Consider the following 70987-nt stretch of genomic DNA (forward strand, 5'->3'; position numbering starts at 1 on the left):
GAGCAGCCATTGTGGAAATGCAGGCCGGGGGGGCTGCTGAACAATGATTTGATGATCGGCCTCCTCTGTGTCCTGTGCACTTTTCTTTTTCATTTTCTGCAGATTGTGAATACAAGCCAATGCTCCTACCATTGGCTTGTATTTCATACTTGTTCTGTAAGGTACATTGTAGTACTTACATGGGACATAATGTGCAGCAATGAAACAGTACGTGCTACATTATGGACATTTGAACTGACCATATGCACTTACCTGTACCTGAGATTTGATGTTGTGCATACACATCTATATGGAACAGCTCATATTATGTACTTTAACAATGTATGATCCTTACCTTGTTAATTAGTGTGTATCTCTCAGATTTTGGATCACCATTTATTGATTTGATTTGTTTACTTGTAATATTTCATATTTGCATTTCTTATGTTTGCACTCTCTTACTTTGTAGTGCAACTGCTGCACAACATGGGGACAATCAAAGTTCTGTCTTATCTTATTATTATATATATTGCAAGATGTATGTAACCTAAGTTACAGATTAAAAAAATCTACAAACCTCAACAACAATTTATTTTTTTCTGTTTAATTACTTCTCCCTTAATAATATTGAAGTGACAGCTTTCCAGGAAAGAGTTATCTGCCCTTATCTGTGTTATGGTCCTGTATATGCCCTGAATATGTCTGTTAGGCAGCGCTCAGAGTTTCCCACAATCACCCTCCACCATTTAAATGTTTTAAGTTAGAGATACAACAAAGTAAACATTTCTGGCGTTTAAAAGGAAGAAGAAGAAGAAGAAGAAGAAGAAGAAGAAGAAGAAGAAGAAGAAGAAGAAGAAGAACATAGACATAATTTACATAGACACCTCACTGACTGACGCTTCCTATTGGAACTGACGTTCAGCGCGGCCGCCATCTTGGATGGGTCTCCCATGCGCCCCCAGTGCATTTATTTCTACGGAGGAAGGTGTATGTCCAACTACTGTAATCATAACTTTTTACCCGATTTTCACACGGTTTGGTTTGTTACAAATGGCAGAGATGTAGTTATGACACAGGACGCTGTCACACATTAAAAACACGTGCTTGATGCTGAAATACTTTGTTAAAGAGCAGAATACAGACATATGGCATGGCATATTAATAAATGTATAAATTAATTAATTTTATATTTTAATAAAGAAACAGTTTGATTGTTCATTTGAATCTCTCTCTCTCTCTCTCTCACACACACACACACACACACACACACACACAAAATCATGACCCTTCAGTACACACCAATAACACAAGAATTTCTTCATTTTTGTTTTTGCACGCTGAGTATTTTTAATGTAAACTTAGGCACAGGCACATGCACGCGTGCGCGCACACACAACACACACACAAAAACCAGACATCTCACCGACATGCGTATTAAACTTTGAGTAATTTTTTTTTACTCAGTTGTGTTGGAATAAAACTTCACCAAAACAAACTGTCGAAATGAGGAAGGTTTTTTCTTTTTGGCCAACTCATCATGTGTGTCGGCCCACAGTCCACTGCTGTTTTCAAACACACACACATACACAAACACACGCACCTTCTGGCCTGACATGTCTAAATTTAAACAACTGTTCACAGGTTTAGGATGACAAAGATTCCATAATAGCCTGGACTGAAACTGCTGATGTTTGTGATATACACTGATTTTAACACACACACACACACATACATACATACATACATACATACATACATACATACATACATACATACATACAAAGCTCCCATATATACCTGCTCAGTTTTGTTTTGTTTTTTAAGGCCTGGAAAAGTAAGCTTTAAAATTCCAGGTCATTCCAGTGTCTTACACTACCCTTTTAAGCTTGCAACTGGGGCTGGGAAGCTAAATAAAATTAAATTAAATAAATAAATAAATAAATAAATAAAATAGGGGCATAGTTGCTCTCTTTACGTTGACTTTGGTTGGCTCTGGTGCTAGCGGAGACCCACCTAAGATGGCGGCGATGCTGGATTACGCTCCAGCACGTAATGAGGCGTCTACGTATATTATGTCCGTGGCTGCCACCGCTGTGCGTTGCCATGGATACAAAATGTAACGGTACACACATGACTCATGAGAAGCTCTCTTTTCTCGCTGTCTTGTCAGTGCTGTGCCATGTGGCTTCTGTTTTTACAATGTAATCACTTACCATTCAGATGAGTGACATGGCCAAGTGTGTCCACTTTATAATAAAGTCGTGTTTATTTCATGTTAGGATACATTCACATCCATTGACACTTATTTTGAAGCAAGGCTGGTTGAAGTTGGACTCGTTGGTTTGAATAAAGGTCCTTATTGAGTTGTCTGTTCTGTGTGTGTGTGTGTGTGTGTGTGTGTGTGTGTGTGTGTGTGTGTGTGTGTGTGTGTGTGTGTGTGTGTGTGTCAGACATGTGTATTGGACATTTGTGAAAATACGGAACAAATTGCGTCCCAACATTTAATTGTCAATTAAAGGACGATTCCGTATTTTACGGGACGGGTGGCAACCCTACCTATAATTGACCTTGAACAGCCAATCATGTGGAGAGATTGCTGCCCCATACAAAATAAAACAAATATAGAACAGAAATATGTCAGCTAAGACGCTACATTAATGATCCGTTAATGTCAAGAAGCACCCAACAAGCCATAGCTTCGATGAGCCATAGACGAACGCAGTTCAATTCGCCTGATCTAATAAGCAACTGATAAAGCACTGAAAAAACACTTTAAAAACCTTCTCATGGTCAATTCTTTAAGCCGAATTACTCAGCAGAGCATATTGATTACTTTCCCAGATCGAAACGCGCGGACCGACGCAGATTTTTGGAGAAAAAGCGAGATAACTTTAAATTTGTGGATTTTTGACTGGGGTTCGGCGAGCCCCGCAGCGTCCCGTTAGAGTCCTCACTTCGGGACGAAAGCGACTGCCACACTGTCAAAAACAGTTATATTTCTCCGTAGATTTTACAAAAAGATCATAAACTATCACTGAGTTTTAGGCATGTTATTCAAATGTGTACTTTTTCCATAATGAGTCTTACCTGGCCACAGTTTCATGCAAACGATGTCCTCGTGCGCCTGAGATGAACGGCCCATGACGTCCCATGATCTTGCTGGGCACATACAACCAGATTGACTGTCCGTTTACATGTGTGAAAGAAGATTCACCGACCGGTATCGAGGAACACTTTTAAGTCAAATTTCAGGTTTCTGCGTGAGCTCAGAGCGGGACACAGTGGAACTACACTGTTAAAAGGGATTTGGGCTTTTAGTCAGAAGGACTATTGCTGTCAAGCTGAGAGAACTCTACCCATTACAACAAAGTAAGAAGAGTTCAAACAACTTCAACTTGAAAAAGGCGCGGGAACTCATTAAAAACCCATGATAATCCATTCAGTTAACTTCAAAAAATACGTTGTGGGCATTTCAACCAACACGCATGCGCCCGTAATGTGACGTCACGCGCAGTGTTGAACTTTAAACTTTAAATCGAGCCGACCGCCATCTTTTTACCTCGGAGCCGAGCCGTCCAAGTAAGTACATTTAAAATTAGTTTAGCTTAGTTAGTCCATCTGTTGGTAATGTGCAGTGCACGTCTAATGTCTCTCCATCTCAAATGATCCGTCAAGATATTAAACCTGTGATGAATATTTCATGTTCGTTCTTTTTCGGAAATACTTTAGCATGTAGCGCTAGCTAGCTAGCGCCGCCAGAGTGAAACAGCAAGTTAATGTCGGGTTGAGCCTCATATTCGACTGTAACAAGTATTCGGCACCGACAGTGTACTCTTATAGGAGTGAAACAGTGCGCGACTTGTCTTTATTATTACGGAACAATGTGTCAACTGTGGGAATATTATACCTGGATCAACCCGCTAATATACGTGACGTTGCGATTTGTACAAGAGGCTTTGCTCGCACTCAAACAACCTGGCACAGGGTTGACAAGGCAGCGAAATAACAGAGCAACTTATGTTCCACCAGGAAGAGGAGTGGTAAAACATTGACCACAGCCCATCGGCTGCGTGTGGGTTTTTTGGCCAGTGGGAAAGGAGCCCTATGCCGTTTGAAAGCGGGTCGACCGAGTTTAAATTAAAAAAAAAACAAAAAAAAAAAAACGTGTCAGCCCGGTAACTATGAGCCGCTTCCCCAATGAAATAAGCGGGTCGATGCGGGTTTTTTAATGCTAGTCGACCCGCTAGAGATCGGCATATAGCTCCTTTCCTATTGACCAAAAAAACCCGGGTCTGATCTCCATCTGGCAGCTGCCACCATAGACATAATGTACGTAGACGCCTCATTGACTGACGCTTCCTATTCGCTCCATGCTCAATATGACGACCGTTGACCTTCGAACTTGAGTGTGCGGGGCAGTACTTCCGGGCAATACTTCCGGTGCGCGTCCGACAGCAAGAGACAACAGCAACCGAGAACCAGTGATAAGCAGAGAGAAAGTTTTTCACAATGAGTGTTTTTAGGATCAAGGAGAGGCGATGTGCATTTCAGAGGGTGAGAACCTCGGCACTTCATTGGCCTGGAAAAGTAAGCTTTAAAATTCCAGGTCATTCCAGTGTCTTACACTACCCTGTTAAGCTTGCAACTGGGGCTGGGAAGCTAAATAAAATAAAATAAATAAATAAAATAGGGGCATAGTTGCTCTCTTTACGTTGACTTTGGTTGGCTCTGGTGCTAGCGGAGACCCACCCAATATGGCGGTGATGCTGGATTATGCTCCAGCACGTAATGAGGGGTCTACATATATTATGTCTATGGCTGCCACCGCTGTGCGTCGCCATGGATACAAAATGTAACAGTACACACATCACTCACAAGAAGCTCTCTTTTCTCGCTGTCTTGTCAGTGCTGTGCCATGTGGCTTCTGTTTTTACTATGTAATCACTTACCATTCAGACGAGTGACATGGCCAAGTGTGTCCACTTTATAATAAAGTCGTGTTTATTTCATGTTAGGATACATTAAAATCTGGAAGCTTTAAATTGTGAACTGTGCAATTTTTCAGAGATTTGTGGCGATGCACAGTATTTTGCACATCTAAAAATACACATACACAATAAGGAAACTGAACTTAGTGTGTTTTGTGCTGATAATGGTTGTATATCTTTCTTTCTTTCTTTCTTTCTTTCTTTCTTTCTTTCTTTCTTTCTTTCTTTCTTTCTTCTGTACAGGGTTACTTCTCTTCAGTGTAGGCTGTGCTGTTTGGGGCAACTGCCCCTCAATGAGGTGGTCCTGCAAGTGTTTCTCCTCGCCGAACCAACGCACACTAATTGCCCATTATATGTCCACCTGGTTTTCATTTTCTGACTTTTTTCTATTGCTCTGTTTGGAGGAACACTAATCCATGTGATGTTATTTTGTTAAGTTACTCTCTTATGTCAAGAGAGTGGACATTTCAGTAATGTTTGAATGTTTTCATTTTCAACATTTTGAGCAAGTTTCTCAGATACATTTTTTTGTTTGTTTTTATGAATCTTTGCAGTCTGGGGGGGAGAGGAGGATGACAACCAAGCTGTCCTCCATGACAGACAATGACTCCCACCCACTCCAACACACACTCACTGCACTGAGGAGCTCCATCAGTGATAGGATGCTACATCCAAAGTGTATGAAGGAGCGGTATCGCAGGTCATTCCTTCCTGCAGCTGTCAGACTACACAACAAGAACTGCTGAAAGTAATTTTTTGATAATTTATCTGTAAATCATCTGTAAATTACCTGTGCAATAATCTGTGCATTTATCTGTAAATCATTTGTAAATGATCTGTACAATAATCTGGGCAATAGCTGGTGCAATAATCTGTGCAATTCATCCTGTACCTAACAGTCCACAATGCTTCGATGCTTCGGTTCTCCTTCCTTTGGTGATCTTCTTGCATGTTTTTAGTTTGAGTTATTTAAGGAGGAAACCTTAGGTTCATGCAAACTCCACACAGAACATGCAAACTCCACACAGAAAGGCCCCTTTTTTCCTCGAGCAGCAGGCACCGAAGGCGTGGTGGAGGACACGCCACCAGCGCCCACAGCGAGATTCCGGGGGCCTTCTAGCTGTGAGGCGACAAGTGTGACCACTTGTGCAACCTTGCTACCCTACAAATAAGTGTCTGACATTATTATGGAAAGAATCCATACAGAGATACTTCTTTGTTGATGAGTAAGATCTGTTTTGCTTAAGCAGAAACAGCTGTTGTAGCGCTGTCGCCAAAGCCACCAGACTCCATTCAAAAAACAGTAATTTTAGCATTTTTAAAAAAAACTTCTTCAAATGCATCAAAAACAAAATAAAACTGGACAAAAACCTTCTTGGATCACATTTTTAATGTTTCGGCAACAATTACTAACTCTGGATTGGTTGAAATAAACTTTCAATTCACGGAATGGGGAGAGGAGCGAGAGAGCTGGCTGACGTCAGAGAAGCAGCGGAGGAAACAGCACATTGAGTCGGAATGTTTAATATTTTTACACATAGACTGACACTACTACGTAGACATAAACATGTCGGACTTGGTTCTTGGTAAAAATAAATAAATAAATAAATAAATAAATAAATAAATAAATAAATAAATAAATAAATAAAAGTAACGTACAGCACAATGGAAACTCTGATTGTGTGGCTCCTGTCCATCATGAAGTTCTTTCAGCAGGCACCAAAACACTGCTGCTTTTTTCCCCCACAATCCAGTATTCATTTACATATTCGAATGTATGGATTTATCAACAATTTGAATATAAATTAGAATTTAGGATATCAATTGACAGCCCTACTGATCCTCTAGTTTTTTGTCTGGCGCCATAAGATGATTTGTAATAACTTTTATTAGCCCTTTTTATTTAGTGCAATTATCTGGTCAAAAACTTGATATATGGTGCATGTCCATTTATCTCAGAAAAACATCCCCATCAGCTTTGACTTATGTTAAATGCTAAGTAGCAAGTGTTGGCACACTAACATGTTGACCATTATGCATACTATTAACATCACACTTGCTAAACATTAGCACATTAGCATTGCCACTGTGAACATGTTAGCATGCACACATTAGCATTTAGCTAGTGCTACTGTGCCCAAGTACAGCCTCAAAAATTTGTTAGAAGGGCTGTACACTCATATTAGAATATAAACTGTATAATGTGTCATATACTTCAGTTATCAACAACAATGCAGCTACCAATGTTTTACGGCCTTTTCGAGTCTTAGCCTCATTAAATTATTGCTGTTATTTATGTTTATTGTTAGATAGCTCTTTTTAGGATGCCAGGTTGTTTCAAGGCTGAAATCTTACGTATGATTAATGAATTAATTAATTCATCAAAACCAAACCACCACCTGGTTGTCACTGCAGCGCCATTTTGCCAGCCTCCTCATTTCTAGTCACACCAGTTTGTGTTGTTATTAACTCGAGTACCGCACACATCAATACAGTACAGTATGTTCCAGCAGAGTGCTTACCTGTGTGGGGAAGTCGGATGAGGCGTGGAGATATGAAAAGAGGAATGATAACTGTAGATTTATGGGTGGCTGTGCACTGTTCTCAAATATTTTCTATACTTTTAGTCAGGTTTTCCTGTTATTCGCCTGAATTCAAAGGAATTAAAGCTGAAGAAGTTACAAAATAGAAGAACTGGGTGGCGGTGTCATTTGATAGATATGAAATTCTTAAGTACTTCAGTATTTTGAGGTTATGCGTCTTTACAGGGGCTTTATTAGCACTTAAAAATCTCCTTAATCTCACAGGTACATCTCATTTTTTGGCAGCAGACCAAGCTTTGATGCCTCATTACGGTAAAGCTTTAAGGGAGAGGCGATTTCCTCAGGATACGGTTGCTTATCTTCTCCTGAGTGTTTGGAGTTTACATATGCTGCATGCTTTTCACAGGCTGTGTGGATGCTCAGGATTTCGCGGAGCTGTTTTACAGCCCTTTGTTTTCTGTGCGCAGTCTGTGAACATAAGAGGGTGTTGGCTAGGTACACACTACAGAGACAAGGTGATTAAAAATGTCTATACTCTATTTTTAGGATGTGTGCATGTACGGTAAAATATCATCGATTTCCAATCAGTCAAATCTAATTGTTCCGCTCACAGTTCAGAAGCTAGCGGCATGGCATTCTTTCGTCTTTACCACCCAGGCCATATGATGTGAATTAGCCATTAAGCAAATGTTAGCAATGCTAGTATGCTAAACTAAGATGGAGAACATGGTAAACATTACACATGCTGAACATCAGGATGTTAACATTGTCATAGTAAGCATGATATCATGCTAATGTTAGCATTTAGCTCAAAGCCTAAAATACCACCTTCCAGAGCTGCGAGCACGCCTGTGGACTCTCAGTTGTGTTTCTGTTTCTGTTGGCCCTGTAGATACTGCTCGCTTGTCCGGCTCTTTTTACTTTTTTTACTTCTACTGTTTGTTTTACTTCCTTTCAGCGACTGATATCAGCAGCAACAAACAAACCGGGACACATTTAGACAGTTTATGTTTCAAAGTTTCATTTTGTTCTTATCAGGAAGTGATAATCTGTGTGCTTACCTGTGCGCAAATGCACAAATGTCAGCTTAACATTTGCCCGCCGTGCTTCCCCTGAAATTATTTTCTCCGCATTTATCCCATCCTCGGTCTGTTGATCCTCCGCGGCAGACCAGGAGCGGTGGGCTGCCAGCAGCCAGCTGCCAGCCGACACCGACGCCAGCGCCCGGTAGGGTTGCCACCTTTCAGAAATGAAGGCACAGACACACGATCCTAGTAAGGGTCCTGGACAATGGGACCAGAGGTTTTGCGACACCGACGGTTCGTTTATCTCCGGCTGGGAGAGCGCCGTCGGGAGGTAACATTAACTGGCTATTTTAACCGATATTAATGTTCATACATTACCCGTTAATAAACGATACCGTTTAGTGACAAACGCTTGCCATATAAACTATGGACTGACATATATGTCATTTAATCATGAGTCTTGATACTTCTGTATGCTGTAATTTTAATGCTATGTTTTCAAGATCTGAAAAGTGCTTGAATTGAATAGTTAAATGTGTACGAACCCTGTAAATAACCCTGACTTAATTCAATAGCCTATTAAAATGTTGTGTTATTAAACATCAGAACCATATTGAGGAGCCAAAGTGTAATAGATGGAGAAATGAAGCATTATTGGTCTAAGCTTCAACATTCACTAGAGTTGTTGTCCATCCATCCATCCATTTTCTATGCCACTTATCCCTTTTGGAGTCGCGGGGGGGCCAGAGCCTAACTCGGCTGTGAATGGGCGGGAGGCGGGGTACACCCTGGACCGGTCGCCAGCCGATCTCAGGGCACATACACGCAACCATTCACACTCACACTCACACCTAGGGGCAATTTATAGTCACCAATCAACCTAATGAGCATGTTTTTGGTCTGTGGAGGAAGCCGGAGTACCCGGAGAGAACCCACGCATGCACAGGAAGAACATGCAAACTTCACACAGAAAGGCCCGACCTGGGAATCGAACCGGCGACCTTCTTGCTGTGAGGCACGCGCACTACCTGCTGCCCCAGCGTGCAGCCCTAGAGTTGTTGTATCAACTAAAATTCAGTTGCTCTTGTTTAATCCTCCTGTTCTTACCCTCCTTTCTCCATCCAGGCAAGGGTGATGTACTGCTGCATAAACATCAGTGTTCCTGTTCTGCCATTATTTTTCAACGATCATGACACCAGACGAGATTTTAGGCTGAGCAGAGAGTCCCTGGCGGTGCTGCTGGAACTTCTCCACCAGGAAAGGCGACACAGATGGGGTGCCACAATAGAGACCTTGGTCCTTCTCTTCTGGCTGGCGAGTGGGACATCCTCCAGTTGTGGTGGCAAGGGTGTTTGGGATGCCTCGCTCGCTCCACTGTTCACCGCATCATCCATTGAGTCACTGAGGAGGTGGTGGCCATTCGCCACAGGGTCATCTACCTCCCCAAGACCACAGAAGACCTGGCGGCAGTAACTCAGGGGTTTGCAAAGCTGGCAAGACACAGAGCTTTTCGAAAAGCTGCTGGAGCAATCGATGGCTGCCATGTGAGGATCAAGCCTCCAAGCGGTCCTGATGGTCACTGTTATCAGAACAGGAAACTGTTTGCTTCACTAATCTTGCAGCACCACCAGGGACTCCTGCTCAGCCTCAACTGTATACATGTTCTCTGTAAATCTGCAAATCTCTGCAAATAGTAATTTCTGCTGATCTTTTGTAAATAGTTGTACATTTTAAGAATGCCTACTTGTAAATAGAAATATGCATATTGTATCTTTGTAAATATCTGTAAATCCATCCATCCCGCTTATCCCTTTCAGGGTCGCAGGGGAACCAGAGCCTATCTCAGCTGTCGATGGGCGGGTTACACCCTGGACCGGTCGCCAGCCGATCGCAGGGCACAGACAGTACACACAACATTTACACTCACACTCACACCTAGGGGCAATTTTAGAGTCACCAATTAACCTAATGAGCATGTTTTTGGTCTGTGGGAGGAAGCCGGGGTGCCCGGGAAGAACATGCAAACTTCACACAGGCGCACGCGCACTACCTGCTGCGCCACCGTGCAGCCCTATATCTGTAAATATCACAGAAAAAATAAAATAATTCTGTTGTCACTAAAAAGTAGTTCAAAAGTTTACTTATACTGTAAATAAGAAATGGAATAGATAATGTAACGAGGTTATAAGATTTTAATTTAGAACACAATATTTTTAATTAACAATTTGAATCTAACACAGAACGTAATCAAACAGAATTTAAAAAAAAAAAAAATCAGCACCTGTCAATCATTTTTTGTCAATCCCATTTTCTGCAGGATTGTTCTAAACATGAGTGAAGCATGACAAAAGGTAAACACACAAAATATTAAACATTTCGACTCAATGTGCTGTTTCCCCCGCTGCTTCTCTGACGTCAGCCAGCTCTCTCGCTCCTCTCCCCATTCCGTGAATTGAAAGTTTATTTCAACCAATCCAGAGTTAGTAATTGTTGCCGAAACATTAAAAATGTGATCCAAGAAGGTTTTTGTCCAGTTTTATTTTGTTTTTGATGCATTTGAAGAAGTTTTTTTAAAAATGCTTAAATTACTGTTTTTTTGAATGGAGTCTGGTGGCTTTGGCGACAGCACTACAACAGCTGTTTCTGCTTAAGCAAAACAGATCTTACTCATCAACAAAGATGTATCTCTGTATGGATTCTTTCCATAATAATGTCAGACACTTATTTGTAGGGTATCAAGGTTGCACAAGTGGTCACACTTGTCGCCTCACAGCTAGAAGGCCCCCGGAATCTCGCTGTGGGCGCTGGTGGCGTGTCCTCCACCACGCCTTCGGTGCCTGCTGCTCGAGGAAAAAAGGGGCCTTTCTGTGTGGAGTTTGCATGTTCTGTGTGGAGTTTGCATGAACCTAAGGTTTCCTCCTTAAATAACTCAAACTAAAAACATGCAAGAAGATCACCAAAGGAAGGAGAACCGAAGCACCGAAGGAGAACTGGTCCCCGGGCGCCGGCGTCGGCTGGCGGCTGGCAGCTGGCAGCCCACCGCTCCTGGTCTGCCGCGGAGGATCTACAGACCGAGGATAGGATAAATGCGGAGAAAATAATGACTTAACTATGTCAAGTCATCTTGTTGCTTTGACTGAGTTAATTTGAGTCAACTTATAGTGTCAAGTTTTTTACACTTCAAAACATGAGTTCATGCAACATACAGTCTGTTGACTCAACTTCCTGTATCAAGTAAGTTGAACTTAAAAATATTAATTGAGATAACTTTAAGAGATGTTGGTTGAATTTATTTTATCAAGTTCCTACAACTGTGAATCAAGTTGGCTCAACATGGAATACATAATTGATACAACTTGCGATTTGTTGACTCAACTTTCTGTATCAAGTAATGTGGACTGGAAAACATTACTTAAGAGAACTAAAAAAGATGTTGGTTGAACTTATTTTATCAAGTTAGGGCAACATTATTATTTTTTCTCATGCTTTATTGCCAAGTTACTTGAGTTTACAGAAATTGCTAGATTTCAAAATTTTAAGGAAAATAATATCTACAAAGAATCTCCATGAGAATTAGACAAACTAAATATTAACCCAAGAAAAAATAGCTGAACAGACAATTCAATAAAGACCTTTATTTAACCCCCAACAAGTCCAACTTCAACCAGCCTTGCTTCAAAATAAGTGTCAATGGATGTCAAGACATCAAAAAAGACCTTCCTTGGGACATATTAAAAAAATAGCCCTTACACCCTCTAACACACTTTTGCTTGGGGCTGCTCACAAACTATTACTATAAACTATGTATTACATAATAATAATAATAATAATAATAATAAAATACATAAAAAGAAGAGCACCCATCCTTTGGGGAAAAACAATAACTCTCCAAGTTCAACAGAGTCCTTTCTGAGTGAATGTTCAGAGTTGCTGCAGTAAATTCAATTCAATATACCTTTATTTGTCCCGCGAGGGGAAATTCCAATGTACAGCAGCACCAGTAAAAGATAGAATTAGGTAAAAAACAGCAAGTATATACAAAAGAGTGTAATAAAAATAAGCATTCTATAAAAATAAGCATTATCAAATTATAAATTGTATTTGCGGACTGTTAGGTACAGGATGAATTGCACAGATTATTGCACCAGCTATTGCCCAGATTATTGTACAGATCATTTACAAATGATTTACAGATAAATGCACAGATTACTGCACCAGTTTTTGCCCAGATTATTGCACAGGTAATTTACAGATGATTTACAGATATATTATCAAAAAATTACTTTCAGCAGTTGTTGTTGTGTAGTCTGACAGCTGCAGGAAGGAATGACCTGCGATACTGCTCCTTCATACACTTTGGATGTAGCATCCTATCACTGATGGAGCTCCTCAGTGCAGTGAGTGTGTGTTGGAGTGGGTGGGAGTCATTGTCTGTCATGGAGGACAGCTTGGTTGTCATCCTCCTCTCCCCCCCAGACTGCAAAGATTCATAAAAACAAACAAAAAAATGTATCTGAGAAACTTGCTCAAAATGTTGAAAATGAAAACATTCAAACATTACTGAAATGTCCACTCTCTTGACATAAGAGAGTAACTTAACAAAATAACATCACATGGATTAGTGTTCCTCCAAACAGAGCAATAGAAAAAAGTCAGAAAATGAAAACAAGGTGGACATATAGTGGGCAATTAGTGTGCATTGGTTCGGCGAGGAGAAACACTTGCAGGACCACCTCATTGAGGGGCAGTTGCCCCAAACAGCACAGCCTACACTGAAGTGAAGTAACCCTGTACAGAAGAAAGAAAGAAAGAAAGAAAGAAAGAAAGAAAGAAAGAAAGAAAGAAAGAAAGAAAGAAAGATATACAACCATTATCAGCACAAAACACACTAAGTTCAGTTTCCTTATTGTGTATGTGTATTTTTAGATGTGCAAAATACTGTGCATCGCCACAAATCTCTGAAAAATTGCACAGTTCACAATTTAAAGCTTCCAGATTTTAATGTATCCTAACATGAAATAAACACGACTTTATTATAAAGTGGACACACTTGGCCATGTCACTCGTCTGAATGGTAAGTGATTACATTGTAAAAACAGAAGCCACATGGCACAGCACTGACAAGACAGCGAGAGAGCTTCTCGTGAGTGATGTGTGTACTGTTACATTTTGTATCCATGGCAACGCACAGCGGTGGCAGCCATAGACATAATATATGTAGACCCCTCATTACATGCTGGAGCGTAATCCAGCACCGCTGCCATATTGGGTGGGTCTCCGCTAGCACCAGAGCCAACCAAAGTCAACGTAAAGAGAGCAACTATGCCCCTATTTTATTTATTTATTTTATTTTATTTAGCTTCCCAGCCCCAGTTGCAAGCTTAACAGGGTAGTGTAAGACACTGGAATGACCTGGAATTTTAAAGCTTACTTTTCCAGGCCAATGAAGTGCCGAGGTTCTCACCCTCTGAAATGCACATTGCCTCTCCTTGATCCTAAAAACACTCAATGTGAAAAACTTTCTCTCTGCTTATCACTGGTTCTCGGTTGCTGTTGTCTCTTGCTGTCGGACGCGCACCGGAAGTATTGCCCCGCACACTCAAGTTCGAAGGTCAAAGGTCGTCATATTGTGCATGGAGCGAATAGGAAGCGTCAGTCAATGAGGCGTCTACGTACATTATGTCTATGGTGGCAGCTGCCAGATGGAGATCAGACCCGGGTTTTTTTGGTCAATAGGAAAGGAGCTATATACCGATCTCTAGCGGGTCGACTAGCATTAAAAAACCCGCATCGACCCGCTTATTTCATTGGGGAAGCGGCTCATAGTTACCGGGCTGACACGTTTTTTTTTGTTTTTTTGTTTTTTTTTTAATTTAAACTCGGTCGACCCGCTTTCAAACGGCATAGGGCTCCTTTCCCACTGGCCAAAAAACCCACACGCAGCCGATGGGCTGTGGTCAGTGTTTTACCACTCCTCTTCCTGGTGGAACATAAGTTGCTCTGTTATTTCGCTGCCTCGTCAATCCTGTGCCAGGTTGTTTGAGTGCGAGCAAAGCCTCTTGTACAAATCGCAACGTCACGTATATTAGCGGGTTGATCCAGGTATAATATTCCCACAGTTGACACATTTTTCCGTAATAATAAAGACAAGTGTCGCACTGTTTCACTCCTATAAGAGTACACTGTCGGTGCCGAATACTTGTTACAGTCGAATATGAGGCTCAACCCGACATTAACTTGCTGTTTCACTCTGGCGGCGCTAGCTAGCTAGCGCTACATGCTAAAGTATTTCCGAAAAAGAACGAACATGAAATATTCATCACAGGTTTAATATCTTGACGGATCATTTGAGATGGAGAGACATTAGACGAGCACTGCACATTACCAACAGATGAACTAACCAAGCTAAAATAATTTTATCTGTACTTACTTGGACGGCTCGGCTCCGAGGTAAAAAGATGGCGGTCGGCTCGATTTAAAGTTTAAAGTTCAACACTGCGCGTGACGTCACATTACGGGCGCATGCGTGTTGGTTGAAATGCCCACAACGTATTTTTTGAAGTTAACTGAATGGATTATCATGGGTTTTTAATGAGTTCCCGCGCCTTTTTCAAGTTGAAGTTGTTTGAACTCTTCTTACTTTGTTGTAATGGGTAGAGTTCTCTCAGCTTGACAGCAATAGTCCTTCTGACTAAAAGCCCAAATCCCTTTTAACAGTGTAGTTCCACTGTGTCCCGCTCTGAGCTCACGCAGAAACCTGAAATTTGACTTAAAAGTGTTCCTCGATACCGGTCGGTGAATCTTCTTTCACACATGTAAACGGACAGTCAATCTGGTTGTATGTGCCCAGCAAGATCATGGGACGTCATGGGACGTTCATCTCAGGCGCACGAGGACAACGTTTGCATGAAACTGTGGCCAGGTAAGACTCATTATGGAAAAAGTACACATTTGAATAACATGCCTAAAACTCAGTGATAGTTTATGATCTTTTTGTAAAATCTACGGAGAAATATAACTGTTTTTGACAGTGTGGCAGTCGCTTTCGTCCCGAAGTGAGGACTCTAACGGGACGCTGCGGGGCTCGCCGAACCGCAGTCAAAAATCCACAAATTTAAAGTTATCTCGCTTTTTCTCCAAAATCTGCGTCGGTCCGCGTGTTTCGATCTGGGAAAGTAATCAGTAGGTTCTGCTGAGTAATTCGGCTTAAAGAATTGACCATGAGAAGGTTTTTAAAGTGTTTTTTCAGTGCTTCATCAATTGCTTATCAGATCAGGTGAATCGAACTGCGTTCGTCTATGGCTCATCGAAGCTATGGCTTGTTGGGTGCTTCTTGACATTAACGGATCATTAATGTAGCGTCTTAGCTGACATATTTCTGTTCTATATTTGTCTTATTTTGTATGGGGCAGCAATCTCTCCACATAATTGGCTGTTCAAGGTCAGTGCATTTATTTCTACGGAGGAAAGTGTATGTCCAGCTACTATAATAATCACAACTCCTCTAATTTTTACCCGATTTTCACACGGTTTGGTTTGTTACAAACATCAGAGATGTAGTTATGATACAGGACGCTGTCACACATTAAAAACAAATGCTTTCATGCTGAAATACTTTGTCTTTGTTAAAGAGCATAATACAGACATATGGTATGGCATACAGACTGAAAATGTTAGACTTCACATTGACTGTCAGTTGAGAGGACAAGCAATTATACAACACAGATAAAACATTCAGAATTAGTGTTCAGCTCTTTTGCCATGGGATAGATGTCTAGTTTAGGTAAAACTGTAGAAATACTCCCCCAACTTTTCAGAACAAAACACTGACAAATAATTACACAGGGGCTATTTCTGTGCGCAGGGACGAGGGATCATAGTATGCTCTGCCCTACCTGGAGCAGTATCTTGGAGGGGGCGAACTGACAGCGGAAGGCGTGACCGGCCTGTCAATTTGACAGGTCGGTGCTCCCAAGGTTTTTTGTCATTTGCAATTTATATGAAAATCATATTTTATTGTGTGATTACAGATTCTGTGCGAAAAAATCATGCCGCCCGTTCTGTGAGCGGCGGACAGGTCGTCCATAGACCTCCTCAGAGATGCTGTCTTTCCCTCCTCTGCTTTGTGAAGGTGGTGGTGTTGATGGAGGGACTACCGGCGCTTCCAGTGCTGCATGTGCTACTCCCATCCCCGACGTCCCCAACCGGCACCGGGCAGTTCAGGTTGCTCAGGCTGGACTGGCTGTCGATGGGGCTCCGGGAGCCGGCTCCGCTCCGCTCCTCATCCAACATCAGGACGACTTCCTTCGGCTCCGTATTCTCCGTCCTCAGCGCCTCCTGATCGGCCTCCAGGTCCTTCAGCTTCTTCTCCAAATTCAGATTTATCGTACAGACCTCAGAGTGACACTGATCTTCTCACCTCCTTTCTCATCAAAGTTGGAAACAACTTTCCACAGGATCACATAAATATTCTGCATCTGCTCATTCAAAGCCTTCATTATGTGATGCTTATGTCAAATAAAATACTCAAACTCTACGACACCTTGTGATGTAGTGCTGCACCAATACACTTTTTACTGGAAATATTCTTGATGGCTTGTGCCAAATTTTATACACTTTACATTGTTTCCCCAAAATTGATTTTAGGTATCTTAGGGAACTTGGGGATGCACACTAGAATTAAAGATAAAGTTCAGAGGGGTTGCTTTACCTATTTTGCATTTATAAATATAGTACATACTTGATACATGGTTCAAGGAGTTTCAAATAGAGTTATCAAAATGCAAAAATATTGCATATTACGCTGAAACTTGTAAAACCAAAAATCAAAATACATGTGAAGGTGCAAATATGCAACAGCAAAGTCTCCATAGGTGTGGGAAGCAGGACTGAAATGTTATCGGTGGCTGTGGCTCAGGAGGTAGAGTGGTCGTCCACCTAGTCGTAAGTATTTTTATTTCTCCAGCTGGAGCTCCAGGTGACCTGTGTTCACAACACGGTGTTCCAACCTTCCTGCCTGCTACTGCCTTGGCTGCAGTCTTGAGGATTTGGCTTGAATGTTTTCAGCTCATAATGAATTCAACTTGGCAAATGGAAAGGAGGATAAAGTTAGAATATCAAAGGAGCACTGAGCCCCAATGTTCCTTCTCTGATTAGATTTTGGTGACCAATGTGTAATATGTTACCACACTGGACAAATAGCAATATTACTGTATCATACAACTGCTCGCACCTAGACCTGGGAATCATAGAGTAAAAGCTGAGTTTCAGTACCAGTACAAAACAATACATTTTGGAATATTCTTATAAAAAAACAAGCCAAACTACTCAAATACACTAGTGTATAATACAAAGGAGGCATGAAAGAGCTTTACCAAAATAAAACACAGTCTAAGACTAAGAAGAAATTCCACTCAAATCTGTCCTTTTTATCTCTCTCTTTGCATACAAGTTACACACAAGACACACTCTGCCCTCAGCCAGGTGTAAATAAGTTTTGAAGTTCTGATGCAGATGGTTCAGTCCAGCAGATAGCTAGGCTTCACATTACAAGCTAATGGAAAGGAAACAAGTGAGAGTTCCCATGGAGCGACATAAGGGTGTAAAGAAGGAGATGTATTACCAGGCAGCGCTTTTGTTTTCAGCAGTTACTAAGCTTGGACAGCGGTGCCCTCTAAATATGAATAAGACCTAGCTGGCCCTACTAGGCTACTTTATCTACAAGTGTGATCAATAATCAAAGGCCAATAAAAGTTTTCAATTACATGCACTTGATATGTTGTGGAATTTTTTATTTTTAACTTGATATTCTCTTACTGCCATTCAAATGAATTTAATTCTTTTGGTGGGTAACTACAGTAAGACCAACATACTGTAAGAAAAGAAAATTGTCATGCATCAAGTTCATTTCCAGACAACAAGAAACATTATTGACATTTTAGTGGCTTCAACTATATCTCATCTTCACAGCACAGCTGCACCACTGGCATGACTTCCAGGGTTATTTACATTATCATCTGCTGAAACAAAACAACACATTGTCACTGGTTTGAAACTTTATTTGTCTATATTTGGTAATTGTAGGCTAGGCCTACATATGCATAACATCTACTGGTGGTCCCATTCATCCCATTCCTATGTTCAAACGTAAACAAATGGTATCCACAGCAACAAGATCAAAGTGCAGTGTGAGTGGAGGAGAACCAATCAAGATTGATTCCTTTGAACAAAGATCAAAGGAATTTGTGATGACATCATCATCAAAGACAACAGAGAATGCCTTAAGACCACAAGTGACCACTGAAGACACGCACCACTCAGAGAGGACTGCAGAGAAAACACTTGTGAGAGAATACTGTTCGGAGAAAACACTGTTCAGAGAAAACACCTGTGAGAGAATACTGTTCGGAGAAAACACCTGTGAGAGAATACTGTTCGGAGAAAACACCTGTGAGAGAATACTGTTCAGAGAAAACACTGTTCGGAGAAAACACTTGTGAGAGAATACTGTTCGGAGAAAACATTTGTGAGAGAATACTGTTCAGAGAAAACACTGTTCAGAGAAAACAACGTTCGGAGGAAACACAACTGCTGACAACTGCTTCACACGTGGAAGACAAAGAATTCTGGGCAATGAAGCTTGAACAACCACTTGACTTCTATCTCAGCTACCTGGAAGAACAGCTGAAGGTTCACCTGAAGGACAGCAAGGCGACCCTCATTGCAAGTCCTGAAGAAAACAGAGTCCTGATAGATGTTCGGGAGGACTCGCTGGATACCTTCCTCCATGACCTCCCAGGAAACGGAGCGGGCAACTGGACACAGGAGAGAGAGCTCATGCAGTGGGAGATCAGCAGCCTGAAAGTCCAGCTTGCCGAGGCCACGGCTCCACGTGGCCACGCTGCACAGCAGGAAATGGAGAGGCTGAGAGGCATGGGAATGAAAAATCAAGAAAATATCGATCGGCTGAGTGGCGACGCCAGGGACCCTTCATTCAAACTGCAGAACATGATGGAAGCCAACGCCAGCCTTGAAAAACAGATCAAGGCCTTGAAGGCGGAGCTCCTTGCTGAAAAGCACACGAAGGAAGCCAACGCCAGCCTTGAAAAGCAGATCAAGGCCTTGAACGCGGAGCTCCTTGCCGAAAAGCAGTCCCATGCAGCGGCTGAAGACAAACTTGAGATGAGCACTCGGAGTCTGAAGGCACAGCTTTCAGACAAAGACGCCGCACAGCTTGAGGCTGATGATCTCCATCAGCTGACCAAGGCCATCTCAATCAAACTGGAGCACATGAGGAAAGTGAAGGACAAACTTGAAAACGAGCTTAAGGCAGCGAAGACAGAGCTCCTTGCCGAAAAGCACACGAGGGAAGCAAACGCCAGCCTTGAGAAGCAGATCCAGGCCTTGAAGGCGGAGCTCCTTGCCGAAAAGCACACGAGGGAAGCAAACGCCAGCCTTGAGAAGCAGATCCAGGCCTTGAAGGCGGAGCTCCTTGTGGAAAAGCACACGAGGGAAGCAAACGCCAGCCTTGAGAAGCAGATCAAGGCCTTGAAGGCGGAGCTCCTTGTGGAAAAGCACACGAGGGAAGCAAACGCCAGCCTTGAGAAGCAGATCAAGGCCTTGAAGGCGGAGCTCCTTGTGGAAAAGCACACGAGTGAAGCAAACGCCAGCCTTGAGAAGCAGATCAAGGCCTTGAAGGCGGAGCTCCTTGTGGAAAAGCACACGAGGGAAGCAAACGCCAGCCTTGAGAAGCAGATCAAGGCCTTGAAGGTGGAGCTCCTTAAAGAAAAGCAGTCCCATGCAGCAGCTGAAGACAAACTTGAGACCAGCACTCGGAGTCTGAGGGCGCAGCTTTCAGACAAAGACGCTGCACAGCTTGAGGCTCTCTTAAGAGTAGAACAGCTGCAGAAAGACCTGATATTTGAGAGTGCTGAAGCTCACAAGCTCCAGAGGAAAGTGAGCAACATGGAGAAAGCTCTACAAAAAGAGACCGAAAAGGCAACGGAGAGCATGGTAAGATGCCAGGCTTCCCATCAAGCACAGCTGGACAAACACAGGACGGAGGTCAAAAAGATCAGAGCAGCTCTGGAAAACACAAAGAGTCTGCTGAAGGCTGAACGCCACCGCTTAGAGCAGCAGAATACTTCCTGTCTGGCTCAAGTGGACGCGCAGAAACATGAGAATGATAGGCTCATGGCTGCTCTGCAGACTGTGCAACAGGGCTGGAAGAAGGAGAAGGAATTCCTCCTTCAGACCATCACTGGCCTCAAGCAGACCATGCAAGACAAGGAGCAGCAGTGGGAGTTGATGGAGAGCTCCATGAGGTCGCGAGTGGAAAAGCTGGAGAGCCAGGTCACCACGACAAAAAAGAAGAAGAAGAAGTGGTGGTAGAGAATCTTCAAACAGCTGGCTCCTGAAGCTCAGAAGGACTGAGACTCAAATGTCTTCACTTTCCGCAGCAACACAATCAGCTGCACTAATAATTACTCAACTGAATCAGGCTAAAAAAGATACAAATAACCCAGAAATACAACAAAACTAACAAAAATTGCATTGAAGAAAATAAAAGAATAAAAATCAAATCAAAATAATCAGAAATAATTGTTTGTTTGTTGTTGTTTATTTGTTTGACGAACTTTTAATTGTGAAATGTTGGTGTAATGTTCAAATCTTTGTTTGATTGAGATATGAAGGTGGTTTAAGAGTTTAAGGCCAAGCGACTTCATTTGGTGTCACAGCAGAGAGAAAAGAGCACAAAGCTGGTTGAAGGATTCGACTTCCTTCACACACACTGTCAGTCTCTACAAACACCACACGCTGGCAGCTGTTGTCCGTTCTTGTGTCATCATGATGCATTAGAGCTCAGATGGTTGTGTGCATGCACATGGCTGGGACAGACAGCTGCTCAGGCTGCGTACGATGGTCACGATAAGACGATAAGACGACATGACAACGGGCCACTTTATCGATTTAGGAGCACAAGAAACCACATTGATAAAGCAAATGTATTCAATGTACTTAATTATATGAACAACAAAACAAAGAAATGGACAGTTGTCAGATAATTTCTCATTGAATATATCTCTCTATATATAGATATAGATATGCAAAGTGTATTATGTACACAAAACTGAGTAAAAGTACACAAAATGCAAATTCCTAATTCACATGCATGTTGGATTCTGTTCCTTTTGTGCATGAACACTGGAAGCATCATTTGTCGGCTCTGAATGCAAAATACACATGTAGAGCACCGTTTTACAAAGTTAAAGAGAAAATTTCAAATTCTGAGTGTGACAAAATCCAACTTTAGAACTCACATACAGGAAATTAAATCTGTGCAAAACACGAGCAAGATTCAGTTTTTTTCATGAGGGCTTTTAACAGCTAAGCTTCAAGGCAGAAGATCTGCAATGGAAATGAACTATTTTAGACATAAAACATAGTTTATATGCTGATTTAGTCTTAGTTACATTTACAAGAATTTTGAGGAAAAATACTATACGCAAATATAAAAGGGGACAAGTCTGATTTGGACTAACTGTACATGATGACCAACTGAAGACATAAAATGTGACAATAAAACTAAGAGATTTATATTTCAGTTTTACCCTGCTTTTTTCCTGGATTGATTCAGCAACTTTACCTTGAAAATTCCCTGTAAATAGAAAGGTGGCTTTATGGGGACGCTTATTTTTCAAGCAAACAAAGTACTAATACTACTAATGCATGACGACTAAAAAGTCTAAAAAAATCGATGGTTTAAGTCAGTGGTTCTCAACCTTTTTTGGATGAACGCCCCTCTACTCTAGCTAACCGAATTTGATTGGATGTTGTCCAACTCGTGGCCATCCACGCTCGTGGCTCGCAACGCACCTATAGTAGAATTTCTGCACTTCTTTAAGAACCATAGAGTGGCTTCAAATTTATTTTCTATTTTTTCCAAGTGTTAATCAAAGCAAATATTGATTAATTAAGATACACTAGTCATAACAAGTATTAAAGCTTTTATCAGAATAAGGAAGCTTTATTGCCATTGCACACAGTGGTAAAATGAAATTGATTTATAGAAAATGTAGATTTTGGTCAGTGTGATGTTGGATTAAATTTATGTAAGTAATTTTGGACAGATGAGACATTTTAAACAAGGGCTCTGGAATGGCTCAATAGCAAATTAGCGAGTGAATGAACGGATTAAAATCAGATCTGAATCGGACAAGACTGGATCCTCATCCTATCTGGATCTTTCCCGCCGTGCAAGTGGACTCCAATCCGAAAGTGTTTTGCGGATCCGTTCCGGACCTTATGAAGCCTCCGGAACGGATCCGATGCGGGGTCTGATTGCTATCAGGGATATTAATAAATGTATTAATGAATTAATTTTAGATTTTAATAAAGAAAAAGTTTGATTGTAAATTTGATTTCTGTCTGTCTGTCTGTCTGTCTGTCTGTCTGTCTGTCTGTCTGTCTGTCTGTCTGTCTCTCTCGCTCTCTCTCTCACACACACACACACACACACACACACACACACACACACACACACAAAATCATGACCCTTCTGTACACACCAATAACACAAGAATTTCTTCATTTCTGTTTTTGTGCGCTGAGTTTATTTAATGTAAAGTTAAGCACACAACACACGCACAAAAACCAGACATCTCGCATAACCTGTTGACATGCGTATTAAACTGTCGAAACGAGGAAGGTTTTTTCTTTTTGGCCAACTCATCATGTGTGTCGGCCCACAGTCCATTGCTGCTTTCAAACACACACACACACACACACACACACACACACACACACACACACCGTCTGGCCTGACGTGTCTAATTTTAAACAACTGTTCACAGCTTTAGGATGACAAAGATTCCATAATAGCCTGGACTGAAACTGCTGATGTTTGTGATATACACTGATTTTAACACATACATACATACAAAGCTCCCATATATAACTGCTCACTACATTTTTTTCCTTCTTCCTTTTTTTTTTAAGACCTGGAAAAGTAAGCTTTAAAATTCCAGGTCATTCCAGCGTCTTACACTACCCTGTTAAACTTGTAACTGGGGCTGGGAAGCTAAATAAAATAAAACAAATAAATAAAATAGGGGCATAGTTGCTCTCTTTACGTTGACTTCGGTTGGCTCTGGTGCTAGCGGAGACCCACCCAATATGGCGGCGACGCTGGATTACGCTCCAGCACGTAATGAGGCGTCTACGTATGTCTATGAAGAAGAAGAAGAAGAAGAAGAAGAAGAAGAAATAAATAGAAGAATAAACGACAGCGTGACGTCATCAATGAGCGACCCAGCCCCACATGGCAGCGCGCTGAAGTTTTAAAGGCACTAGCTTAAGGTATTTCTGTGTTTTTTAAGTTAGCAATAATGTCACAACACTGTTACAAATAATTTTTAATCAGCAGATTAAGAACAACGTGTCTATTTTCGCAGCCAGACCGTCAGATAAACAGGAAGTTAGCTACATATTAGCTTTTAGGCTAACATTAACAAAGCTACTGCAGAAGTAAGACTGGTCGGTTTGATGTGGTTTGACGTTTGTATGCTTGCAGCAGCTTCTTAAAAGAGTAATTCTGTCTCCTGGGCGATTAAAACGTAACGTAATGCAAAGCTACAATGTGAGTGAATTCTCATAAAAAGAGACAGAAAACCACACAGTTAGAGCCCTTTAGGTAGACATTTGTGTACATGTTAAATAACGCTCCTTGTCTTGCTGCTAAACTTTGGTCTTAAATTCGAAAATATTGTTTTTGTTTGTACATGTTGCATTAATGCAGATTGACTGTTTAATCAGTCAATTTGTCAATCTGACTTTTGTGGTGACAAAGAAGCACCACAAACTCATGTTTATCTTCTCCTTGTCAACTTGCATCTTGTAGGGTCAGCATGGCCAGACAGTGGTCTGAGGGCCACTCTGCATCCATCCTGTGTGTTGGGGCGTCTTCAGGTCCTGAGGGCCTCCTGGCTTCAGGCTCTGAGGGTGGAGAGGTCACAGTGTGGAGCCAAGAGGGAACAGTCATTGGCCGCCTCGCTCTGTCTGGTGAAGATGACAGCACAAGTGTTGTCTTTTCACCCGCAGCTCCGGGTCAGCTTTATGTGTCACATGGGGACACAGTGAGTGTGCTCGACCCACGAAACCTGAAGGGCCCCGTGGAGGAGTTTCAGGGTGCAGGGGAGGAGGAGATTAATGCTTTGGCACTAAATGACACGGGTTTAGCCCTGGCTGTGGCTGATGACTCGGGGGCAGTCCGGGTACTGGAGCTTCCTGCGGGAAAAGTGTGCAGGACTCTTCGTAGGCACACAAATATCTGCTCCTCAGTGGCTTTTCGGCCCCTCAGACCCAATAACCTGCTGTCTGCTGGACTAGACATGCAGGTAAGGGAGGGGAGAGTTTCACCATTTGTACTGACATCATGTCATCACCCGCTGTACCAACACTACAGATGGCTACATGATATTGCCATTTCTCTCTTCAGCCAGATTTGCTTTACTTTTCTTTTTTTCTTTTGTCACTTCAGGTGATGCTGTGGGGGCTGCAGAAGACACGCCCTCTTTGGACAGTCAACCTCCAGGATGTAGCAGAGGAAGAAGACGATCATCAGCAGCGTCCTGGGCAGCTTTTCAACCCGCCACTGGTGCATTGTGTGTCTGTGGCGAGTTGTGGAAACATTGTGGGTTGTGCAGCAGAGGACGGCCGGGTGCACCTGATGCGGATCGGCAGTGGCTCAAAACTGGAGCAGCAGGGGGCAGTCAAGGCTCACAGTCAGGGGGCCTCACAAGCCCACTTTGTTAATTTCCTTCCCCACCCTTACTGGCTCATCACTGGGGGGAACGACGGCCAGGTCGCCCTGTGGGACCTCAGTAAGCACCCGGTGGTGTCATTGGAGGCAAAGGCCAAAACTCGAGTGGCAGCAGCCCCACGCAAGAGGGGTAAGAACAAGGCAAAGAGGAAAGAACAATCCCAGGATAAAGCAAAGACTCCACCGAAGGCTGAAGCAGACAAAGAAGAAGCTGAGGTGGAGGACGAAGTGGCAACAGGTTCAGAGGAGGTGACGGAGGAGAAATCTGGGCCCAAACTGAGCATCAGTCACGGGGACAAGGTGAACTGGTTGTGTCCTGCTGTGCTGAAAGGAGAACCCAGTGTGGTAGTTGCAGATCAAAGCTGCAGTCTGACTGTGTACCCTCTGTCGCAACTATAGATTCACACACTTTACAATATGGTCTGTAATCTTTTGATCATAGCAGCACACTATTCTCACTTGCCTTGGTTTTTAGTTTGCAAGCATTTTTGAAACTATATACGCTCCCGTGTTTGATGCCGTATGAGCCGGTAGCATCATTATTTGCACTTCTGGTCTAAATGATTAGTTTAATATTGTGGCCTGAAGTGTGGGCAGGAACCAAACATAACTGGTGCAAAACCAACACTGGAAGACATGTATGAATTTTCACACACTGCTCAACAGGATGTGCAGTTGGGCTGCATTTGCAAGCTTTACTCAGTGGATATGGCTTGTTTGGGGTTTTGTGTGTGTGGCCCTATAAAAATGTCATTGTTGGAAATATATTTTCCTGTATATGCATTTTTGTAGACTGTAAAATTACCACATTAGACATAAGAAATCAGCATGTTTAACTGAGTCTGTGGTGCTTTTTTGTTTTTAGAGTAAAGACTTAAAAACACGCAGACTAAAAGGTGTTCCCGATGTGACATTTCACACACTTAAGATTTGTTTGTGTATGTGTTAATGATTAAATCATGTCTGCTGCTTAGGCTGAGTCTCTTTCGCACTGCTGAATACCAGACAGACCATATCTCTTCTGTACCTAATAATCTATGGACTCCATTTGCATCAGCCATCAAAAACTTTATATTGTCAACTTTTAAAACAAGCTAAACAAGTAACAAACACAAAATCTCAACCAATTCAAACATTCATTGCAAATGCACAGTATTCACGCAACACTTGCAAACAAAATGTAATTCTTTTGCAAACAAGCTAATTTTTCTTTAAGAATACCAGAAAAAAGGCACAAGGCTGACTGTTCAAGTGAGTGAATGAATACAATTCACAGCCGTCTGTCTTCACAAGGAGGCTTGATAAGTCAGACAAGCTGAGACAAGTTTACAACAAAAATGAAACTCTCACAGTCTTTAAACTGTTTTTGACTTTAAATTAGAAACAGCAAATGCTATTTACCACAAATTCTTTAAGCTATATATTTTCCAAACAAGCCAAACAAAGCGCTTTGAGGTGGATGTTCACAGTAAGATTTACACTGAATAAGCACACGATCACATCTCAGCACTGCAGAGCAACCTGACAAACTGCTACGTCACAGTCTTTTTGGTGCGTTCTGATTCAATGTCTCAAACATCCTCCACCTGAAATGTCTTAAGTTTTATATCGACAGTCTCCTGAGATGCAATTCTCATCCCTCTGATTACTGAGGTGGCTGCACGTTGATCCGAGATCTGTGTCTCGAGGCGACTTCTGCACGAGGATGTAGAGTTGTCGATTTTACAGTTTGGCCAGGCTCTTCTCCAGGCTCTCTATTTCTGCACCCCCGTCTTCGCCCTTGCTGCCGCGTGCGCTGCACTCCAGGAACTCCACCTTCATTGGCAGCTGGCTGAAATCAAAGTCCTTGCCTTTTTTGCCCAGATACACACTGCCGCCCACAGAGCCATCCTGAGAGCTCAGGGCTGCAGAGCGTGTCACTCGTAAGGTGTTCCTACGAGAGATGAGACAGGATTGAGGCATAACGGAGGCTTGATCCCCAACTAAAGAAAGACACTGAATCCAGATTGATCAAAACGACCAGGCCAGCGCCTTGCATGGCCTCCACTGGTGCATATGAATGGAAAAATGTACTATAACAATGATGATATAATGGACCAAAGATGGAAAAGGCTAAACATTCCACTGAAAGACACCAACACAATGAGAAGAAAACAGAGGAACTCTTCAAAATAGAAATTACTTGTATGTATCTTTAAACTTTTAGGCCATTGCTGTGCACTTAGTAAGACTAATGAAGAGAGTCTGGCTATCATAACTGAACTCCTTTTCACTTGCAGTAACAACACATTGACAGCTTAATATTACAGTAATATTACATTTGTGATGTAACAGTTTCAACATTGATAATTAAACAAGATTATAATTAGTTATTATAATAGAGAACGTTATGTGTACATTAGCAGAAATTTAGCAGAAAATCTATCAGTTACTTACATTTCCTTTTCCAGCTGCTGCTGAATCAGTTTAGCTGATTTTGCCATGGTGATATCTGGAGAGTGAATAGACCAGTAAATGAGGGCGCCATGCAATGCTAAAAATTAGGAACAAGAGGTAAATCACAGCAAAGGGGTTACTGAACCTTGTTTGTTGCACGCCACCAGGAGCGTTGGGGCATTCCTGGAGATCACAGTGTCCGTCAACAAGACGTACAGGAACTCAGCCACATCTCTCACTTCCTTCTGAAAGATCGCGCTGTCCACCACAAACACAATGGCCCTGTGGAGAGGAGTGAGGAAGGGTGATGGTGAGAAACAAATGTGATCAGGACATATCAATCAGGTCACTGCTAACTTTACCTCACTAATGCACATTTGTTATTCAGACAGGTTGTCCTGCTCTCACCTGGCTGCAGATTTGAACTTCTCCAGGTACTGAGAACGAAGACTGTCATGTCCTGGCAGGTCTATCAGAGTCCAGGTGCTGGCCTGAGAACAGGAAGGAGCGGGGACATCTGTAAAACATGCCCATCACGAAATCATGATCACTGATGATAAACCGAACTTACCCTGTCGTTTTTGGCTTTGTATGGAGCGCTGCTGTCAGTGATGGAGGTCTGAGTCCGCTTGTACTTTCCCGACAACAGCTGCCAAAACATGAAATGCAAAGTCACATACAAAGCAGATTAGGTGCACATCAGGTAAGTGTCCTGAGACAGACAACGTGGCGATGGACACATCAACTCACCCGGCTGAATAGAAGCGTTTTCCCGGAGTCACACAGTCCGACCAGCAGCACAGCGCTTCGGACGGTTTTGCTGGTGAGAAAGTACTTCAGAAACACTGAAAAGAGAGAGCATGGACGCGATTCATGTTCTGTGTCTATTAACCAAAGATAAATCATTAAGTGTGAATGACTTAACGTGCGGAAATGCTGATAAACTGCGCAACTGTCAGCTGCTGATGTTAGCGTCAACTTTGAAGTTAGCTTCCTAGCTTGCTAATTCAGCTAATGCTCATGAAGCTTACGTTTCGTTATCAAATTAACATTAGAGATTAAATGTCAACGTTGAATATCCTGCTGACAAAACCGCTTTCCAACAACCCACTATCTGGCCAACTATGCTAAGCTAAGCGCTAGGCCTAGCTTGCTAAATTAACGTTAGCATGCTACCTTCAGCACTAATGCTAACTTCTTACCAAAGGTGATGACAACGACGGCCAAAGCGACGATAACTCCGATCAGAAAAACGGGGTCTTGGTCTTCCAGCTGCTGACGAAGAGATTCAATATAAGGTTCAAATGGGTTTTCTGCCATTTCCACGTCTTCTCTCTCTCCCATGTTGCCACCGGTACTGTCTACCTCCATCTCTCCGCCCAAATTGATCTGAGAGTGGGACACGTCTCCTTCCTTCTCTCCAGCCTGTGCGGAGCCTAAAGCGTCAGCAGGGGGCGCTGCCGACTAGGATGGCTTATTCAATAGTGGGGGGCTGGAACCAGTCGTGGGCCCCCAACAAAACCAGTTGGTCAAGTGTCGTTTGATTATGGAAGCCAATTTCCCGCAAGAAAAGGAAGAAAAAAGAAAGCAAGATTGAAGTAGCATAAATGGAAATACTGAGGTATGTCGAAGGTATGAGACAGGCCGAAGTCAAAGGTTTGACTTGTGCTATTCACTCAAAAATATGATAGTAAGTTAAACAAATCATTGTGCATTAAATCAAAATAATTAAATCAAAATCAAGTCAAAATGATTTCATAGCCAAAAGTATGATTTATTCATTATAAATTATCAGATGGGCTCCAGTAAATCCATATCTTTTTATATCCAAAGTCAAAACTGAATGAGGTAATCAACAACTTAAGACATTTTCAGACATTGATCCCTAAAACCTTCGTTGGTTACATCGGTGCTTAAAATGGTTCATAAACTATACAAATATTCAGGTAAATAAAACCTCTCCGCCTTCAAATTTGGGTCGGTGGTTTCGTTTGAAGCAGTGAAGCGCAGCTATTATATAATAATGTACTATATCTGTAGGCTAGTTGGTATAAGAAAGCCAGATGTTAATCTGCAAAAGGAAAAATATATGACAAAGTGATGACATTCATCATCATTCCATCAGATTTTACTGTCATCTCTCAAATCTGTCTTTGCTATCCCCCGGTTTATAGGCTTGAGGGACAGGCTTAAATCCCTATCGGGTATCGCTCAGTTTACCATCATCTTGGGAATTAGGAAGATAGAGAGCATAAGAAAAAGACGCTGCAATAGTTCAGAAACTGAATTCAGTATGGGCCATCACATTCACATATGGGAAAACTGAAGGGTCGTGGTTTTTCGATCGGGACCAGATGCGCTTTTACGCACTCCGTCTCCAGCCCTCACATTCAGCGCGCTTTTTACGCACACTGGATATTTGACTCCTCGGTCCTCGGCACCATGTCAAACGTCAGAAATCCGCATTATTCTATAGGAAGAGGCTGTGTGTCATTCATGTGGGGCTCTTGAGGGGGCCGGTTTGTTTCTCGTCGGGAAGACGAAATGAGCTTGTTTCAGTGGAGTTTACTTAGACTTTCTTTCCCCATTTGTCTTGAAATACTGTAGCTCTGTCAAAGAGGGATTTTTAACTCCAGGACTTACTTGAAAACCGTCGGTATCTGCGGATATCTCTGTCAGGGATAAATCAAAAGCACACGATGGCTTTGTCGTTCTTCTACGCGCTGTGCATGTGGGTGAGTTTAGTCTGTGCGTCGCTGGGAACAGGCTTTGTTTATCACTTTCCAGGTATCACTCTGCAGCGGCAGCGCATCAAGTCGGAGCAGAGCGGCAGCACTGGACCGCCAGGTACCGGGTCCCGTACCCAACTCAGGTGAGCACATGTGCAGACTGGAGATGGCGCCTTTTCACTGCGGATGTGGTAAAAATGTAATCCTGATTCTACGTCTTGAACTACTTTTCTCGTGTTCCTTAAATTGTCACATTAGTGTTTCACTTATTTTTTCACATTATGTCTGATCTGATAACTTTACTGGTTGTTTGATTTTATACAGTATGTGTTCATAATGTATTAACAGTAAGTGTGAAATCTATTTCATGTGTATTTTAGGAACTGGTGTCAGTATACTGTTTCCAGGACAGTGTCCTGTCAGGTGCACAACGGGACAGAAACCACAGTCCAGAGAGTTTTTCAGGGCTGTCGATGGCCCGGACCCTGCTCCAAAGTCATCAGGTACCCTCAGAGTCCTCACAGCTGAGCGGCCCCCTTCGGCCAAGTCCTGCTCGCTCTTCAGTTCTGTCAGTTGTCTGTGATGTTGATACTGTTTTGCTGTTCGGGGGTGGATATTGTGATTTGTGGGCCATGGGGCCTCTGTCGTGCCTTATTTTCATCCTTTCTCTAGTTGAAAATGTTGGCACTGGCAGTGGAGGAAGATCTTTCGCATAAGAAAACCTTTCACACAACACTGTAGTAATACTCTCAAAAACCCTGCAGTCGGTTTTTAACTTACATAAGTAGGAAAACAATTAACTTAATTTCATCTTTTAATGTCTTTAAAAGGTTTCTACCAGAAATGAAATATAATGTTGCATAAAATGGAAATATTCTTGAAGAGTGCATATAAATGCAACATTTCCAATACAAATCTTGCCATTCCCCTTCTCTCATTCAACAGTCCACTGTCAAAAACTTCCAAAGTACTAAAGAAAAAATGAATCAGACATTATCTCTCAGTCTAATCGTGCCTGTGCATTTGTGCGTGTGTCTGCATGTAGCTTCAGCACATATCCCTGAAATCAGTGTGCTGCTTCCTCCAGCTACAGGACCATGATCAGGCCGTCCTTCAAGGTCACCTACAAGCAGGTCACTGCGCTGGAGTGGAGATGCTGCCCAGGGTTTGTGGGAGAAGAGTGTCGTGAAGGTGAGTTTCTTATCTTTCCCTTTTTTCTTCCTTCACTTGATGCAACTGTCTCGAACGTTGCAGGCGAGAACGTGATTGGAGGCAAAGTCTTTCAAGGACTGAAATAAAAGCCACGTGTTTTGGTCCCATCTGCGTCGTTTTAGCAGCCTTACCCACATCAGTGCCCTTTTTTCATGTTTGGTGGTGTGTAGTCGGGTAGCCTGCTAATCGCGCTCCTGTGAAGGAGTCGACCTTTTGATATGATTGTAAAGTTGTTTTAAATTAAGATTGAAAGTCTGCTTTGGATTACTTTTGGGAACGTGGAGTGCAGTAAAACAACAGTTGAAAGGGATCCTGTGCTCTGTGGTTTTGTACCTTTGTCTTTTACAGTGATGCGTTCAAGGCGCTTCTGTGCCTGGAAGGAGGATTAGAATCAGTAACCATCTCCCTCTGCACCGCTCGTCCTTTGTACTTGTGTGTGAATACGTGCACTGGACTCGCACGCATTCTCTATTGACTGCAGACAGCACAGAGGCTGTTTTGCCTGTCTCTCTGAATATCATCATGGCTAATACAGTCAAAAGAATGAAGGCAAAAAGCTCACAGGAACATCCTGCAGAGCCGCTTGTAAAGTGGGGAGGTAGGCAAGGTCTCACTGATGGGCAGCGCTGCTCCTGGATACCACAGACCGCAGAGTCTGAGCCCAGCAGAGACCAGAATTTTCACCCATCCACCGCTGCTCACAACCACACTGACAAACATGTTTTCACATATTGTATTTTAAACATCATGGGTGCCTGTAAAAGGGTGTTTTAGGCTGCGTTGGCTGAGATACAGTTAATTAAAATGCAGAGTTATTTTAATGGCTTTCTATGAAAATTATTTAGCACACCCAGCAACATGGTAGATTCTTTTTTGGGCTGGTCACAGTAATTCATGTGTAACTGCAAAAAGCAAGGCCATGGCCTATCCACATTTGTCCAAGATTAACAGTTACCTCAATGAGCAAGCTTTGCTTATTGGTCATAATTACCACACCTTGTTCCATTTTGCAGAATCATTCATTGTTGCACTTGGATGGGCAAGATTTACCACAAGTTAAGAAAACACACATTAATACTAATGGAATAAGCGCAGACATTATTACAAAGCCTTTGGAAACCATTATTTGCTCGGCCATGGATATTATTCCACCCAAAGATTAACACGTAGCTTTATCCGCTGAGTCTGTAATGCCAGAGATTACGGTTCACTTGAGACCAAAGTGGTTGCAGGAGTGTGAAGAGGTAATCTGGCTGTTTATTTAACGTTTGCTGAAATGTATTTGCAAGTTGTAATGGCTCTATAGCAGGAGGAAAATTGCCTCCATATGCACAGACAGAAAGCCAGGTTGGACTCAGTGAGGAGACTTTAAAGACAGAGGCTGATGTCAGTGGACAGTCTGCTTCACACCGAGGAGCAGAGGGAGGGCTGGCAGAGGCAAGGCTTAGAGAGAGAGAGGGAAAGTTAGGACGAGTGCACCAGGAACAGCAAGGTGTTAGAACTGGCAGTGTAGAAACAGCTGTGTGGCAAGAGAAGAGAAGAAGAGAAGAGAAGAAGAAGAAGAAGAGAGGAGAGGGGTGAAGTGTAATGAGGAGTGTTTCTCTCCCACAGGGCTCCAGCTGCTACAAGCTGCCCAGACGGCACCGGAGCAGAGAGCCGGTTGTGTGGGAAAGTGGCCCCACTGAGATTAATGAGCGTGACACTCATCGACCAGGTCTTTGTAACAGACGTGACCATGCTAAGATCAGGCTACAGCTCTGAAACAAAGACTGGTTCTCCTCATGTAGATTAACCTCTGTGCAAAAGGGTCAGCGAAGCGTGAATGTATGAGTGCCTCGGAATATATAAATAAGGGTTGTTCCTCATAGTAATACCACTGGAGAACATGTTAAAGTCATACCACAACTTTTTTAGCAGTTGCATTAAATCACTTTTTTGGATCACTCTGTTACATGAATCTGCTTTCAGTTGTCTTTCGTATTAGTTATTGGAGGAGACGGTATGACAGTTGTAAAAATATGTCATGCATCATATCTGAGAACTTCTGAGGGTCTTTGAATGAAGTCTCCCCTTCATTTTCCTCCTTGGCATCATCACAGAGATATGCGTTTGTTTATATCACATTTGACATTTTTGGGAAATGTGCTTATTTGTTTTCTTGCCAAGACTTAGATGAGAAGACTGATGCACTCTCGTGTCTGTCCAGTAAATGTGAAGCTACATCCAGAAGCCAGTTGGCTTGGAATAGAGACCTCACCTCAAGTCACTCCTGGCAACAAAATATCCTGCGCATACTGTAACCCCAGTTTGGTGATTTTACACTTCAGTGTTTCTTTGAGATTAAATAAATTGGATATAACATGTTAATTAGTGAGTTTCAGAGCTGCCGATTTTGTTACTCTTTGTGCTAAGCTAAGCTAATTGGCTGCTGACAGTAGCTTGCTGTGCAGACATGAGAGTGGTATCATTCTTCTCATCTAATTCTCAACAAGAAAGCACATTTCCCGAAATCTCCAACTATTCCTTTGAGCATGGACACTTTTTGTCTTTATGCCACTGAGCCAACACTGTACATGCAGCTCTGTGCAGCGGCGAGCTGCTGCTATGAAGACTCAGAGCTAGCTGCTTTATCAGAGTGAGGAAGGACAGCCTTAACCACTGAAAATGACATCACCTCTGGTTTTAGTTTGATGGAGTTCTGGCTCCACTTCAGAGGCCCCTGAGGCCCTCAGAGATGTAGATACAGATACATAACGAAGCCTGCAGAGCTGAAGTTAAGTCTGTGTGTGCTGAGATGATGCTCACCTCTGTTCATGCTGTTGTTGTTTCATATTTTGAGCCCTGAACCATTTTCTGCCTGACTCTAATATGGTATTCTTTTGCCATCAGCATTGGTTAGAAAAAGTCAGAAAATGTCCATTTATCAAGGGTGACCTGGAGCGTAAAATGAACTTGTTTGGCCTGTTGTGATTTCTTGTTTCTTTGTTTTGTTTGTAAAAAGAATGACTCAATATGAAGGCCAAATCTGCACTGGTGCCAATGCACAATTCCCTGACAGTCAACCAAATGGATGCTTCACTGTTCTCCTAAAATGTTTAGAACTGAAATGATTAGCCAATTAATCAATCAGTTGACTGGCAGAAAAATAATCTTCCCGCTATTTTGACAATTGATTAATAATTCCAGCCTCGCAGCTGTGAGCATTTTCTTGTTGTTCATATGTGACACTGGTCTGAATATCTCCCTTTCTCTCTCCTTTTGGATTGCTGCTTGGACAAAATTAAAAATTTGAATATGTCACTGTGGGATTTAGGAAATTACGTCATCTGAATTTTCTGGTATTTTTAACTTTTGATAATTAACTGAGAAAATAATCAGCAACAATGCCAATGATCAGATGCAGCCCTAAAAATATTTAACATTTACCATTTCAACCTGCACAAATCTGATGCGATGCTGTAGGTTAATGCATCAATCATTAAATGTGCAACACAAAGTGTTTTCACTGTTGGTTTTGGCTTTTACAAGTCCTCTAGTGCGTTGGCTGCTTTTTATTTTGTCCTCTGCAATGACCTTATATCATGCGGCCGAGCCCCACAGTGGATCTGGTCGCAAAGCCTGAATTTTTCTGTGTTTGCTAATGGAAAGTGGGCGTTTTCTGAATACATTTGGTTGACACCCTGACCCGTCAATATTTTTGACAGCCTGGTTTGTGCTGGCTGTGTACGGTGCATGTCAAGATTTACATTTTGCTTTCAGCAGAGCTGTGTTAACACATGACGGCATGGAACACATTTGGGGGAAATGTGTTCGTAATTTCCCTGCCGTTGGCCCCTGCGCCCCCTCCCCTCCGCTCCATCACAGCACCACCCCAGCGCCTATCTGCACACACGATCATATTAACAGTGGGGATTGTGGGTAGTGTGTGTGTATATGTGTGTGTATACGAGGGAGCCTCATCTAAAAAGAAGAAAGTGGCAGGACCTTCCCTGATGAGAGCGCTAACCTTTGATCTCATGCAAAAGCTCAGGAAAAGAAGTTTAACAAAGTCTGAGCCTGGGTGTGCCAGCACAGGATTTTATGTTCGTGAAGTTCACGAGGAATTTCATTAAAGAAGTGAAAAGGTGGCTGGAAGCTTAGGGTGTCAAATGTGCTAATTTGTTAATGCTTCAGCTATGAAGCTGCTAAAGTCACTGTTTCCCCTCTGCAGCTGCATGAGCAGGAAGAGAGGGAAGTGTGTTAAAACCCATTGTTGGAGGGATTATCTAGAACACCAGCTATATTATATCATTCAAAAATACCTTTTTTCCATTTTTCCATTTTATCATCCGCGCTCTTCCTTTGCAGGCCTTTGCTGTTCTGCCCTTGCAGTGCCCTTGCTTTTTCTTGCCACTGCTGGCCTCTTTATCTTCTATATTCCTTGCTGCTTTCCACTTATCTAACTTCCTATGTCCTTTAGATCTGCCGCTCTCCTCTCCTTGGAGTAAAGTGATAAAACAGAACCATATCCCGCATGTGCTCCTCCAGACCACAATCTCTACAGCGTGCCTATGACTGATGTCTCTGTTACATCCCTGGCTGTGCTCAAATATAGGTCAGGCGGTACCCTTTGACCTGCTGGGAGCTGTGGGATAGCTCGGCTGTTCCTGGTCCAGGTCTGATCTGCCTGATGGATGATGATCTATCTGTTCACGCTCCGTCTGTGGTTTTTCAGGTCTTTCACCGCCTTATCATCGGGTCTTCCTGCCTCCCTTTGTCCCTCTGTCTCTCTGTCTGCAGCTCCGTACATCTCTTTATGCTGAGTTAAGCAGTTCACTAAAAAGTTTCCCGACAGTCCGTGAAGATTGGTGTAATCTGTAGGTTCTTGCTGCCAGGAGATGTGCATGTTAATGTGTATGTCAATCTGTGAGATTTCTCTGAGATTTCCAAATTGCAAGTTTGGAGGTCGTACGATATTTTTTGTGTTTTGTTTGGTAAGAAACAAACCATGATTGTTTGTAGTGGCTTTACTGTGGTGTTAAATTGTGGACAAAATACAAACAAAACTATGAGTCTACAACCATGCTAGCCGCTCTGTAACCAGGCACAGTGTTGCTTTTAGCTAAATGCTAACATAGCATGCTAACATGCTCTCCCTTACAACGTTAACATGCAGGGTATAATGTTGCATGTTTGGTAAGCACCGTGGTAAACGTAACTGAACATGAGGTGCAGCTGAGGATGATGGGATTGGTTTTTTTTAGGTGTCTGGACAAAGTTTGACTTGAAATGAATGAATGAATGAATGCCAAATTTCATGATAATCCCACTGGCAATTGTTGAGATATTTCACTCTGAATCCATCAGCCAATCAACTGAACAGCATTGCCACTGCTGAGGCCCTGAAAACTAAACATTTGCACCCTGACGTAGATCAAAACATTATGAATAAGCAGCAGTGAAACTCGCTGGCCTCTATTGTCTAACTTCTCTCCGTTTTTCATAGCCGACATGTTCCAGGCGCTTAAAATCAGGGCTCATGGAGACTTCTGTATTTCTTGTAGGTAGTTCCAGCTTTACATACTTACAATATTTCCAGTGTGACTCTTACATTGGGATATTCTGCCACTCTTCTCCTCTCTGTCTGTGTCTCTGCCATTTCCATTCTCTCCACTTCATCAGTCACCGCGGTAAAACCATTTCAACCTCAAAAATGTTGCCCTCATTGCAGCCGATCACCGTGCCATCGTTTTCCTTTATTAAACTCACACTACACCACCTCATAGCACGTCGATGACTGTATGTCTGTGCACCAGCAGGGCCATCCATCTCCAACTGTTACCGATGTGTTGCGAGTGTTTCAGCACCACTGCACTGTGTGCTTTGTTGGCCGAAGGGCCGGAGGGTGCAGCGTGATGGGGGACGAGTGGATGCATTCTGGTCGCATGAGGGAATGACAGAGAAATTAGGTGTACTCGCAGATTGGAAGAGATTCAATTTGTCATTGTTTCATGGCTATGCCTCTGGAGAGACGTCAGATTAATAGCGGTGCCTCATTGTGGTTTTTAAGTCTGTTATTTAGTCATTTACTGTATCTTGTTCTAGATGAAATAATGGCTTCAAATTTTATGGTAAATTCAATTATTTGCCAAGTATTTATTACTTGCAAAATGTTGCAAAGCTTCCATTTAAAGAAATGCTGTGTGGCCTGTCAGCTGGCTTCATGGTGAAAAATGCTAAATGGTCCCTCTGTGGACTACCAGACATCTTGGTTTTCAAAAAACGCTCCGTTCACCATCGTCCACCAGCCACAGCAGTCAAAGTGGGTGTGTGATTTAGTGAGTGAGAGTTTGTGACAGTATAGTGTGTGTGTGTGTGTGTGTGTGTGTGTGTGTGTGTGTGTGTGTGTGTGTGTGTGTGTGTGTAAGAGAGAGAAAGAGTGTGTGTGTGAGACTGTCTGTACATGTTTGTGTGTGTCTGTCTGTCTATGTCTGTGTGTGTGTGTGTGTGTGTGTGTGTGGTGTGTGTGTGTGTGTGTGTGTGTGTGTGTGTGTGTGTGTGTGGGTGTGTGTTCTGTGCCAGCTGCTCTCCATGCCAGCAATAGCTGACCACTTGCTGGCCGGGGCCGACACAAACAGGCTCCTGGGACACAGCCAGCTCTTGGAGGCCGACTGTGGTCTGCACACACAAACACACACGCACACACAAAGAGACACACACAGACTGGGCACACACTGTCTGTGTATCTTGGGGATGTGACAGCGACTCTTAAGACGGTCCAAGAAGATGTTTCAATACATCATCCTTCCGTTCTGCTCACACATACAGACATGAAAATGACTGTCCCCAGCTGTGTGCGTCACGGTTTGTTTTGTGGTTGAGGTTGTCTGTGTGCGTGTGTGTTTGTGTGTGCGCATGTGTGCAAAAAACTACACACAAGAGAGTGATTTCTTTGATCTATATCCAGGTCTAATGTAGGAAATGTAGCTGCCTCAACAGACGATGCCCACAGTCTGACTTTGGCTCTTGCCAGAATATCCCGTACTTTCTTGTACTGTAGATCAGTGCAATAATGGAAGTGATGATTCATAAAAGCGGTCTGTCTTTCTGTAGTTTGCTGAGATGAAATATGCTCTTTGTTTTGGTTCCTCTGATGTTTAAATGAAGATTTATCTTCCAAGAGTTTCTAATCTTATTTACTGTGTGTACTTTGCCTGGAGGGAGTTTGATCCAAGCAGCCAGTCTGCTCTCGTCTCTTGATTTTCATCGCCAGATTTAACAGTTGAGCTTATCAAAGAAGAGTAACGTCAGCTTTGCGTCTGTGTCATGTTTTTATGGACATGTAATCCATTTGCATGCTGCATTACCAGCAATCAAATAGCTTTATTGATTGCATTTTATGCAGTTTAAATTTTCTGTTTCTGTGGTCATCATAAATCATTTCCACTTGTCTTGCAACATTGTATTTGCATTGTCTTTCCTCAAGATCAAATATGTATATTTTTTTCTTTTATAAATGCTCCTTTCATCAATAAAATCTTGGTCTTTGCCTAATTTTCGGTGAATCTCCAACAGTATCAGACAAGATGTAGCATTTAAAAAACTGCTCAACCATAAAAATCCTTCTTTTCTCTATGGAGCAGAAAAAGTTCCCAATTCTTTCTGTTTATTTGGCTTCCCACTAAAGACAACACAATTCTGAATCTTTCCCATGAGCTGAGCACAATCCAAGAAAAATAACCGTGTCTTATGTTGCCATGGTGTAATTATGGATCCAAACAGACTCTATAGCTGTGGTCCTGTTCTAAACATCAGCTCGAGCACAGCGGAAGTTTGGTTTTCTAACCCGACATAATTAAATTCCAACTGCAGGACCGGAAATCCCGCCCACCACCATTAGAGAAAAGAAAAAAAGAAGAAGAAAGAAACGCAGTTGTTTTGCTCTGGTTCGCATTTGTGGTCGATTGACTCGTTTCTGGTGTTTTCCTGTGGTGTGTGTTTATGACATAATAAGATATGGCTGGTTTATTTCTGGCTCTCGTTAGACAAGGGATTGAACAAGTTAGCTCGTTAGCAGGGAAGAGTGGACCTGGAGTGGCCTTCAGAGGAGCAGTGAGCCATCATGGACCAAGCAGCTGTGCATATTTCATTGTCAATTGACTATACAGCAAAGCAGCTACTGCACATGCTGCATTTTGAGTTAAAATACTTCACTGCTAGCATGCTAACATTTGCTAATTTGCGCTAAATAGAAAGTACAGCTGAGACTGATGGGAAATAGTATTGGGCCGAGCGACCTTTTGACCTGATGATGGTGTGAGACGAAAAGTCAAGAAATCACCAAAGTCATCAGGATTCATCCTCTGGACAATATGAATATCTACTTCAATTGTCATCAGAATCATCCAACAGTTGTCAAAATATTTCACTAAACATCAGATATCTCAGCCTCATGGTGGCTCCAAAGGAAGATGTCAAGGGATCAGGATTCATCCTTTGGGAACCATGAATGTCTGTACAAAATTTCAATACTGCCAATGAAAATCTCAACAGTTGGACCTCCTGACTGACTGACAAACCAACAGTGCCATTCCCAGAGCCAGGCCTGAGAGCTAAGTGTCACCACATCATTGTAAAATAACTCTTGGAATGCATCACAGACTGATGTTCTGTATATACGAGAGAACGAGTGTCAGAGGGTGGAGACTTCCTCTGGGCTGATGATGAATAACTGGAAGAGATGAAGGCAAATCAACTCATCAGTCCTCTCACATTGTGGAGCCCATGATTGCCCACAGTCTTGCTGTTGTGCTGCGTGCGGCTTTTGATGTCCTTGGTGTAGTCGCTGAAGAAACCTCAGTGCAGTCAGTCACAACAAACCGCTCACGAGGGGTCATTGTGGCCTCGGCGGTTGAATAGCTCTCAGTATTTGGGTTGATGAATCCTGAGGAATGTGTTTTGGGTTGAGCCGTTGATTGTTGTTTCCGTTTGTGGCTGAGCTCCAGGGCGAGATCCGAGATGCTGAAATGAGGCATTGAGAAACCACACCCCTCCAGTCTGATACACCACCGGGCTGGATGGACATGACTGTAGACACACAAGCAGACATGGCACAGATGTTCCCCCTGTCCTATTTCAGCGGAGCAGAAACCTCAGCGGCGGCCGTTATGGCCTTGTGTGCCGCGGTCGGAGACGATGATTTAGGCAAACCAGAGCCGTTTGGGTCATTTTTGTTGTTGCCTTATTTATGAGCACCAGTTGTTCCTCGTTCTAGGTATCCCTGCAATGACCACAATGTGGGTGGGTCCCATCTGTGGGACTGACAGCTGACATTCCAGACTTCTTATGAGCCAAAGACCAGAGGACAGCTCAGATTTAGAACAAATACCGGGTTTTTCTATAAAACTGTGCTATGCTGCGCTGTGGATTACAGCTCGTGTAAAGAGTCCAGAATTTCAGCACAGCAAGGAATCTGTGGCTTTGTGTGTGCTGGACTGATATATTCTGTGACACAGAAATGTTTAAAACAGACTGAAAATAATGTAGAAAGTCTCTGACAAACGGGACTTTCAATCAGGCACATGCACATAAATATTTTGCTGGTGCTGCGAAAATTAATACAAATAAACCTTAAAAAGATAAGCAAAAAGCAGCTTTCCCCCCAAGTGTTTACACAGATTCTTAAAGGACAAGCGGCTATTGTCAACAAATGCTATAAAAAGGCTAAATACAACAATGCATTAGTTCAACTCTGAATACTTAACAGCTCTGTCTGTGGCCCTCACTCCAAACCCATTGGTTCCTAGTGAAGTCTTTAAAGCTGCTATAATCAGTGACAATAAATTACCTCATGTAATGTACAAGAGTTTGCTCATAGGGACACCCCCACAGAAGATTATCTCCCAACCTGTCACAACTCACAACTCTACTGTTTTGGTTCATTTTCACTGCTTTATGCCGCGGCCAGCCGCTGTCAATGTTGTGCAAAAAGCTCGGCTAGTGAGCATGAACAGCACCGGGATGGTATGTGCTGGATTGCCTCTACATCACGTTCCCATGTTGATCATAATGAAGGAACTTTTCACACAATGCAACAGTGTGTCTCACAATGTGTTCGTAATAGCTGCTGGAAAACGGCGGAGGTCTGAGGCACAGAGGAATCAGACAGTTTAGCTTGATCAATTAACTGTTTTTGGACTTTTACTGGGATTTCTTGACTGTAAGTATCTTTCAAATGGCACTTTAGTGGCACCCGGGCACATCCTCAGTCAGATAAATTAAAACTGAATATAATGTGTCTTAAAAATGTCTATAAATGTTTCTTGTAGACATTTGGAAAGCAGGCTTTCACGCAGGGGAAGCATGTGGATGTAGGTGTGTGTGCTAATGTGTGTTTGTCTGCGTTTCCATGTGTTACACTCAGTTAATGCTTTTGGTTTTGGTATCTGGAGGAGGACGCGAGTGTGGGCATACAGGCCATCGCTGCCAGTGAGCCAACAGACAGAAAACATGCCGAGTCAGGACACAAGCAGGTGTGTGCCAGGCTTGTATGTGTGTGTGTGTGAAAGAGGATTTCACAAGCGCTCTAATAATATTTATCCGCTGAATGAGTGACATGATTTAAGGAGGAACTCCTGATAAATTCTTGGGTCTGGTTTGATGGACATTATTCTTGTGTATCTTGGCCTGACCTGCTCTGTGTGAGATAGAGAGATACGAGCGATGGTGCCAGGATGAAAGAAGAAACAGGGATGAAAGAGACGAGGCAGAGACGGAGAGAAAGGAAAAGACAGCTGGGGAAGAGGCAGCGTGAAAGCCTGCTGTAATGTGGAGACCAAACTCATCCTTGTGTCTTGTCTTACAGAGTGTTTGAACTGTACCACTTTCACTGACATGAACAGCAGAGTAAAAGCCATTGAGTCAAAGGTAAAGAGGATCCGTCTGAAGTCTGTGTCTGAATCATTTGCTTTTAAGCATTTGTACACAGATGACATCATACGAAGCTCTTGTTCCAGATCAAGCTGTTAGAAGAGGGACGTTCATCCCTGCCGACTGTCAGCAGTTTACCAGAGGGCTCAACGGACAATGAGGTGGACGGACCCCAACCCACGCCTATTGGGCCGCCATCATACCTGCCGCCAGGTGTCAACACATCATGAAATATGTAGAGGAGATGTTTGTGAAAAAAGGAAATTAAACTTCAAAAATCTTGTTTCCCATTATGCAAATCAGTTGAGTTTTTTATTGGACCCCCCTTCGTCCCAAATGCCCACGTCTGTCAATCCCCACATCTAAAGTTTGTAACACACGCTCTCTGTTAAACTTTACATCTTAAGCTCAAGCTGAATAAAAGCTCCTCCAGAGCCGCAGAAGACATTACACAACTGTTTTCAGGTCTTCTTCTTCCTTGATGCTGACAGTCTCTTTGTTTTTTTTTGGAGTGCCAGGAGGCAGAGGGCCTCCAGGGCCTATCGGACCACCAGGGCTTCCAGGTTCTGCTGGGCCTCCAGGTCCGGCTGGAAGAGCAGGCCTCCCAGGGCCCATTGGTAAAATATCAAGATGAAGCTTTCCAAAACTCACAATTGACCACGTACTTGTTTAACAAGACTGATTGATTTTGTGTTTTACCTTGATGCTCAGGACCAAAGGGAGACAGAGGTCTACCAGGAGAAATCGGTCTCCCCGGGCCTCCTGGTCCACCGGGTCCTCCAGGGCTGAGCTCCTCTCGCGTCCGAGAGCGGGGTGACGTTTTTCACGTGGACAATCAAGGTGAGTGGAACGATTCCCTCTTCCAAACTCACTCTTTTACTGTAACTTGGGGCTAAATTGTCCCAGATGGTCTCAAATGAGAACATAATAGAAGTAGATCTTACACACATGGCTGAATTCTGACCCGGGAACAATTCTAAAACCAGTCAAGCGTTCAGTTTTTGGATGGTATGAATTGATGCCAAAACCACAGGCCCATTTTCACAGTTCGTCCTACGCTGAATCATGTGCTTCACCAGTTTCACACACTCACATCTCATGCACTGTGTTCATCCTGTTGCTGTCTTTGCAATCATTCTGTCAGGCAGAAGATGAACCCTGGCCAGGTGCATTTCTATGGATGGAAAGTGGTTTTAAAGGGGCACAGGTGGAAGCACAGAGACTAAAGCATACTGCAGCTGTTACCATGCATTTAAGTGAGCAGTACGTGTCTTTAGCTTTCAGCGGCACACTTACATTTGTAAAGGAGAGAGCATTGTTTCTTTGCAGGGCTGGCTTCGATTGAGTTTAATTGTTTCCGCGTGTTTTGCTGCTGCTGAGCAACTGTTTACTGCAACCTCTTTTAGCACCACCACCAACAATGGAGCCAAATGCCCACATATGAATCACAAAATTAGCTCAGGTGGTTTTAAAAAGACTGAATCAAAAAAAGACATTGGTCGTTCGAATCCACTTAAATGCAGCTTCACTTGTTTGGCTACTCCCCACAAACATCTGTACAGTCAAACACATATAGACTGTTCAACGTGGAAATAATTCATTCCTCGTTTTTGAAAGTATGAAATCTTTTGAAATAGACAGAAGAAAAAGCCTGTGTGAAAAGTTACAAGTTTAAAACCCAGGTTTTGCCACAGGGAGGCAGTAGAAGTCCATGCTATAATCATTACCTCATGAAGACTGCTGGCTCCAATTAGGCTTTTGGCTGCGTCTGCCTTTCTGAGCCGAGACTGTGTCTGTGGGTCTGGAACTATGTAGATTTGGGTCTGTGGGACCGTGTAAGCTGAGGGGGGCCAACTGGCTGTAAATCAGGCCTAATTTGTTAGCTGTCAGCACAACAGTCTGCGTTTGGGGGAACAGGCCGCGGCCCAGAGCCAAAATCTGGGCTAGCTATGAACCAGGGAGGGAGATAGTCTGCCACTCATGTGGAGTTTCTTGGGGAGGCAGCCAGGCTCGAGGAGACTGTAACATTAGAAAATTAGTTCCAGAGGGAAATCTGCTCCTTCTAGACCCTTTCTGTGGACTGTAGCCATAATGTAACAGCGCTGTCTCAACACAGGGGAAGACTGATTCTGAGCATATGTTGAAGTGGAGAGGAAGTGGAAGTGTGGTCGCAAACAAAATTTATACTTACAAGCATACTATGAAATATCCAACATGCTGAGAACAAGGCATGACTTCCACCTCCTGACTGTTTTCTATGAAGAGAGATCATGTGCAAGCGTTTTACTGCTCCATTAAATGGGACCTCTTTTAGATCGAGCAGCTGTTCTTGTCGATTACGCTGGATTCAGGCCTGCTGGTGACTGCAGAGGAAACTCTGCAGAGTCAGACTGCAGAGGAGACTCTGCAGAGTGGTGACCCTTGGTGTCTTAACTCTTCTGTTAGGTTGAAAATAGGATACCACTCGCTGAGATTTAGCCTGTTTGAGACCCCAATAATACCAATATATGGATGCATATAACTGACAATAATTTTAAAGGTGGAAAGTGGAGAGGTGGAAGTAACTGCAGGTGGACAGCAGCAGATAGCTTTAGTATCTAGGTTGCATGTAAATCCAGTTGTGTGTGTCTGAAATGTATTATGAGAGACCCCTTTTGGTCAGATTTCACTTTCTTGCTAATTTGACTATGATGAAACTGTGTCTGCTGCTAAATATGAAGTATTTGTTTTGGAGGTTTGTTGATACACATACACAGACATGTTTGTCACCTTTGAGTGTGACTTTGTAGAGCTGTTCATATGAGATCAGGTCACCCATGATGCATTTCAGTGGTAAGAGTGCATCAAGTGTGTGTTGGTGTCTGGGTTGAGATCAGGGGGAAGGTTAGCAGAGAATAGTTTTGCTCACCATCTGCGCCACTGAAAATGTCGAAAACATTATTTACAGATGTTAAATGTTTGGGGTCAATTTAAAAGCATGTTTACCGTAAAGAACCTGTAGAATTACATGAAACCCATTTCATACCACCATTTCTTTCCTGTCCATAAAGCACAAACATCCAGTGTTAGAGCTTTGGCAACCAGCAGTGATGCAGTCATGGAGATTTTAGCAATTTTCACGTGTAATTGGCTGGTTACTGTGTTGCAGCCTATGAGTCACCTCAGTTACTATGTATGGTGTGGATCAATGAAAGCATTATAAAAATCCAGTTTAATTTGAAGTCATTTGCACCAGGAAATGGAGTAGAATTTAACATCTGTTTGCTTCTGTTGACGCCAGGAGAAAAGTTAAAGGACATTATTCAAAGTATTTTGGGTACATGTGCACACAAACAGACTATTTGTTATGTTAGGACATGATCTAAATGATAAGCTGTAAATACACCTCTTGCTGTAACATGATTGTTAATGACCTTCAATCAGGTATTAGTTTTATTTTCTCATTACAGTCTCCATTATCGTTTGTGCAAAGTTTAAACCGAACTTTTATTTCAAACTTCTGCTTTGGTTTTTCCCAGAGGAGATCCCTGACCGCCCAGCTCTCCCTGCTCCTCAGATCATAGTCGGGCCTCCTGGTGCTGCTGGTCCCATCGGTCCCTCAGGTATGAATATAAGCAGTTTCCTGCCCACAGGTTAGCAGGAAAAACTACAAAACCAGAGCATGTTCTCAGTCCAACACAATTCATGAAACATGCATGTGTGTTATGTATGTATATATACAGTATATGTACTGCATATAGATCATGTCATGATTGAGTTTTGACCTCTTGGACAGTTCCATCATTACAAATGCATGTAGTGCAGCCAAGTGTTGCTGAAACTCACAAAACTTTATTTTAAATCGTAGTCAAGATCCCAAAATTTCCAGAGATAGGAAACACGTCATGCTAATTTGTAAAGCGTCAGAAGAAGCGCAAAACCCTTTAACACAATGACTTCAATTTTCTTTTTAATGTAATTTTGTTAAAAGTGATCTTTTGAATTTGAACATTTTGAGTATATGAGCATTATTCAATAAAACAGTACAAACAGATACAAAATCTATGTGTGACTTTGTTATACGAAAACATTGATAAAGCCACTTAATTCTAGGGGAAATTAAGGCGAAACCTTGAGAACATGGAGGTTCAAGCGGTTAATCATGTGTTTATTTTGTAAAAATCTCTCTCACAGGACAATGTAATTTCTGAATTAAATCAAACTGAGTTAAATTGAGTGAATTGAATTTTGACATTGCACAATAGTCAGAGCCAAACTTAAACATTTTGACATCCATCCTCCTCATGTGTGAATGTTCTCTTAATGAATGACACGACAGGCCCTCCAGGACAGAGAGGACCTGCAGGGATACCAGGCCTGCCGGGACAAGATGTGAGTGTCTGTATCTGTTGATCAATAAGAATCTGAATGCACGACTGCCATCATTAACGCACGCCTTTCTGTTTACTGCCATAAGGGCAAGAACGGCCTCCAAGGCAAGCCGGGGGATCCTGGGCCTAAAGGAGATCCAGGGGAAAGGGTGAGGCTGCTTTAAAAACTGTCCTCATTATTGGATTAGCAGGCTGGCTGAACATATTTGAATCTGATGAACTATCAAAATGCTTTTGTTCTACAGTTTGTAAATGGTCCTAGCTGTCATGCAACCTTAAACACATTAAAGGTGAACAAGCTTTTCTTCAAAGACGCACTCCAAGCCGTGACTAATCCTCCCCTCTCTCTTTCTCTCTCTCTCGTCCGTCCGAGGCCTGGCTCACTAATCAGGGCAGCCATGTCGGGTCCCCTCTTTTATCCGGCTCTCTAGTGGGCCTCTGTCTTTAAACCTGATCCCCTTCCTCTACCAGCATGATTTAAGATTGGAGATCTGGTGAAGAGGCAGATTAGCACAGGGGATAAAGAATGCAAGCCAGTGAAATGTGCATGTGGGCAGGAATCGTAATTTATTTCTCTCTGCTCTTCCTCTACCAGGGGACTCCAGGTGTAACAGGCGAGCAGGGCCTACCTGTAAGTAAAAGCTATTGTGCTGCAAAAGACACGCACAAAACACAGAGGTGACTATCTTATTTTACTGCCTTTTCACAGGGAGCACCAGGGCTAAAAGGAGAGCCGGGAGAGGGCTTGAATGAGGTAAGAGACGTCAGTATCTTTTCCTACTGGGCTCATCTGAAAAATGGTCCGAAATGAATGTGATGGTGTTAATTAGGGCGAGGCTGTGCAGCAGCTCAGGGAGGCCCTGAAGATCCTGGCCGAGAGGGTCCTGATCCTGGAGCACATGATTGGTGTTCATGGTAAGGAGAAAAATAGAGGTGGAGGTAAAAGTTTTTCCAGACCTCAGAAGGATCATGTTAAACGTGTAGTTTGACGTTCTGGGGAGATTATTTGCCTTCTGCCGGAAACCATGGGGAGAAGATTGATACCACTCTTAAATTTAAGGCTACAGCCAGCAGCTAAAGTTAGTCTAGCTTAGCTTACAGACTGGGAACAGGAGGAACCAGCTAGCCTAGCTCTGACAATAGGTAACAAAATTCACTAACCAGCTCTCTAAGGATGACTCAAAATGCTACATCTCATGTGCTTAATCTGTCAAAAAACCAAAGCACACAAACAACAATTTGCAGTTTTATGACGGTGTTTTGCCGCCACATAAATGTTGTTTTTACTCCTCAGTTTTGGTCTGAACTGAACACAGGATATCTAGCGTGTTATAGCATGTCTGGTGGTGATGGCAGGATTTTGCTACCACCGAGGCAGGTGAGCTGTTTCCCGTTTCCATCTTCATGCTAAACAAACAGACATGAGTGTTATCGATCCTCTCATCTAACCCCCCTCCACAAAGCAAATAAGCACATTTCCCAAAATGTCAAACTATTTTTAAAAGCAATATTTGAAGACAAACTTCTCTTTTTTTTCTTATGGATGATCGTTTTTCTGTCTCCATGTCTTTACACAGACAACTCTGAAGGATCTGGATTTGGCAGCATTTTGGACCCCCTGTCTTTCACCGCCATAAAGATCAAACGGCTTCCGCCTGTTCAACCCCCTCCAGTACTGGAGGAGAGACACAGACGAGCTCCGCTTTAACACTATAGTCTAGTTTTGTATGTATGTGTATAATTGTGATGGATGTGGCCTTTTTTGTTAATATCACGTTTCATACTTTCATTATTTCATTTTATTTGCCTTCTATTGTCTTTTTTTTTTGTCTTTTTAGCTGGAAAAACGCAGCTCTTTGCAGACATGAGATGTTGAACATTTCGTCCACATTAAAAGGTTTTGTTGAGCCTGTTTGACACTGTTGCTGCATGATCCTGCGGAACCTTAGCAGCAGCAGCAGCAGTTGTACAATGTTGTACAATGAAATACAACCTCATAAAGTGTTATGAAAGTTCTTTGGCATCTTTTGTTCCCTAAGATTAAAGTCTGCCTAGTAAACACATCAGTTTCCTCGGCTGATGTTGCAAAGCTCCTCCGGCTGCAATGTGAGTTCCCGAGAGCTGGACCCAAAATATACTATTTAGTGTCAAACACATTTTTGGAACGACCTCAGGGTTCATCCTGTGTTAGCCTGTCAAACATATTTCTTCCTTTCTCTTCTTTCTGTCTCTCTCTGGTTGCTCTGTCTTGTTAAAACTGAGGTAAGACACGACAAGCTGCCAAGAATGTCTGCTTAAAATAAAGTTAGGTGAAATGAATAGCAGCTGGAGAGCACACATCTGGAAAGCAAAAGGAGGAGATACTAAAACAGTTGAGTTTTGGCCTGGAGACCATAAACCCTGCTCGGCTCCAGCGCACCTTCACGTGACTGGCTGATGGAGACAGGATTATACGGTCTTCACAGATAGCCTCTGAGATTTGTTCCCAAACTGATATGATTAGTGTATAATGAGTCTCTGAGAGACCAAGCCTGTTGGTTTCTGAATAAAGCTTTGGCCATCTGGTACAATCTTTGTTTTCTCCATTTCAAGGTTCATGTGTTTAGGAATAGATTGGCATTTTTGGATATAAGCTCATTCACTTTCTTGCTTGACAGTTATATGAGAAGATCAATACTGGAGTTAGCAGCTTAGTTTAGCACAAAGACCGAAAGCAGGGGGAGGCACTAGCCTGGCTGTCTTCAGTATTTGCAACCTCATGATGACAACAATGCTGCTCTCATATTGTCATGCATGAATCCTCTCAAGCCAAAATAACAGGAGGTTTTCCTGTTCTTCCTGTTCTGCCAACATTGCTTGAATGCACCCCGCAGCCGAGAAAGGCCCTCGCACTTTACATGCTGTAAAACCACGACTTTTTTATGCTCAGGTTTTTGTATGGATTAAACAAACGAGACATAACGTGTTAATCACTGAGCTTTTGGTTGGCTGGTAGGCACATTTTGTTTGTTGTTGAAAGCGAAAGAGCTTATTTCCCAAAATGTCAAACTTGCTCCTGAGCCATCATGAGCAGACAAGAGATGAACCTGTCTGTGTCTGATTAGTTACATGTTTCATAAGCTTGAGTCTTCTGATGTCTTTTAAATACTGCTGTTTTGTTGCGTTGTGTGCATGTTTCATTATCTTTTATACTAAACAGAGTGTGCTTTGTTGTGTCATTTGCGAGGCGTTACGCTCAGCAGATATCTATGTGTTGATTATTGAAGTGAGATTAAAGTCACAACAACAAAGGGATTCATTTCATGGAGTCACCACTTTATTGCACAATAACTACATTCACACATGCTGTACGCCACGACTTCACAACAAGGCCAGGCTATTTCCAGCCAGAAGCTTCCCCGCTCTTCTTCCTCTCCTTTTCATCCGGCTGTTTCTTCTCCTCCTTGTACTCCTGCTCTTTGCCCCCTCCGTGGGTGATCACATAACACAAGTTCTCATATTCAAGGTTCTCCACGACACCCAGAGTGAAGTTTGTAACCCTCTGATTTAGCCTACCTGTAAGCAAGCAGGTAAAAGCTTTATTGCGCTTTCCCTTTTTTTTAAAAAAAATCTGCAACGCTTGTGATGAGGAGGGCTGTCAGGTTTGCAGAGAGGAATCACACACGATATTACATCTACAGAGAAATACAGAGCTGGCTTTTGCCATTCAATTAGCTCATCAGAACCGGGAGATAAGTGCGGTTATGTATCATTGTCATATATTCCACTCTGGCCTCTTTGTGCACTCTTTCATCTGTGCTTTGCCTGCCTGTTTCTGTCTTCCTCCTGATGTGCCCCCTCCTCCTCCGCCTGTTTCTCTCCTCTTGTTTTTCCTGTCTACTGAACAGAGACATGTTGATATGAGGCCCGCTTGCACGGCCACAAGGGAACAAGTCTCTGGTGCTTTTGATCAGCTGCAAGATCAGACATGTCCACAGCTCCCCCGTGTACACTCCAGTGACTGATCATGCAGTATAATGGGCAGGCACAGACAACCAAAAGATGCACACCCACACATGTTCTCTCTGTAGATCATATAAGCTTGGGCACACACACACACACACACATAAATACACACCCAATGCAGAGGGTCTGCGGTCCGTGTGTTGGCTCTGTTCACAGTGGGGTGGCTTGTTTGCTGGACACAAGGGAGCGAGAGAGAGAGAGAGATGGTGTGTGTGATTTCCCCTTTCTTGCCCTTTTTTTGCCTTTGACAGTAAGATGGATGATTGCAATCACAGGAGCCATCAGTGAGACAGAGTGGAGGTCTATGGGGCAGTGAGACACAGCCATGGGAAACCAGCCGTCAGATTGCTGCACGGCGCTGCCATGGGAACACTGTGCTGTTTATTTGTCTGGGGGTTTTGTTGTTTCATATGCATTTTCCTCTCTCTTTCCCCCTCCTCTGTGCGGCCTTTTGATGTACAGAACATGAAAGCTTCCTGATAAAATATGTGTAGGCTGAGCGAGAGGAGCAGAGAAGGAGAGCGTTTACGTTTCACAACATAGTGAGTCTACTGTAAGTCAATACGTCTCCTCAAACCAGTACAAATGTGACAGATTTCATAGCGATTAGACTGGTCTCTTTGATCCCTCGAGAGAATGAGAGGCAGACTTTTCACTCCCCAGTCAACGGATGTTTTTAAGAGAAACATCTGTTGCTGTACAAATGAGATTACTGTGTCTCTAGCCAGGGGCCATGTAGGTTATGAATGGCACTGTTACTGAAGAGGGGGTCTGGAGGAGAGCTGAGAAGGATCTTTGTAATAAGCTGGAGCTGGTACTTAAAGAGTTTAAATCAAATGAAATTGCCTCGGATTCTGGGTATTCATCAATGCTCACCTTCAGCTTGTTCAATGGTATCACCACCGCCCGTACCCTTGAATCGCATATCTCATATTGATACATCCAATATTTCACCTTGTTGCCAAGCAACAACTCACCTCATCCTCTGTAAACTTGTCAGCCTGTGACACGAGGTGATATCTTATCCTGCCGGAGAGAAACAGGAGAGAAGAATTACTGTTTCCATCTCTTGGACTTTGAATTAGCTGTGATCTGTATTTCACTTATCAAGGTATGCATTATCTGCATGCTGGAACTTTGTTAATGATTTACATTTTTTGTACTGTACAAACTGATTCACAGTTATCTGAGTGGTGAATTCCCGCAAGAGTCATATCTGCCACGGCTGTGCAGAGCTGTGAAGGAAATCACACACCCCTCCCCCCCGAGGTGTCCTGTTCCTTCTGGGTCAAAGACCTTGAAGGCGTTGAGAATCGTTTCCTCTGGGTCAATTCCTGGCAAAACACAGGTAACGCTGCAAGAAACATCTGCTCATCTGTGTAGACACGATGCACAGCGCGCTCTCTCAGTTTCACAACACTTTATGTGTCATATGGCTTTTCTTTGTACTGTTTTATTGGCAAATGTTCAAATGTAATATTTTGATGCTCAGGCTTTTCCTTTGGGATACAGTAAAAGTGGCTTCAAACTTAAAGCCTTGACTGAAAACAAGCTGATTAAATAATCAAAAACTCGTATAATAAGTAAATGGGAACTATAGAAATACACAATTGGCATTCTGAAATAGAGTGTAATGTGAGGAAGCACAAAATCCCCATATTGCTTTTAAACCTGCGTGTTTATTACCAATAATAGCTAATAAATACTTGCCCAGAGCTGCAAAGGTGTCTCTCAGGTCGCTCTTGTCTATGATACCAGAGGAGGTTGTATAGCCCTACATATTACACGCACAGTTTCACTGTGAGTGGAGGTCCACTGTGGTTCCCCGAGTCAGATCAGCTGAGTTGGGGACCAGCATCAGTCAGCAGAGACACCAAAAAGCAAACTTGACTTCTAAGCATCAAGACAATTGGTGCTGACTGTTTTTTTTTTTCCTCAATAGATTATCGCTCACAAACAGTCTGATCCTGATCAAATACTGCTTGACATTGAGTATCAATTACTCATTGCTGCATTCAAATGGAAAGAAATACATGACAAGCGCAGTGTTTGCACACTGGTTAATGCAGTGAACCTTCTAAACATCCTGCACAGCCTCTTGTCTACTTTGTGATCTGATAAGCTCTTGTGAAACAATAAGAGGAGGGCCCTTCCTTCATATACTGTTAGGTCCCACAGCGGAGAGGTATGGCACGCCATTTGGAAGACACTTTAAATGAGGACATGTGGAAACAAGCTTCAGGACATGCAGTGGATCTGTGTTTGAAAGCAATAAGAGTGAATATGATTTCACTCACAGTAACTAGATATGCTAATAATTCCCTCATGTGCGTGAATGGGATTATGACAGGGATGAGGGGTCTGGCTGTTCTGGCCGTCTGAAAGCATTATTGCTGAGAGACGTCAGAGGTTTCAGCAGCTGTTGAGGCATCAGCTCATTATGGAGAGCAACATTACTCGCTGCCCCTCTGCCTGCAGGAAATGTCTCCTTTGACAGTGTAAAGTGTTAATTCTGTGTCAGGGCACTAACACAGAGGTGTAAATTTAAATGATCCACATCACAGCTTCTGATTCCTATCAAGTGACTCCTGAAGCTTTTTGAAAAACAGGCCCACATGCTCACCTCCCCCTTCTTTCTGCCTTATTGCTATAGCCTCAGCTATACAATACATGTATAAAGGAGAGTAACATGAGAACCGCTGTGTAAACGTAGGCAAACACTAGAGGATGTGTGGGTTAGTACAGCTGTCTCGCTGTCAAACAAGCTGTGCCTGAAGTATGAGCAATAAAAAGACAAGTTTTACCATCTAACAAAGCCTTTAAGGTCATTCAGTTAGGCCAGTGAGAGGGAAAAGTGCTGCACTGAACCAGCCAATGACGTGCAGACACAAATCAAGGGCTCAGAGTGCTGTTTGTGGCCCGATTTGACAAAAGCATCAACTATGTATGCCGTTAAGCTGATAGTAAGTCAGATCCTGGGATACTATGATTAACATGATTTAGTGCTCAGGTACACACCTAAGACACACATACTTCCTGGAAATGTCTCCTCACTGAATCACACATACACATCAGGTTACATACTCCCTGGGAATATATATTCATTATCTGTCCCTATTTCCATTTCATTTCCTTTGAAGTATTGTGTGAAGTCACCTTGCAAAGCTGCGAAACTTGCATGAAATAGACGATGCACTACAAGTGACATTTTATCACCATTCACGTTTGTAAGTTGCTGATGTTGCACGATGCCAAAGCTGTAAGAGGGGGCTTTGACATATCTGACAGCAATAAATGTTGGCCTTGTACTGTGATGAATCTCAAGCGAGTATTGTCCCTGCAAGCGGATTTTCTTTCTGCACTGCAATCAACTGCATCACAATCACCAGTGGCTGCCTCAAGAGACAATGTGAAATAAAAATATCAATATTAGTATGTTTTTCAAAAGTATACCATATACTATGTGTAGTTTGTAATATGCCGTACAAAAACACCATGAAATGATGAGGAGGAGATGAGAGGAAACTTTGAAAAAATAGCTTTACTCTGAGGGTGTAGTCTTCAAACAGACAACAGGATGTGAACAGTCACTGGAACAAAATCAGATACCATAATCAAACTAGAATTCTTAATTAATTAATAATCACATAGTTTCATTTAAGTCACATGAAACCTGACAGGCTCCCAAACAATCATAGTCGATGATAAATAGATAGATATGTATAGATTTCTGTTGTAAACTTCATAGCTGATGGTCACCAGGTGGGCAGAAAGCCTGGCTACAGATGATCAGTTTTCCCATCAGTTCAGTCAGCTGCTGGAGGTGATGCAGCTGTTTCTCATGAGTGAAACCAGCGTGTCAGGTCTTTGACCACATTATGCCTGCCTCTGGTCCTCCTCACCGCCCTGCAGGCCGTGCAGTAGTGTTCAGTCCAAAAGAGGGGCTGGTGCACGCTGTAGCGCCTTCTCCAGTCCAGGTGCCGCCTCAGCTGGACCGGGCTGCGCCTCAGCATCAGCAGGTACCGTGCCAGCCCCCGCACTGAGGGGAAGTCGTCCAAGTGAATGAAGGCTTCTGGGGGCAAGAAGCGTTCATAGTTCTGCCTGGACGGACCGAGGACCACTGGGATGGCACCGGCCACCAGCGCGTTCCACAGCTTCTCCGTGATGTAGTCGGTATGCTGCGAGTTCTCCAGCGCCAGGTAGAACTGGTACTGTCCGACCAGCCGCACCACGGTGTCACCTCCGTCGTCCTCCGGCAACGGCAGACCCGCGCGCCCGAACACATCTACTTGGACATACTGACTGAGCTCGCGGTAGAAGGCCACACGCGCATGGGACTCCGACCAGTTGCTGATGACCCAGGCCAAGAGGCGTGGCCGGAGGATGCGTGAGCGCGTGGGTACGCTGAGCGGTTGCGCAAGGCGGTGCAGGAGACCCTTGACTCTGTGATTACGAGGGACCAGATACCCGTACGGCAGGAATATATCGGAATCCGTCCGGTAGCTCATTGTCAGGTTGAAAACATCCTCAAAATGCCACAGCCAGGGCGTGTGCGTGGGGGATTCGTGGTTCATCCATATCCACTTTTGCGCAGGTGGCCGCGGTTCCGGTGGCAGATCAGTGGTGCCGGCGGCAACCTCCCGGTGGTGAATGATCACGGCGTCAGCCTGCGGGTACGCGCGCACGTCGTCGGTGAGCGTGCACCCGCCGATCCGGTAGATCTCAAAGCAGTCCGGAAGTTCGTGGTATCGACCGAACGGATGAGTCCATACCAGCAGCGTCACCGTCCTGTTCTGCTTAGAGACAAACGGCTGCAGCGCGAGCGGGTCCGGCAGGTAGAGCTGACAGATTCCCAGGAACAACAAGAAACCGACGACAGCTAAGCACACAGAGGAGCAGGTCCCCTTGAGAACAAGCACGTAACATTTTTCCTGCTGGGACAAACCTGAGCGCCTGTCTGCTCTGTGCGCCGTGTTCGCGGTTCTCCAGTGAGCCCCAGCTCCCATCGACGCCTTTCACTGTTCAGAAACCCGTTAGAAAACCACTCCGCTCACCTAAATCCACATACATTAAGACTTTTTCGGGAAGCGTAGTTCCTCGGGCCCAGCGTTCATTGCAGCCTGCCGGCACACCTTAGAGTCCCGTGTTGACAGTGTGTTTCTAGTTCCAGGTGAGATGAGGAGTGTCGATAACGTCAGGTCGTTTGATAACGGGACCGGCCACTGTCCCCAAACTTCTGCGTGCATTGTTCTGTCCTACCTGTCCTCCACAAAGGTGGGTAGGTATTATCGGTCCTCTTGATCCAACCCGAGCATTAAAAAAAGCCTTTGCAGCAGTGCTGTATGCGCAAACATTTTGACGTGGCAGCGTTGGTCTGGGTTCCTGTTCCTGGTGAATGGAGCTTTTGTGAGGCCTGGAAGCCCGCCAGGCACTTTTTGGTTGGGTAAACACCTTTGCTCAGGGCGCGGTGTCCGGGAATAAGCAGAGGTCATTTTTTTTAAAGAGCAAGACATATTTTTCATTCAGCTTGTAAATTTCCCTGTTTGTCGACAAGCGTATTCTTTTAGAATGGAGGTCAGGGGTCAAAACAGAAGGGGATATGGGATATATGGGATTATGGGATACTGGAGCCTCATTTAGAGCTGTGGACGGGAAACCCATCTTCAGTTAATAAACAGATATTTCTCAGCTATCTCAGATCTCATGGATGGGCTGTAGAAAACTTTTTGTATTTGTCAAAATGATGACCCACACAGCAGCACCCTCGCGCTTCTCTTTATCCCTATATGAACGCTACACGTGTCATTCACCACTAGGTGTCTCCCCCACACAAGCGCAAAGCTGCCCTGCGAAGTGTCCTGTGCAGCCTGCATACTGTGGTGACATTGGGATTTTTTTTTTTTCTCAGAACATGCATGTTTAATTTGGCCAATGAATAAACATTTCAGCTGGAAATTAGGCAGGCAGCAGCAAGGCTTTGAAAAGGTTTGTCGTGAATGTTTTATTTATCAGATATGACCCAACATTGCAGCACCCTCTAACCAGAAGTCTTAATAAATGACTCATACTTTTAATTTGGGCATCTAACATAAACAAGGAATGAAAAACACTGCAAGTCACCACACAGTGACACGTTGCTGTCTGTGTAAAAGGATCAGCCAGCCAGGTCGACGCATTCTGATCAAAACTAATGAAAAAATGATGAGGCGGCGGGGTTGTAAATCCTGCTCTGTGTGTTGTGTCTGATCTCTGGTGGGCAGGAAAAACACGCCGTGACTGGGACAACATTATTCCTCCCCACAGACACAGAGTATGTCATGAAGTCTGAATGTGAGCGGAAAAAAATGGCAGACGAGGAGGAGTGGGAGGAGAGATGAAGCAAGAAGCATGTGTGTCTCCGCTGGGCCCTCCTCCTTCCAGTTACATCCATTCACTTTTCTTCACCGTGAAGCCCCCCCCCAAAAAAGCATATCTTTGTGTGTGCGTATGTGACTAGTTATCCCCATAAGAGGTTTTGTATTCTTTCTGCATTATTTATCCTCCCTTTCATCTGAACAGTTCTATTTTCAGCCGATCATTTAATGTCCTGCCCGGGGTTATCTGGAATTGGGAAGAAGAGCACAGCAAACTCATAAGTTATGGATCCATGGCGAGGCTCAACATTATAAACACATGTATGTCTTTCCACAGAAATAGCAGAGGTGGCTGAGGTCAGGAAATGACACACAGGAATGAGTATTGTTTGTCTTCTTTCAGTTTAGTCTTGTTTATTTTAATCTGTTTTTTTAGGCAGCACAAAACCATGCAAATGTTGCTGGAAATGTGCTATAATTAAAGTTGCACTGATTGGTGATATGGTGACATTTTGTTCAGCTCAAATTACAGCCGGGGTGATACACCAAGCTTGGCATGAATGTTTGCCTCTGTTTCTCCTCCTCGCTCTCGCTAGAAAAGAACTTTTTTTGTCATCAAGCTCTTTCATTTGCTGTTGCAGACCTTGAAATCTGCACAAAGGGATCAATATCGCATCTTTCTCTGTTCAAACATCACCGCAGCACCTGGCCACATGGATGCAACACAGGCAGGAGTACAGACGAACTAACACAAGGGATTCTCAGGTCATTTTATACGGACAGTGGAAGCCACCTTTTTAGGATTTCACTTATTAATGTTGTTACAAGTGAAATGCATAAAAACACAACCTGTTTCGTGGGCTTTACGCATCATTTTCTCTTATTTTGTACATTTTCTAAGCCCATTTTTCCCTCTACCTTCCACTGTATGTGTTTGTGTGTGTGTATGTGTGTGTGAATCATACCAGCACAGGGAGAAGCATTCAGTTTTTGATGGGACCCCCAGGTCTTCACTCATCTTCCCTATTGATTTTCTCTTGCTTTCCTTTTTGCACTCCCAGGGGACGGGATGTCTCAATTGGTCCCGGCCAGTAAAGGAGAGTGTGAGCGATAGACAAACAGATAGCAGATGAGGGAAAGTGCAGGAAAAAACAACGAAGGGAAAGCGTGCAGAGGGAAAAAGAGGAGGAAGCGGCAGGAGGGGCCTGCGAGCTCCCTGATCACAGAGGCCCTGGCTGACCCCTGACCTTGATCATGACCTCAGAGGTTACAACATAGGTCAGAGGTTGTGTGAAAGTGCCACAGCGGCGATTCACTCCACTGCTGGGTGATGATGATCTTATGCAGCCTCCCCAGCCTGTCTGACATGATCAGTGTTGCGCTCTGCCTGCGGCTCCCAAGGGCCACACATCCATCTCTAACCCGGCCACACAAGGCCCGCTAAAAGCACCTTGCAGGCAGAGTCAATGAGCAGGAGGAAAAGGGACACAAACAGAGAAAAGTGGGAAAGCTAAAGGACAGAAAGCCTGTTTTATTTTATACCCTGTAGCTCTGTCGGGGTATAAGATCTGCTTGTATAATGGCGCTGACACAAAGAATGTGTGTTTATTTCTCTATATTTAAACTTTAACCAAATGTACATGAACTGATGAGGCTTTTTAGAGGCCAAATCTGTGGGCCCCAACACGTTCCCTCTGCTGTCCTTGTCAGGAACAATTTACGTTGTTTTTTCCTCCTCTCTAATTTTACCAGGGAGTGTAATGAAAAGTCAAGTTAGGAGAGAAAAAACCCTCTCGAGTCATTCATGCCAGACACGCATGAGCCTCTCTAGCAGGAACATGATAATTTGTAGGTGGATTGATAACTCAGACTCTCACTTGTTCCGACTTACACTGTGTACCCCCTACTGCTTTAAAGTAATCCAGAACCCACTGAAGCTTCAGTCAAATCCTTGTGTGTGCTGACATTCAGAGGGTTTGAGAAGAGTGCCTCGCAGTAGAAAATCAACCGATTTGTAACGGTCACACAGTGTTCGCAAAAAGAGACTTATTATTACTTAACTGGACTGTTTATCAATGAAAAGAAAATATCATGTTTTACTGATCAGTGTGTGATGATTTAAGAACTGCACTTTTTTTTTCATTTCTGATGCCTTGTTTTAGATGGATGATTGTAAAAAACTAGCTGTTTATCGGAAGGGAACATTGTCTAAGGGGCATATTCAATTTGTAGAAACTGGGTTGGAACGCAGAATACAAAGTTCTTTGTAATGCTATATGGATGTAATATTATGTTCATGTCTGACACCACGTTTACAGCAGTGTTTTTGCTATCTTGTTGGCTGGGCACTTGTATGTGCATGATACAATAAATAGGAAAATCATAAAGTAACTGTATCTCCTAACAGTTTTTTTTTAAACCTTTAGGCACTGATGTTTGATGTTCAAAGTAAAAAAATCCTTTTCACATTTCTCGAGACAAATGTAATGCATTTTGGAGTTACTTCCGCTTGTTATTATTGATTGGTAAGATAATGCTGAATGTTTCATAGTAATATCTGCGGTATAACAGTGTATCTTCTTTCTTTTGACGATGAGCTTTCTTTGTGTGAGAGTAAGAGAAAACTATACAAACACAGCATAATGCACACACTGCAAAGCTACTAAACCTGTACAGATTATCTCAGACCTGTATTTCTGGTTTGACTTAATGATAGGTAGCATCACAAGTCATGCAGGCCAAGCTAAGGAAACACTGATTAACATGGCGGAAGGGAACCGAAATGAGAGGATTAAACACAGGATTTATTGGTTCATATGCAGTATTTTGTCTTGAAAGTATTCATTATGTACCTCACGGCGCAGACAGTTGCTCAGCGAAAGAAAAAAATGCAATCATGGAAAGAAAGAATTAGTAATTGACACCGACAGTAACAGGAATCGTGCTGCTTTTATGTGGTTTATCACAATAAATCTCTTGAAGCAGCTGTTTCTATGTGTTGTATAGGCTACAGTGTAATTCAGTACATTCTATTAAAAGCATGTGACTGTGTGTCACGGCCAAACTGAAGCCTGCCTTTAATTCACCGTATTATGTCTACAAGTGAAGTATAAAATAAGGCAAAGCTATTGAGGCTTCATATCAGTTGAGCACTGAGCAGCATTCATACTATACAAGGAGGGACACACAAACAGCTTCAAATCAAATCAAGTAATGACCTGAAAGTTCAGCTAATTCAAAGCATAAAAATGGCCACCATTGTATGCGCACAAATCCAGTAAAAGAGGCGTTATTATCTATGGCAAATTCTTGTGTTATTTTTGGTGAATGCAATTAAAGTGCCGAGGCTATAAAGAAATGAAAATGATTGGAGAGGAAAAAAATAAAGCTAAACATTTTTGTTGAAGGCTGTGGGCTCAGAGCATTCAAGAAGAAGAAGAAGAAAAAAAACCCTCACAGTGAATGCAGGCATGGATTTCGCAGGCCTCACAACAAACTCGACAAGTCAAATTTGGGAACTCTCAAAAAAAGCTAAAAGCAACGTGTGCAACAGATGTGTTAGCCTGATAAACCTGAGCAGCTCGGCTAAGGCTTGGTGTGCAGAGCAACTGGAGGCTGCGGCTGAGGTGTGATGTGTGTTGAGGTGCACAGTTTGACGTAGGTATTTAGGGCACTCCATACATACAACGTAATTAGAAATTCTTTGCATATCCACAAGCTGAGAGGGGTCAGAGGACCAGGAGCAGCCAGGGTTCAGCATGTTGCTCAAGGTCACCGCGGATAGAGCATGTATGCACATTGACAGTGTAACCACTGGGCTGCCCTGCTGCAGCAGTGATTTGGATGGATTAAAAGCACAACAGTCTCATTTGAATTACTAATCTGATTCATATCCGTGCAGCGAAATAATGCCTTAAATGAGAATACTGACTGGCATTCTTTGTCATATTATTGTACGCTGAGAAAATCGTGAACTTGGAGATACCTTGTGCCAAGAGTAAGTCCACTCCATCTTTTACCCATTCTTAAATGGCCAAGTTCAGCAGGTCATCAGCAGCCCTGCTTTGTTGCATATGCAGACTGTACAGTAGAACCACCCTTTTAATAAAGACAAAATTAAATACTGTTCAGGTATCATGAAACTCCAATTTATTAAGGTTAATTTTTATTATTGATTGAAGATGGATATTTTGTTTTGACAATTTATGCAGACAGGCACGTTTAGCCTGGATTGTATTTTTAACAGTCCTGATTAAATAAGATTTGACTTATGTATTTTTGAACTTTATTTTTCTCGCAACTGTCCGTTATGCACATCCAAAAAGGAACAAAAGCATTTAAGTGGGATCACTTAAAAATCATACAAATCACAAAATGTGTGAAGTGATGTAGAATTCGTAAATTAAATGTATTTTTTTCTTTTATCAAAATGATGCAGTTTCTACAGAAAAGGTGAGCAGTATAAATTAGCAGTTTCAAAAAGGAGCACTAGTTTGAGCCTGTGATAAAATCCAAATAGGTGCATGGGGGGGAAATCGACTTTTTATGTCTAAACCTTACTTTCAAGCAGATTTTAGAGAGGCAATGATTGTTGATGTAATAAAATATTAGGTGAATTATCGCTAAGTCCCTCACAGGTCAGAGGAAATATTGGTCCTGACTGCCCCTCCGGTGGGATTTTTTTTTCTTTTTAGATATGGCTTCCAAGTAGCCTCCTGGCATTATTTTTATATGATCTTTGCTCTCCATAATGCATAATGATGACTCAAACTACAACATCAAACATGGACTCATCTGGCGCTCACGATGCCGTGTATTTCAACGCGATAAAATAAAGAGTAATTTAATGCCAGTTCGGTTATTTACCTGTAATATCTGAATGTTGATAAAAAGCTATTTAAGCAATTATAATGGCGTTATTAAGGCAACACTCCTGCATGGTGACTCCATTCCGTGCTCTGGCTGTTCCCGGGGGTGAGCGGTGGGAGTGATCCGGTCCGGGTGTTATGGCCGCCCGGTCCTCTCCACTGAACTCCAACCCCCGCGCTCTCTATCAGCATCTCATTCCTGTCTCAATATGTCTCAAGATGGCGGCCAATGCAGGATCGATGTTTCAATATTGGAAGCGCTTTGACTTACAACAACTACAGGTCAGTTTAGCCTCTGTTTAAATCGTCTTCTCTCTCCTCGCTTCGGCCGTCTTGGCTCCTTCGGCCGCCGTGTTTTGTGCTTTTTCGGCGGCCGCCTCGTAGGTGTTTGGGAAGAGAATTCAAGACCTCTTCCTCACATTGATGAAAGTGGCTCTCTCGCTGATCAGAAATTGATCCTCTTTGTTCAATTCAACATCGATCGGACACTGCAACTGGGCAAGCCGGGGCGACGCCGCGGGGATGCGCCGAATTAAAAACAAAACAGCGGGGCTTTGGCGGAAAGCTTTCGGTTAGCTATCTTTATTGTGTGTTCTTCAACTTTTACCGGAGCGAGTAGCCGTAGTTAGCCCGACGCTTTAGCCGCTGTAAGGTTGGATAATTTTGGGGAAAAAATAAGTGCGACTCATTATACGGTGGCGCTGTGGTGACACCAATCGCTGAAACGGGCAGCTCAGACACACAACAGCGCTTTGCTTGTGTGTTTTTCTGCTTTTTAGCTGTCAAATTGGTAAGTTTATTTGAACGCCAATGGAAACATTAGCAACCTTATCGGCTAACGGTTTTGAGGCAGTTTATATTGAAGTCGTCTCCGTGATTATGGTTGATCAACTCGGTCGATTTTTTTTTTCTCGGTTTCCCTTGACGGCAATTATACACAGAAGAGGTTTTTAGAGACGTTGCCACGTCTGTGAAAGTGGACGGGACGGGACAGTGTTTGTTGACGCGATGCAATGAAATAAAAATGGTAGTATAAATATGAAAGATCGTGACCTTGTTGATTGTGATGAACTCCAGAAATGTCCCAGCCTCGCGCACGCCGCTAATCTCGGCGTGCACGGAGGAGCTTCACGGCTCAGCGAAGGATATGAGGGAAATATTGGGCCTATTCACTGTGTGAATATAGCCTGTGTATATTAGAGCGTGTTTGACCTATCACAAGACATGGAGACAATGGCACTGTTGTGTTTTCCCGTGGCATTTAACGTGCATTGCTGAATTTCAAATCACAATTCATGAATATTAGTAGCCCGGTCGCCGTCGTCATTAACATAAGATTGCATTATGTAGGCTAGCCCAATTGTTCAGACATTATTTTGTAAATTGTACAGGCTTGGGATTTAAACTTTTATTTGGGTCATGATGCCCCTATGACTGGCTAGACAAAAGGACAGTGAACAAGTCTTCCCAGCGGGCTTTGTGTCGCACTTATGCCACATCATCAAGGCTTCACTTCTCCTATTTATTTGATCCTGTTTGGTCCTCCTACTCGTGCCCCCTTGTTCATGCATTATGTAAAAAATTGTGACTGCTTTCTCTTTTCTTTCCTCACTATCTCCCACCCCCTTCCTGCCCCCCCTCCCCATCTTTCTCTCCCTCACCTCCCCCTCCCCTCCTTTTTTAATTTTTTTTCCCTCTCTCTTCCCTGGCCCTTCACCCTGCTTTCACCCATTTCGCCCTGTTAGAACTGGTGTGTGTGTATGCGTGTGTGTGAATTTGTCTGAGATCAGTCTTTTTCGTAGATTGACTGCCAGCACGGACAGTGAAGGCACTGCCAGCAGCCAGGACATGAAAAATGCATCGCATAAGTTTGTGATAAGGCCCTGGGTAATTATGGCAAAGGCCCCTATCACAAGTGATTAGTCAGGACAGTGAATCTGAGCGTGTGCAAAAAGCCTGGCGGTTGGCAGGCCTGTCTGCAGGATAGGAATCAGTCGGCGCTCGTGTGTTTGTGTGTGTGTGCGCTTGTGTGTGTGTGCAGAACTGCTCAGAACATTCACTGTCTATTATTGATGACATCTTATTTACTCTCCCTCCCACTGAGAGGCTCCTAGAGGAAAGCCTTTGGAGAAGAACCTTTTTTTTTTGTTCTTATCCGGTTTCTGAGTATAATGTTGGGTTGGTGTGATATGATCATGCTCTACTCTCGGCCTTGTCAGCCACTTGCTTTCTCATTTGTTTCTTCCGTGTGATCGAATGGGCAGTGTGCACTTGGATTCGCAGTCTTGTGTTGTCTGTGCAAGAGGCACCAGCAAAGGAATGTTTTTGTGTGTGTGTGTGTGTGTTTTTCTTTTGATGATGAAAATCCAACCCAACCTAGATGTCAGTAGCTTTAAGCCATCATAGCGTCTATTCCTCAGGCTCCAACTGCTGATGTTCATTAAAATCCTATTTGATCAGTGTGTCCCATTCGCTGTGTGAGAAACTAGCTAGGTGGTTGTTACAGGACAGAGAGTGCTTTGAAACAGCACAGCGAGCTGTTAACTTGTCTTTTCTGTGTGCTGTTTTTTTTCCCCTCCCTTTCTTTCCCCCCACCACTACAAACACAAATGGGTGCAACAGTGATGCTTTTAGCAAGGTCTCGCACACTTGGAAAATGGATCAGTGATTCAGAGATGATGGCAGGGTGACAGTGAATTACAGATGGAGGAGGTTTTAACGTCTGTAATCCCTGTCCGTCCATTACAGAGTTGAGTTTCTTTAGAGGGGATCATCACTCTTCTCTCCTGTTGTTTTTTCTTTTTTCTCTCTTTTTTTTTTTGACCCAGTCAAGCAGGTTGCGGGAACATTGTGTTTCTACTTGAGAGCAGCGAGAGATTGAGCTTCATTACGGACAAACCTTAATAAGACACGAGCGAACAGCCGAGCCTAAATGTAGACCATATATTTTCTGTGTAAACTCTGAAAATTAGGAACAGACTTTTCTGTTATACGCAATTCCCAATTTAGGCCTAATAGTCTACATCTCACCTCATAACATTTCCTGGAACAATGCACCCTAGGGCCATTTTGAAGAATAGTTCACCATGTTAGCGCACAGCTAAATAGTGACTTAGATGAAAACTGATCTACAGCCCGTTCTTCTTCACCACCTCCTAATGGGTAAATTTAGGAAAAGGGTTTTGGAAGGTGATCCCGGAGCTGTGGTCAGTGGCAACCTGAGCTGTTTAAATCTCTCAGCGACTAGCCCGCTGTTGTCTGTAGGAGTTTTAGTGTTAATTTATGAGCTGGTTGTCTGAACTCACTGGTGGGATATTTTTACCCCTCTGTTGCTGCACAGGCTGGGGGAGCATAGAGGAAGGGGCATCACGTCATGCTTTTACTGTAGCCAACCGCTTCTCTGCCCAGTGACAAAACCTGGCACTGGGACTGAGGGTTTCACTGTGTGTTGGTGGGTGGTGAGCGACTAAGCATGAGTCAGAGAGAGGGACGAGTGCATGTCAGGTCTTTGGTCTGCCCTCAGTCTACTTTGGTCAGGGCTATGTCATCCTACTTTCTAAGAGGTTATAGTGTGTCCTTATGAACGATACACTCCATAGGACTGAGAGGAATGTGCAGTTCTCAGAAAACTGTGGAAAAAAAAAACTTCTCATCTACTTTATCAGTGGCTAATTCTCAGCGGAGGCCCATACTCCCCAACTCTTCAGTGATTTAGTGTACGTCACACTCGGGCTCAGTTTCTTCCCCCTCCCTCTGCTTTGAGGAGTGTCTACTAGAGACACAGTTTAGCACAAAAAGTCTGTGTATTTTACCCTGTGAAAGTCGATATCAGAATATTAAACCGTTTTACCGTGCATTAAAAAATAAATTTTGGCCAATGTTGTCTGATGCTTGAACAAAAGATAAAAAAGCACTTAACAGAAGTCTAAAAATAGGGGCGCCCAAACAGATGGAGTCAGCAGCTCTTAATGCAGGCTTTATGGAGAAGTGTGTGACAAACAGACATGTTTCCTTATAAAATCTGAAGGTGTGGAAGTCTCTGCGTATGTCAAAAATATCCCATATTTCTGTTTTTTGTTTCCACTGTTTGTGTTTTTAGATTAAGAAACATTGAATGTGGCTGCATTGCATTTGAACCAGCTGTAGTTAAGATGGTCCACATGTTAACATGAAATGCAGATATTGTAATGTAAAACAACATAATATAATCATTTTGTCTCCTCTTGTACAGAGTAAAAACCCCTGATTGTAATCCTGGCCATAATACTTAGTATTATCATTTAATCACTGTGAGGGCCTATTTTTTTACCCTCAGGAAACCAGTTTGTTTTATGTTTTTATTTCATTCATAAGTTGAAAATATTTTGTTAGCATATGTGCAGAAATTGTATTCTGAGCTATGCCTGAAAAACTGGGTCAACTCTCACCACAACAAGTCGAGCTTTTTTTCTTTTTTTTGCATTTCATGTGTTCATCATAACTGATTTCACAAAACCTGGAGACTGGCAAGCAGTTAAAATTTAAGATGCCGTGTTCCTCCACAGGCCGATTGTGAGCATCACAGTAAATTAGAGGGGCCCTCCAGTCCATGTGAATCTTCTATATCTGGCCTGTTAAAGTGCATGTACTGCTTACACTTAACTTTCTAACTTTCTACTCGGCTTACTTCCTGCTACTCTGAAAAAGATTTAGACTTTCAGTTTTAGCACACGTCATAAAAATGTCACAGCCAATATTTTTAGAAATATGTATTTTTGTCTTGGCTTGCTCAATCAATACCCAAGTAAAATCTTCTTAATTTGTGTCAACGGTGCAGCAGTGTGTACTGTAGCTTTTCCAGGTGGGATCACCAGCCAATACCCTCGTCTTACAAAAATATCACAGTGCTTTAGTTAAGGAAATAGTTATTGTGCATGAAAATGTGACAGAGATTTGTATTTGATAGAGCTCATAATCACATGAAAAACAATCTTGCTGTATTGCTTTCATATTTCCCACCGCATAATACTAAAACACTTTAATGTAGCGACACAGACAAAACTTCCTCTCAGCAACCAGCAACAAGAGCATGGGGGGGCAGTTTCCAGAGACCTATTTTCAAGTGGCAGGCATTATTTACAGACCCACTTGGAGACTCTCTCACCTACAGCATCATAGAGTTTCACCGTATCTCATGACAGAAGCATCCATTATTCCGCTGCTCTGTATTCCAGTAGAGAGAGTTTGGGCTTCAATGACTCGACACTTCTCTTTAGGCTCACTTTGGAATCTACAGGCGGTTTCCACTTGTAAGTTCGAGGATGATGCCCACGTTATTTCAAAATCAAGCGCACTCTTGAGACGGTGCCTCCAAGGCCGATGTAATCTTGTATAGTCTATTGTTCATCTTGTAATATAAGCCTACGGTTTTCAGTAAACAAAAATCTTGCATTGCCAAGGGGAAAAAAAGCGTCTGTTCTCGTTCATAGTTGACTGGTAAAGTAAGAATGCACACACAGTGAGGTGCGGACCAGCAGTGGGCTCTGGTCCAGTATCTTACGTGTAACTGAACAGTCCAGTCAAACACTCTTTTCTTTACTTTTTTCTTTCCTTCTCGCCTTCAGCGAGGTGATCTAATTTAAAACGCCAAGTTTTTGTTTTAATAGTCAATACCTGTTGGTTTTCAGAGGTGTGTCATCTACAAATAATGAAACATAATTGATCCTCTTTTTATTCGTTATTGTCGTGCACAACTTGTGTTGTTGTGTAATAGAGCTGCAGTTAACAGTTATTTTAGAGCTGCAACTGAAGGCTTTTATTATTGATCAACCTAATAGTTATTGATTGATTGAATTATAATTTGGTTCATAAAATTGCCAAAAATTAGTAAAATAAATAAATAAATAAATAAAATGCCTGCCACCATGCATGATGATGTCCTCATATTGTCTTTTTTTTCTTTTTGTCTGACCAGCAGTCAAAAACTGAAGGACAAGCAGTTTACATTTACATAGAACACAGAAAAGCAGAAATCCTCACAACTGAGGAGCTGGAACAACCAATGACTGCTGGCATTTTTACTAGAAAAATAGCTGATCAGTTGTCAAAGTAGTTGCTGATTAATCTTCTGTCATTTGAGTCATTTATTTTGTTTTTCAGTGATACATCATTCTGTCCTGTATTTTCCATTCTCCAGACTCATTTTACACTGTACACGCAGTACATGAGGATTAGAGTTGAGTGAGGAAACCTAAGAAATGTGTGGTGAGGATAACTCTGAATAATGACAGGTTTGGTGAAAAATTGACATACAGCAGCCAAGGAAATGTGAGCTTTTTGAACCCGTTTGATTGGTTGTTGGTGAGGTAAGGATTTCTGATGACCCAGCGAACCGAGCCTGGGCGAGATCTGCAGTATTTTGAGGAATTAAACAAGATGTTAACATGGAAATATAAACAGAGGCAATGGACCAGAAAACGAAATGGAGTCCCACTCGCGCAAGGTACCACAATGTGATAATTTAGACCGACTGCAGACTGTCACACAGTGGGGGCCAGTGTTCGAAACGTTTTTGACAAGTTTGCCTGAGCGCACTGCTGAGTTTGAAGCTAATGCATCGCTTCATTGTTCAACAGACGTGTACCTCTGCTGCCTGCTGAAATCTGTTCCCGCAGCAAATACTCTGTGGCCCTCAGCGTCTGGTGTAGCCAGGCTTTTTGGTGAACCACTTGCCCTACCTAATTTTAGTGTTGTTTATCTCACTGTTATCAAGGAGTCTGGGCTAAATAAGGCCTAAGGATCCTTATGTGCAGACCTCATCCCATGTCAACCCATGACTCCTGTATCAGTGTCCTGTTAGATCATTGACCATAGGTATTGAATTCTAATAGGCCTATTGGTGTGTCCTAATGGTCTAAGTATTGAATTATGATATTGGCATGGGCTGATGGCCTCAGGATTGAATTATGATATTGGTGTGCTGCAGGCTAATGGTTCTTGGTATTGAATTATGATATTGGTGCACTTTGATGGCGTAGGGATTGAATTATGATATGGCTTGCTATCTGCTAATAGCTCACTCTGTGTAATTTTCAATGTCAGTCATGGCTTCGGTTGCTAGATCCATAGCTGGCCTTGAGGCTCAGCCAATCAGGCTCATCGGAATGGAACAGCCTTCAACCTTTAGCCTCAGTTCTCGCTCCAATTTTTTCGTCTCTCACCTGTCTTGTATTCAGTCCATCCAGGAGTTTATGATTTGCTACAGCAGGACTTTTTTATGTTTAAAAAAAAAATACATGTTTCATGTGAATAATGCTAAGGTGCACCGTTTCTTGGTTATGTCTTTACACCACCCTATAAATCCTCCTTTTTTTAGCTTTGAAATAAGGGATGGAAGAAATGTTCACATGTCATCCTCACACCTAGAAGGTGATGAGATGTTTGATGGTTTAATGTGTGTCTGGAATAGCAGTTTTCATACACCACCTTGTTTTATAAGGAGTTTAATGTTAAAGTAATGGAATAGTAATGGCCCTTAATCTGAGCTAACTTCATTTCTGTTAGTGTCCACACCTTTGCAGTGTTTATGTTGAGCTCATTCCCATTTTGGTAGTTTAAAAGCAACCAGAGCTGTGATGGTCCTGCTGCCAGCTCACAGAGTAAATGGACGGCCTGCTTCTGTGTCAGCCCTCTAAAAATAACACAGACTGCTGGCTGGGCTCAGCAGAAAACTACCACCGATTATGATGATTCAACTACCCTGTATTCACAGGTGCGTGTGTGTGTGTTGGATGGGGGTGGTTTATGCTTAACAAATTGTTCACTGCAGTCGGTATGCTATTCACTGGTCTAGTTTTACGTCGTAGGGTGGCGAACTTTGTTCAGTCAGAGGAACTTTAAAACTGCTGAGATACTGCTTATGTGTATTTTTTCAATTTTTGAGGCGTGATCACTTAAGGAAAGAAAGGCTGTCTCATGTCAGTTTAGTAAACCAACACAAATTAAGTACTTTGAGCTACTGTAGCACCCTGCTCTTATTACTGCACAAGCTTTGCCTAACGCACGATTAATACACTTAAGGACGGTCTGTGGCTTTGTCTATCAGTACAAGGGAAATTCCCCACAAATGACAGTCCTGTATCTGTTAAATTCATTGGACGTCCTCAGACGGTACCTTAACCTCTCCCTGACATTTGACCTGAGCAGCTGTCAGACTGGAGCCAGGGGTCAGAGTTGGTCTGACCTTTCAGACCCCAGCATGACCTGCGCTGTCTGACTGGCCTAACCTCCAGAGCTAACAGATGACGACTTTACCATCTGTCTTGCCTTAAACAGGTCTAGCCTCCTTGAACTTGAACTTGTTTGGCTGTGGAAAGAAGAAGAAAAAAATAAGAGCTCGAGGGAGAAAATTGTCTCACAATTAGCCCAGACTGTTTTCCTATGCTTATGTGTTTGTTTATTTTTGAAGGATGACAGAGTGAATAATCAATTTCAGACTTTAGTTTTTGTTTACTTATTTGTGAATAATTTGTAAGCTCCCGCTTGAGTTGGAGAAGTTTCTGTATGCCACAGTTTTAATGCGTGAAACTGGATGTACATCGCTGAGCTCTGTAGCCTGCCTCTCTTTTTTAAAAGTGAGAGTTGTCCTCTTGAGGAAGGGGGTAGGGGGAAGGGACTATGTGTTTAGTAGACACAGGCTCATCCGCTGACTGCTGTCTGACCCTGAGTTCAGCGGTATGGTTATTAATAGGCCCAGAGGCCTCAACTTCCAGGA

At 42.9% G+C, this 70987-nt stretch overlaps 5 protein-coding genes across 8 annotated transcripts in view; 3 read left to right on the top strand and 2 right to left on the bottom strand.

The window, feature by feature from the left end:
- Positions 1 to 23826: 23826 nt before the first annotated feature.
- Positions 23827 to 26326, top strand: wdr53 (WD repeat domain 53). The gene is made up of 3 exons (XM_070970073.1): positions 23827 to 23892; positions 24434 to 24929; positions 25073 to 26326. Exons 2-3 carry the CDS (start codon positions 24441 to 24443, stop codon positions 25751 to 25753), a joined length of 1170 nt encoding a protein of 389 aa, XP_070826174.1. The 5' UTR covers positions 23827 to 23892; positions 24434 to 24440; the 3' UTR covers positions 25754 to 26326.
- A 78-nt stretch (positions 26327 to 26404) lies between these two features.
- srprb (SRP receptor subunit beta) lies at positions 26405 to 29213 on the bottom strand. The gene is made up of 7 exons (XM_070971029.1): positions 28993 to 29213; positions 28541 to 28635; positions 28362 to 28439; positions 28199 to 28281; positions 27936 to 28072; positions 27791 to 27845; positions 26405 to 27287 (listed from the first exon to the last, which is right to left on the bottom strand). The coding sequence occupies exons 1-7, from the start codon at positions 29159 to 29161 to the stop codon at positions 27077 to 27079; spliced, it is 828 nt and encodes a 275-aa protein (XP_070827130.1). The 5' UTR covers positions 29162 to 29213; the 3' UTR covers positions 26405 to 27076.
- Positions 29214 to 30385: 1172 nt separating this feature from the next.
- Positions 30386 to 50302, top strand: col26a1 (collagen, type XXVI, alpha 1). Of its 2 annotated transcripts, none has more exons than XM_070971028.1 (14): positions 30386 to 30662; positions 30900 to 31022; positions 31607 to 31710; positions 42575 to 42636; positions 42726 to 42852; positions 43158 to 43256; positions 43351 to 43479; positions 46158 to 46241; positions 46958 to 47010; positions 47096 to 47158; positions 47605 to 47640; positions 47719 to 47763; positions 47840 to 47924; positions 48587 to 50302. In XM_070971028.1, exons 1-14 carry the CDS (start codon positions 30490 to 30492, stop codon positions 48715 to 48717), a joined length of 1314 nt encoding a protein of 437 aa, XP_070827129.1. In that variant the 5' UTR covers positions 30386 to 30489; the 3' UTR covers positions 48718 to 50302. The 2 variants fall into 2 exon arrangements, with proteins under 2 accessions (XP_070827129.1, XP_070827128.1); XM_070971027.1 differs by having other exon boundaries at positions 43152 to 43256; positions 48587 to 50296.
- A 4446-nt stretch (positions 50303 to 54748) lies between these two features.
- Positions 54749 to 56100, bottom strand: LOC139336162 (alpha-(1,3)-fucosyltransferase 4-like). The gene has a single exon (XM_070970103.1). It carries the CDS (start codon positions 56018 to 56020, stop codon positions 54854 to 54856), a length of 1167 nt encoding a protein of 388 aa, XP_070826204.1. The 5' UTR covers positions 56021 to 56100; the 3' UTR covers positions 54749 to 54853.
- A 6215-nt stretch (positions 56101 to 62315) lies between these two features.
- Positions 62316 to 70987, top strand: part of cux1b (cut-like homeobox 1b) — a 60909-nt gene continuing 52237 nt past the window's right edge. Inside the window, exon 1 of one of the 3 annotated variants that reach the window (XM_070971306.1) lies at positions 62316 to 62517. In XM_070971306.1, coding sequence (XP_070827407.1) covers positions 62374 to 62517 — 144 coding nt within the window. In that variant the 5' untranslated portion in view covers positions 62316 to 62373. The remainder of the gene's footprint in view (positions 62518 to 70987) is intronic. The other 2 variants (XM_070971304.1, XM_070971305.1) reach the window with 2 other exon arrangements.

This window comes from Chaetodon trifascialis, chromosome 9 (assembly GCF_039877785.1).
Source record: "Chaetodon trifascialis isolate fChaTrf1 chromosome 9, fChaTrf1.hap1, whole genome shotgun sequence".
NCBI lineage: Eukaryota > Metazoa > Chordata > Actinopteri > Chaetodontiformes > Chaetodontidae > Chaetodon > Chaetodon trifascialis.

What these genes read in the sequence shown, in the direction of transcription:
- wdr53 (XM_070970073.1), top strand. Translation starts at nt 24,441, where the DNA reads ATGGCCAGACAGTGGTCTGAGGGCCACTCTGCATCCATCCTGTGTGTT. An exon ending in CTGCTGGACTAGACATGCAG is followed by an intron (nt 24,930 to 25,072) that starts GTAAGGGAGGGG and finishes TTGTCACTTCAG; the next exon opens with GTGATGCTGTGGGGGCTGCA.
- srprb (XM_070971029.1), bottom strand. Translation starts at nt 29,161, where the DNA reads ATGGAGGTAGACAGTACCGGTGGCAACATGGGAGAGAGAGAAGACGTG. An exon ending in CGTCGTTGTCATCACCTTTG is followed by an intron (nt 28,636 to 28,992) that starts GTAAGAAGTTAG and finishes CTCTCTTTTCAG; the next exon opens with TGTTTCTGAAGTACTTTCTC. An exon ending in AAACGCTTCTATTCAGCCGG is followed by an intron (nt 28,440 to 28,540) that starts GTGAGTTGATGT and finishes ATGTTTTGGCAG; the next exon opens with CTGTTGTCGGGAAAGTACAA.
- col26a1 (XM_070971027.1), top strand. Translation starts at nt 30,490, where the DNA reads ATGGCTTTGTCGTTCTTCTACGCGCTGTGCATGTGGGTGAGTTTAGTC. An exon ending in GGGTCCCGTACCCAACTCAG is followed by an intron (nt 30,663 to 30,899) that starts GTGAGCACATGT and finishes TGTGTATTTTAG; the next exon opens with GAACTGGTGTCAGTATACTG. An exon ending in AGGCCTCCCAGGGCCCATTG is followed by an intron (nt 43,257 to 43,350) that starts GTAAAATATCAA and finishes CTTGATGCTCAG; the next exon opens with GACCAAAGGGAGACAGAGGT.
- LOC139336162 (XM_070970103.1), bottom strand. Translation starts at nt 56,020, where the DNA reads ATGGGAGCTGGGGCTCACTGGAGAACCGCGAACACGGCGCACAGAGCA.